Source organism: Vipera berus (assembly GCF_964194415.1).
Source record: "Vipera berus genome assembly, chromosome: 4".
Classification (NCBI taxonomy): Eukaryota; Metazoa; Chordata; class Lepidosauria; order Squamata; family Viperidae; genus Vipera; species Vipera berus.
Window position 1 is genome coordinate 61,887,438 of NC_138206.1, and position 56,880 is coordinate 61,944,317.

Consider the following 56,880-nt stretch of genomic DNA (forward strand, 5'->3'; position numbering starts at 1 on the left):
CAACAAAACTCTGCTTTTTAACAGAATCAATCTATAAAACTATGACTATGCACAAATGGTAGGATTGTGTAGCAATCCAGATTTAAAGAAGAAAGTGTGATCTCGAATTCATGTTGGAATGCACATATCAATCAAATGAACTTTCTGCAGTGAAAATACATGTTTGGACTTTCCTAATTGTATGTCATGATCCTGACTATTTGGCTTCCTCCTCCTGTTCCCTTGACAATAGTATACTGACGTGTGTGTCAAGTTTTATTCTCACCATAAGATGGCAGCACAGCCATTGCCATATACAGTATGTTCTATAAAGCAGTGAAAGTAGTAAGAGATAAATTTATTATTAGTAACAGTGCTCAACATGTGATAGCCACATGTTTGTTACAATACCCAAAATACTTCCAATAATAAGGGTGCTGAGAATATTCCATGTAAATCAATGTTTCAGACAGATTTAGTAATTCTTGGTATCTATTAATTCTATTTTGTAAAATAAAAACCTTGCTCTTTCTCTAGGGATGCAGATAAGATAGACATCCTAAATCTTTCGTTGAAGACAATTTTTTTTTCTCCATGATTTCAACAACAGCAACAAGAAATGGTGGGATTGTCAGTGCTAAGCAATGCAGTGATGTGATGTGATCTCTCGCTTTATAATCACATTGTTGAGCAATGGAAATTCCAGTCCCAATTTTGGTCATACTACATTTTATTATTCATATCACAGTCACAATATTATGTGCAGATTTAGATACTTAAATATATTTTGTATGTCCCTAAAACATCAGGATGGCTATGTTGAATATACTGTAAATACTTTGTAGTCACTTTGGTATAATTCTGAATGGTTTGAAAGAATTATTTGGTAACAAATCATCTCTCTGAATAATTAATTGTGAGATAAATAATGACAATCCATGATTTTTAAACAATATTGGCCTTTCCTTACGACTCTCTATATATTGTAACTTCGGCAGTTAAATGTTATGCAGGCCACACAAAAAATACATGTATAGCCCTAATGTTTTAGTTTATATTTACCTGTCTCTGTAGATAATCTAGTTCTTGTGCTTCTTTTCTCAAAAATCATGGCTAAAGATTTTCCTTGTAATAAAGGTAAATACTGAAATACAAGAAAGAAAAGGGTGATATGTATATCACACAGTGAAATGCACAATAATTATTTTGAATAAAATTAGCTTATAGTGTTTTGCTTTTGAATCATTTTCAGATGAAGGATGGGACTCTTTCTTTCATAAATGTTACAAAATATTCCTTTTTAGCAAGTAAGGATTTTCGGGTCCTGGGTGAAGAAAGCTGGGAGTTGTAGTTCCAAACTAACTGGGGGACTAAGACTACCCTCTTTCATTTAAGGGCATAACATAATGCAAAGCAGAAACAAAATGGGGTTTTACTTCCAATTAAAATTTTAGTAAGTTCTTTAGCCTAAATATATTAGACATAACATACAAAATATAAATTACGATAAGCATGTCATTTTGACAGACAAGCTAAAATATTTTAAAACTAATTTCTGAAGTACCAGTGAATATCTATAGTTACAGAATCACATAAGAATCCATATGGGAAGAAAAAACATAAAGAAATGAGAGCAAAAGTATTCACATTACCTCTTTTTTGTGTTTGATTCTGTTTTTCAAATCTGATGCTACCCAAAGCAAATATTTGATTTCTTCAGGTGTATAGTTTTGTAGGGTTAAGAGGTCCTGGCCATTTAACTTAATGGAAGTTTCAATAGTTTGTCCATGTTTAGAACTATTGGAGGGGAGGGGGGGGGGAAGAAAACAGTATTTATAGTTAAAAACTTGCTTTTCAAAAATAATCAATATTATGGGATCATTTATGTTCCCTTTGGGGTGAGCTTAAATGGACTCCAGAAGATGGTAGAGCAGGGCTTTTCAACCAGTGGTACGGGTACCACCTGTGGTACATTGGCACCCGGCAGGTGGTACGCGACCATCCTAGAAAAGTGATAGTGAGAGAGGAGAATGAGCTGAACTGGTAGCAGAACCGCACAAGCCTGAGCAAGAGATGGCTGGAGCTGCAGGGCTGTCAGGGCTCAGCGGAACCGCCAGGATCAACACCAGGTTCCAGCTGGAGCTCAGCGCTGATCCTGGCGCTTTTGCTGAGCCCAGAAGAAGTGCCGATCAGCTGGAATGTTGCAGCATCTCCAGGGTCTTGTGATTTACATTCAGATGCTTGGCAACTGATTCATATTTATGATAGTCACAGTGTCCCAGGGTCATGTGAAGTGTCCAAAACCTGCTGCAACCACCCAGCAGATGGGGGGGGGATAAAAACCAAACTCTCCACCCCACCCCCACTGCCAATCCTCAACAGAAATGCTTCCAACAATGAAAACCTCAGACAGGTGTCCTGCTCGGCTGTGGCTTGGGGGGCACTTTTTTCAGTGCCATTGTAACTTCAAACAGTCACTAAGTGAACTGTTGTAAGTCGAGGACTACCTGTACTTCATCACTTTTTTCCTTTTTTTTTGGTCATCAAGTTTTTGACACCTTGCTAGGTGACTGGTGGTACTCGGATGTTGCCATATCCTAAAAGTGGTACAATGGGTGAAAAGGTTGAAAAGCCCTGGAATAAAGTTCTTTTGCCTGGACATGTCACTGTAGTTTTCATGGCAAGGTTTTTTTCAAAAGTTATTTGCCATTGCCTCCTTCCTAGGGTTGAAAGAAAGTAACTGGCCCAAGATCATCCAGCTGGTTTTGTGCTCCAAGCAGGACTGTAACTAACAATCAGTACCGCAGACAAGTGTTTAGCAATAAAATACTTACTAGGTGAGCTCTCTTTTAAAGCAGATGGCCTCAGAGAAGTCCATAGCCCCTTTTTATTTTTACTTTTACCATGTAGGTAAATAAGTTGCTAAGATTTACATGGGGCAATGCAAATTGACCAACTGGAAAAATTGTTAATGAAGACAAAACAATATTGCAGCCTTTATCAATATGGGCACTTCATCTCTCAGAATCTTATGCATTGATCTTCTTGGTCAAAGAAATATGGGATATGAAGTCCATATATCTAGTGAGCACTCAAACTGGTGCTATAGTATCTCTTTATTTTTTTCTCTCATATTCATAAGAGATCAAGAGAGATTGAAAACTAATGAATAACTGTAATACAATTTTTGACAATATAATTCAATTCTGTTTGGCCATATAAGCATCATTCCAAGACTTAATTAACATTACATTTACTGCCACCATGTTTTTCACATTATATTGAGACAATAAAAAATAATCCATGACAAATAAATAAATTAGTTGCTCTTATCAATTTTCTAAGATTTGCCCCCCTTCCCCACACTTATAAAAGAACTTTATATAATTTCTCAGTTATATCAGAGGAAAAGTGTAAAAAAAACACATTTGTAAATAATAGAATATGTCACCGATTTGAAGAACATATGCAAATAATTTCCAGTACAATTATCAGATACTCTAGAAATAGAGGACAAAGATCGTAATATCATCAACATACCTATTTTTTAATAAAATTGATTTGTTTTAGTTTTATTGTTTGGTATAACACTACTAAAAATGAAGATATAGATTATCAATCTCATAAATTTTACAGCAGATATTAAAAAAAAAGCCTGTAAGATTCAGGACTCATCTGTGAGATATTTAAACACTTACCGAATATATTGTACCGAATGCTTGATTTTATGTATATTTGATGCATTGAATAGGAATCTGAAATTAAACATATTAAATGATAATTTTTAGTTGTAGAAGAAAATGTTCTAACCAGAGCCAGATGAAATAGTGAACACTCCAGTTTTTAGTGAAGCAGCAAAGATAAACAGTCATGAGGCTATATTATCTCTAGTATTTGTTAGGTATGTAATTTGACACAAATACTATAGATAAAGCGTTAATAGTTAACTGAGTTGCAAAATTCATAGTTTCATCATTAGAAGACAAGATCAGCATGTGATTGCAGTATATATGGCCTATTCCAGACATTTTCCATATTGCTAAAGGTCAGTTCATGTTCCTGGAAAAAAGGTGCCCCTTTGTAGGGGGTTTCCTGCCTGAGTAAAGAGTTGGACTAGACTAGAAGACCTCCAAGGTCCCTTTCAACTCTGCTATTTTGTTATTCTGTTATGATAGTCTTGTGTCCATGATATGTTACATAGATATAGCTAGAGAATTATCTCATTCATTAGCTTTTCTTCTTTTTCCACACTAATATGTGTGTGAGAACATGGGTGTGAGAGAGAGGGAGAGTATATAATCAAATACAGTATCCAATTTACTGGATGTCCACATATTAAATCTATAGCATCCACTTTTCCACTATATTAAAAGTTTTTTCCTGGCCTGCAGATGGTTGAAGAAAGCATACACATCATCATTTCTTAAAGAACAGGAGGATGCAATTTAGTTCAGGAAAGTGGCGGGGGCGGGGGGGAGAGAGAAAAAGCCTTCCCTGTTACCTAAGACAATTCCTTTATTAAATAATTAGCTATTTCCTTTTTCCACAACCTTAAATTCCAACTGCATTTGTACAAAAATGGGCACCTTATAGCGATAGTGGTTATAGATCACTGTATTCTTTGTATTTAGAAGCTGAATAGAAACAAAGTAGTGAGTGATGTGGTAGAAGAAAGAAGAGACTAAAGTGTAGTCTTTCTAATCTTTCTAATCACAAGTATTTCTGGCTGTAAAGCTACCTGTAAATTTATAAAGATTTTATGTTTTAAATAATTTCTAATCCCAAATTTTATAGAACCCTTCATTGTATGTGGAAAGTAGGACAGAAGCACAGCATTGTATAAAAACTCCAAATAAAATGGGCTCCCCAAACCTGTTGGGTCCTTCGGATACTCTGAGCTTGGTTGCGTTTCCTGCAGATGTTTCATTATTGTTTGGAATGTGGCTCAAGATCCAAAACAAAACAAACTCACTTGGAATTCCAGCAACAAAGTTTTATTTCAAAAGAAGCGTTTGCAAAGGCTTGGTGGACTGAAACACACACAGGAGTTCAGCCACACCTTACAGAGCTGTTTGACACATTTTTATATCCTATCCCCCACGCAGATTCCATCTCCCCTATCGTACTCAACACCACTTCCCTAATCATCCGATAAACTTTCCAGACCGCCTAAAACCACTGTCCCTCCCATGTTCCAGAAAGCCCCTTTGTCCATAGCCTATCTTTCACCATCTAATTTTCTGTTACCACAGGCTGTCTCCTATGTTTCAAGAAGCCTCTTACAATTTGTAACTTCTGCTTTTCGTATTTGTACTTGTCAATACTTAGATAAAATATTATTTCTGATCTTCAGTTGGCTTCTGCTTCAACCTTTAGACTCATTAGAAATTTCTGAATAATACTTTTATTCCTTTATCAAGCAAGGTAAATATCATCAGTGCAAGGCAGAGTGGTTTTGAGGCTTATTTATATACTTCCTTGCCCTGCCAGTCTTGGTTGAAGTGTAACTTCTTCCTTGATAGTTTTATTGAAGTGTTGTTTCTTCCCTGACAAGGATGAAATTACTGGATGGATTTTGGAAATGGGAACGGATTTAGGATGGAGAAGGCAATGGCATCTGCTTGGCCAAAGCAGGATTTTACAGAAAACATTACAAACGGAAGAAGGAGGTGCAATTATACAGAGGGAGGAGATAATTTTACAGTAGTCTCATACCAGCCTGAAGTAAGTCTGCGTAACTCGATCTAACACGCTCACTTCTGCTTGTTCAGAATCAAGGCTTACCGAACTGCACGACTAGCCATAATTATTTACAGGCATGTATTTGCACGTGCACAACGGCGGCTTCCTCTCTCGAGACACGTTTATGGAATTTATTATTTTAGGAATCCCGGCTCCCGATACATTTAAACTGCAGCTCGACCCTTAGCTATTCCTCCTGGGGGGGAGGAGGGGGGGGGACAAGGAGGCCAAGGAGAGGATGGTGCTCTATGATGCCCCACCACTTACGCTCTATTCAGCCTTCCAAGTACTCTATGGTAAAGCCAGGCTTCGTTGCTAATGGCAGGAGATTTGTTTACTTCCGGGCTCGGGGCGGCTTCTGGGCCCATCTACCAGGCCGGCGCCTCCCCCTCCCCCCTCCTGCCCGTCATGGGGGAGGCCGAGGAGCAAGTGCCCGGTGAGTCCCGTCCTCACCTCGGGAGGTTAGCTGGTTGGTGCCGGCAGCTCCTGTCGCTTCTGGCGCCTTCTGCGGGATTTGCCGAGGGAGCCGGCGCGGCTGCCTCGTCCCTGCTCCGCTCGCCTTGTTCCTCTGATTTTGCTGCTTGAGGCTCAGCCCTTCGGCGGGACCCCTTGGAGGTTGTCGTCGGTGAGCCCGCCGCTGCAAAGGGCGGAGGCGGGCTGCATTTCAGCCACGGCTTTTGCCTTCTTCCAATGTGGGGGGCCGTTCTCGGTCTTCTGAGTTGCCTCCTTTTTTTCAGCTTGCGGAGTAAAACGTACAGGGTTAAACCTGCACTCTGCCTCAAATATCCTTAATTTTCCCAGGCTACTGACTTTGCGGGCAGATACAACTGAACTGATGAAGGAGGCTGGCGGCTTCAAGGTTTCCAATTTAACGATGGTGATAAGGCAGTTTGATTTGCTTCTGACTAAAAACCTGGAGAGAGAGCTAAAGTTCTAGCATAAAGGCCTTTCGCGACGGTTGAAATCTTTTTAACTCTCTGCTCTCGTTGAACTACTACAGGATGCACGCTGTATGTGCTTTGTAATATATGGGTTGAAAATAACGTAGAAAAAGGTGGTGGATACAGTAGAAGGCTCTACTGCATTGTTCTTCTTTGTTGAAGAATTATCTTGGGTGTGCTCTGGAAATTTTCGGGAATTGCTGTACATCGTAGTGTGAGCACAGCATCCTCTGGTTATATTTCCTATTGTACCCTTATGAGTTAATGTACTAGTAGATTTTTGTGCCACTAACAAAAGAGGTGTAAGATTATTGGTAGGAAGAATGCACCTCCTTAAAAGAGTAAGGAAAAACAGCCCACTCGATTTAGTGCCATTTGGTGTATGGCAAACCAGCCAGTATTTCATGTGAAGCCATTTGATAGTTATTTGGGTGTAATTAATAGTTAATTTGGACGTGGTCAAACAAGAGATGACAAGACTAAACATCAACATCTTAGGTATCAGCGAACTAAAATGGACAGGAATGGGTGAATTTAATTCAGATGACCATCAGGTATACTACTGCGGGCAAGAATCCCTCAGAAGAAATGGAGTAGCCTTCATAGTCAATAAAAGAGTAGGAAAAGCAATACTGGGATACAATCCTCAAAATGACAGAATGATCTCCGTTTGAATCCAAGGCAAACCATTCAATATCACAGTGGTCCAAGTCTATGCCCCAACCACCAGTGCTGAAGAGGATGAAATTGACCGGTTCTATGAAGCCGTACAGCACCTTATAGAACTAACACCCAAAAATGATGTCCTTATCATCATGGGGGATTGGAATGCTAAAGTAGGAAGCCAAAAGATAACCGGAATAACAGGCAAGTTTGGCCTTGGAGTACAAAATGAAGCAGGGCACAGGCTGATAGAATTTTGTCAAGAGAATACGATGGTCATAGCAAACACTCTTTTCCAACAACCCAAGAGACGGCTCTACACATGGACATCACCAGACGGTCAACACAGAAATCAGATTGACTATATGCTCTTCAGCCAAAGATGGAGAAGCTCTATACAGTCAGTAAAAACAAGACCAGGAGCTGACTGTGGCTCAGGCCATGAGCTTCTTGTTGCAAAGTTTAGGCTTAAATTAAAGAAAGTAGGGAAAAGCACTAGGCCAGTCAGGTATGAATTAAATCATATCCCTGTTCAATATACAGTAGAGGTGACAAATAAATTTAAGGAATTAGATCTGATAGACAGAGTGCCTGAAGAACTATGGACAGAGGTTTGCAACATTGTACAACAGGTAGCAACCAAAATCATCCCAAAGAAAAAGAAATGCAAGAAAGCAAAATGGCTGTCTGAGGAAGCTTTGCAAATAGCTGAGGAAAGGAGGGAAGCGAAAGGCAAGGGAGAAAAAGAAAGATATGCCCTAAGAGCCTTGGTGGAGCAGTGGGCTAATGCCTCCTTAAGTAACACCAGCTGCCTGCAATTAGTGCAGGTTCGCATCCCACCAGGCTCAAGGTTGACTCAGCCTTCCATCCTTCCGAAGTAGGTAAAATGAGGACCCAGATTGTTGGGGGCAATTAAGCTGACTTTGTAATAATGCCGCTTGGGGGGTGTATGAAAGCCCTAATAAGCAGGCATATACATAGAATGAAGGCTACTGCTAAGCTTGTAAGCCGCCCTGAGTCTTCGGAGAAGGGCGGGATATAAATGTAAATTAAAAAAAAATTAAATGCACAATTCCAAAGAATAGCTAGAAGAGATAAGAATGCCTTCTTAAATGAACAATGCAAAGAAATAGAAGAAAACAATAGAATAGGGAGGACCAGAGATCTTTTCAAGAAAATTGGAGAGATGAAAGGAACGTTTCATGCAAAAATGGGCATGATAAAGGACCAAAATGGCAGGGACCTAACAGAGGCAGAAGAGATTAAGAAGAGGTGGCAAAATTACACAGAAGAACTATACAAGAACGAGCTTAACGTCCCTGATAATCACAATGAAGTGGTCACTGACCTCAAGCCAGACATCCTAGAATGTGAAGTGAAGTGGGCCTTAGAAAAGCTGAGCAACAATGCTAGTGGAGGTGACAGTATTCCAGCTGAGCTATTCAAAATCTTAAAAGACAATGCAGTAAAAGTGCTACACTCAATTTGCCAGTAAATTTGGAAACTCAACAGCAGCCACAGGATTGGAAAAGATCAGTTTACATTCCAATTCCAAAGAAAGGCAGTGCCAAAGAATGTTCAAACTATCGCATCATTGCATTCATTTCACATGCTAGTAAAGTTATGCTTAAAATCCTACAAGCTAGACTCCAGCAGTAAGTGGATTGAGAACTACCAGAAGTACAGGCAGGATTTCGAAGAGGCAGAGGAACTAGAGATCAAATTGCTAACATACGCTGGATCATGGAGAAAGCTAGAGAGTTCCAGAAAAACATCTACTTCTGCTTCATTGACTATGCTAAAGCCTTTGATTGTGTGGATCATAACAAACTGTGGCAAGTCCTTAAAGAGATGGGCGTACCAGACCATCTTATTTGTCTCTTGAGAAACCTATATGCGGACCAAGAAGCAACAGTGAGAACTGGACACAGAACCACTGATTAGTTCAAAATTGGGAAAGGAGTCCGGCAAGGCTGTATACTGTCGCCTTGCCTATTTAACTTATATGCAGAGCACATCATGAGAAAGGCAGGGCTAGATGAATCAAAAGTTGGAATTAAGATTGCCGGAAGAAACATCAACAACCTAAGATATGCAATGATACCACTCTAATGGCAGAAAGTGAAGAGGAACTAAAGAGCCTCTTGTTGCGAGTGAAGAAGGAGAGTGCAAAACGGGTTGAAACTAAACATTAAGAAAACCAAGATCATGGCATCTGGCCCTCTCAATTCCTGGCAAATAGATGGGGAGGAAATGGAGGTAGTGACAGATTTTATTTTCCTGGGCTCCAAGATCACTGCAGATGGGGACTGTAGCCAAGAAATTAAAAGACGCTTGCTCCTCGGGAGGAAAGCAATGGCAAATCTAGACAGCACACTAAAAAGCAGAGACATCACCCTGTCAACAAAAGTGTGTATAGTCAAGGCTATGGTCTTCCCAGTTGCAATGTATGGCAGTGAAAGCTGGACCATAAGAAAGGCTGAGCGCCAAATAATTGAAGCCTTTGAACTATGGTGCTGGAGAAGACTCCTGTGAGTCCCTTGGACTGCAAGGCGATCAAACCGGTCAGTCCTAGAGGAGATCAACCCTGACTGCTCTTTAGAAGGCCAGATCCTGAAGCTAAAACTCAAATACTTTGGCCACCTAATGAGAAGGAAGGACTCACTGGAGAAGAGCCTAATGCTGGGAAAGATTGAGGGCAATAGAAGAAGGGGACGACAGAGAATGAGGTGGCTGGATGGAGTCACTGAAGCAGTAGGTGTGAGGTTAAATGGACTCCAGAAGATGGTAGAGGACAGGAAGGCCTGGAGGAACGTTGTCCATAGGGTCGCGATGGGTCGGACACGACTTCGCAACTAACAACAACAACAAATAGGGACGTGGTGGCTCAGTGGGTTAGGACGCTGAGCTTGTCGATCAGAAGGTCAGCAGTTTGGCGGGTCAAATCCCAAGTGCCGCGTAACAGAGTGAGCGCCTGTTACTCGTCCCAGCTTCTGCCAACCTAGCAGTTCGAAAGCACGTAAAAAAAATGCAAGTAGAAAAATAGGGACCACTACGGTGGGAAGGTAACTGCGTTCCGTGCGCCTTTGGCGTCTTGTCATGCCGGCCACATGACCACAGAGACGTCCTCGGACAAGCGCTGGCTCTTTGGCTTTGAAACAGAGATGAGCACCGGCCCCTAAAGTCAGAAACGACTAGCACGCATGTGCAGGGGAACCTTTACCTTTAATAGTTAATTATGGAATAAATGTTTCTGTATGGGCAAAATCAAGGCTGTGGAAAAAAGAAAGGTATACAGTGCCATTATTTTGACATTAAGTGGCAAAATTAGTTGTTAGTAGAATTATATAAAATTAACTTCAGACTAATATTTAAGCTTGTTCTTTTTAGAATCAGGTGCTATATTCACATTTGGAAAAAGCAAATTTGCAGAAAATGTGCCTAGCAAGTTTTGGTTTAAAAATGACAAGCCTGTACACATGTCATGCGGAGATGAACATACATCTGTTGTTACAGGTTAGTATAACAAGATTTTAGAATCATGTGTTTCAATATTCTGATTTTTTAAGTGAAAGCTATATTGTACTGATAGCAATATTATATGAAGGCATTGACTAATATTTTTGGAAATTCAAACTTTTATTGTAAAATGAACTGGATAAAATTGGCTTTCCAATTTTAATCACCAAGCCCAGTTCTAAAGTTAACCTTGACTATTATATAACAACAGTGTCAAATTGAGTAGAATTTTAGACGCGCCCCTCTCTTGACGTGCGTAAATATAGTCAAAATACAGATTAGATATGTTTTAAAAAATGTTTTAATCCAAGAGTAGTTCAAACGTAATAGACTTAAAAAGTCTTAAAAGTTTACTGAACAAATATAGGAAATCCTCAACTTACAATTGGTTGTTTAACAACTGTTCAAAATTATGACAGCCCTGAAAGGCTGCTTTACAAGTTGTAAAGCCCTTCTGGCCATCATAAGGTGTTGCCCCCCCTCCTCCCCAATATCACGTGGTTGTGATCTGGGAATTTAGTATCCTATTCACACTTAGAATTGGTTGCCAAATGCCCTGTGATCATATGATCAGTATTTGGAATTTTCTCTGATAGCTTCCCCAGAAAGTCAGTGTGAAGCTGGCAGGGAAAGTTGAATGCTGTGGATATCTGCTCACAGGTTCTCAGGTTCGCATGACCAAAACCTGCTCAGTACTAAAATTCTGCCCTAAATTCCCTGAAATAAAAACGAAACTTAGAAGTCAAGAAATAGTAATGTTTACCAGTAAGTTCAAAAATGACTAGAAACTCGCTAATGCAAACTACTTATTAATAGAAACAAAAATCAGGAAAAAGGTAAACTGCACTAAAGTTATGGAGAAATAAAATAAAACAAAAACATAAGGGGCATGTATTCTCAGATACAAATACATGTTTAAATTATATAATTCAATAACACTAGCCCTATTTCACTGTAATCATCCACACCTAATCTGTCTAATTAGTATTCATTTCTAAGTTCAAATATATAAAGTCTGCAGACTGTTGAATTCTTGGGGCTATTTTATTGCCCTTTCAATGTTGAAGAATAAGTATTTTACCTGTCAATAGGATCCAGAAAATATTCTTGTCTCTATATATCAGTTTATATGTCATAGGAATATAATTTAAAAGAATAACAAAAATTTTGTATTTACAAAAAAAACAAGGTCCCTTCTTATTTTTATTAAACATTTTATTTAAAATGTTACTGTAAAATTATTAATTTTAAACTTACTATTAGCAATCACTCCTATCAACTATTTTAATGTAATTTAAGCTAACTCAGTATATCATTGCTTTTTCCATTTTTCAGAGCTTCTCCCAACTTCATAAAGTTTGTATACAGGTCCTTGACTTACAGCCATTCGTTTAGTGACTATTGAAAGTTACAACAGCGCTAAAAAAGTGACTTGTGACCACATGTGATCAGAATTCGAATGCTTGCCAACTTGCTCATATTTATGACAGTTGCAATATCCCTGGATCACATGATCACCTTTTGTGACCTTATGAGAAGCAAAATCAATGTGGAAGCCAGATTCACTTAACAACCTTGTTACTAACTTAACAACTGCAGTGATTCACTTAACAATTGTGGCTAGAAAGATCATAAAATGGGGCAAAACTCACTTAACAATTGTCTTTCTTAGCACAATTGGGGCTCAGTTGTGATTGTTAAGTCAAGGACTATCTGTAAAATCATATGCTACCAGATAAACCTATATATAAATAGGTTTATAAAACAAACAATTGTAAAATGTTAATAATGCAAAGTAAAGAATCCAGTAAGATTCTTTAAAGAATATAAGAATATTTTCCACTAAAGCCCAAAGGAGATCTAAAAGCATTTTTTTTCCTACAATGGATTTAAACATAATTCCCAGGAGTGATATTTAGAAATCATATCATCTGCATTTCATTTTTAATATAGTTTTATTAAGAATTTTAATTATAATTATAATCTAGTACAATTAAACAGAAAAAAGGGAAAAAAGTGCAAGGAAAAAGAGAAAAAAGACAGAAGTAAGAAGAAACAGAATATAATACTGTAAAGAGAAAAGGCATATATAAAGAAGAGCCTTCTTTATCCAATCTTCAACAAAACAAGCATAAACAGTGTTTATGACATTAGTCATAGGATTTGATTTCTCTTCTTTTCTTGGTTGTCCAATTCCATAGTGTTCCTCAAGGCTTTAAGAAGCCTCTTTTGTAAATCTAATAGGAAAAAATTCTCCAGGTCACTCTTTTGGTTTATCATTTGTATTTCTCTTTTAGATTTTAAAACATCAATCAATTTCAAATTCAGTGAAACATCCTTTTCCAAATCATTCCCTTGACCTATCAGTTATAAATCTACAGGATTTTGAATATCATCTCTATTTTGTCAGTATTTTTTTTTCTATAGTCATTTCTTAAATAACATGTCCTTTTGAACACGGCCTATCCATGGAAGCAGGTATTTATTGACATTGTTGATATTGTGGCCACTACTTTTTGACTCTTCAAAAGTCTCCTTTGGTATTTTCATTATTACAACATTTTGCATTTTATAGGCTTGCATTTTTTCCTCGGCCTAAAATCTTTAGTCCCCACTGTTAGGTTTTCCAAAAACCAAAACAGATCTATTTCCCACTAGAAGCAATCTATAATTATCTAGCTAAACCAGACCTATTGGATCATTGTTTCCAAAATATTCCATTACTTAAACAAAGAAACAGAATGATTGTGGGCAGGCAAAAAAGCCATTGACTTTCCTTATGGGAAGCTGGCAGGGAGCACTGGAAATGACAGTCATATAACCACAGCACTGCAGCAGTGCTGAAGCAGCCACAACTTTTCCAAATGTCAATTGCATAGGAGTAAGGGGTCCTGGTAGCCTATTGCAGTTTCAAAAATTGTTGCCCTATAGTGCACAATTAAAAGTTACAAACAGACAGACAGGAAAGTTTTTGTAGTAACCTATGGCCGCGGCCTGGGACTGAGCTGTGGGCTCTTGGCCAGCAGGCTCTGGAAATGTCTGGCCAGTGCGCACATGTGTGGGCACACATTCCCCTCCACTCATGCTAGTGCCTGCGGCCCCGTTCACACATGTGTGAATGTGTCCACTAGCCACTGTGGGAGGCACAGCCATTCGCGCATACGCATGGCACCAGCGCATGCTGCATGCTGCTGCTCTCCTTTGGGCCATGAGCCCAGAAAGGTTGGAGACCTCTGGTATATACAGTAGGTTCCAAAGTCTTATTGTAAAAGTTTCTATATTCCAAATTTATCTGAATTCCTAGTCTGTTTATAAAGTTCTAAAATCAATATCTTTCTGCTGTTTGTTTATTTATATCCCTCCTCTATTGCCTGAAAACAATAAATTCTTAAGCTTATAATTAATTTCTATTTTGTTCAGCTTTGAAGATAATCCAATGAAGACTTTTCAAACTTGTCATTCTAAAGGTCTCCAATAGCTTTAAAATGGTTAATAGGCAATTTCCTAAAGTGATTAGAAAGTAAGATTTGCAAATTTGGTATCCTTTAAAAAGTTCAGCTTTGGTTGTAAGCTAGTTGGGTAACCCAGTTTTCTCCTGGTCTTCAAACTTGGAAAACTCTTATCCTGTGATCTCCTGTGAGCACATATAGTAAGTCTCTCCTTCTCCGGAGAGGTTTCTTAATCACTAGTTCCTTGGTCTTTTGCATGATCACCAGCTCTGCTTTTACAGAGACATCTTAGTAGTTCTCCACACCTCCCCTGTAAGTCCAAATCAGCAGCATTTCACATCATGCTAAACTACTTTAATTTTTTTTATGTGTGCATCTAATCATTATCTTAAAGCTTATTCATCATCAGCTTGAAGTCAGGGTCTTTCCAAGTGGAGATTAAAAAGCACAGAGAAACAGGATTGGTAACTAAATGATTTAACAGGAAGAAAACAATCCGTAATGTGTGTGAAATGTTTAAAGTAACTTACAGTTTTGCAGGAGATTGAAGAAACAAGTAGGCTGAGGAACATTATCTTATAAATATTATTTCATGCATAAGTTACCTGTCTATGTCTTTAAAATGACATTTTTGAGAAAATATCAAACTATTGACTTCTTTGCCTTCTTTCATTTTAAAGTCTTTGTTCTTTGCATGGAAAAGATTAGCATGTACCATTTTATATGAAGTACAAAAAAGAAAATTGATATGTTTCATTTTAAGTATGTCTATCTTGCACAGTATTTCATTGTAATATGATCTGAATTTATTTTGAAATAAGCTATGTCAGGTAATAGAATAAATTAATATGTGATGCATAGTGCAATTACAGAGAAAATTATATAGCGAGTTTGGATACTATTGCTAGATTTTGCTTAGAAAAAGAAAAAATACTGAAGTATTAAAATATGTTCATGTTCAGAATTCCCTCAATATTACTCTATACATTTTTTTAAAATGTGAATTGATTACATATGTTCAGAATGATTTGCTCATCACTTATTCTTTGAACATTTATTTTTCTATGATTGTATATTTGCTAATTAATATTTGTATTCTAAGACCAAAATAATTAAATGTATACAGTGCGTAGAAATAGAAAAAGATGTTTATTTAAAGGTACATCCTTCATAGTGATATATATAACATTTTGCAGACTTGGTCTTTATTACATGGTTATTATGTCTCTATAGTTGTGTCTAACTAAATTGAAAATATTGGATATATTTTAACACAAATGCATTGGCAATCACTTATTTTCTTTAATGTCTGTATTCTGCAGAAAATGGTAAACTATACATGTTTGGAAGCAACAACTGGGGACAACTAGGACTTGGAACAAAGAATACTGTCAGCAAGCCAACTTGTGTGAAAGGTTTGTCTTTAATTTATGTGTCAGGTTTTAAAACAGATCTGATCTTTCTAGTTTCCAACATGACAAATATTTTTAAATATCATATTACATTAAGATTTGACGTCTCCCTATTCAGTATTGTTTTTAGGAATTCTTCTGTGTATTTATGCAGAAATAGGTTGTGCTGTATTCAGTAATTTTCAGGTAAATTAAGGATTGTAGTTTTAGTAAATTATTTTTTTGACCTAACCTCAATAGAAAATCCAGCTTACTCATGATGTGCTATGAAATGCTGGGATAGATAATGATTGGAAAATTAATCTCCTATAAATTTGAACACTTAGCAGATTTGACAACAATTGATTTTATAATTATTAAAACAACAATAATAATAACAACCTTTTGTGTCAATCCGTAGTTCTAAAACCTGAAAAAGTGAAACTAGCTGCATGTGGGAGAAACCACACTTTGATCTATACAGGTGTGTAATTTATTTGTTTATATGCCAAAGAAGACGTTTTCTTGTTGTAGCTTTCTGCTTGGGTAGACAGTAACATAGAATATAATGTAATTTCAAAATACATTGTCATGAGATGATAAAGCTGTTTTATACTGAATCTAATGGTCCATCTATCTGGCAGCAACATCTTGATACAGTATATATTGGACTTAGGCAGAGGCATTCTTTGGTAACAGCATCAAAAAGCTGGAATTTCCATCCGAGAGAAGTTTGTCTTGCCTTTCTTCTAATGTCCTTGTTAAGATGATAAAAGCCTTCATGTTAAGAGAGTTTTCTGAACTGGATATGAATTTAGCCACTTTTTTCTTATAATTACCGTATATACTTGAGTATAAGCCGAATTTTTCAGCCCACTTTTTGGGCTGAAAAATTCCACTTCGGCTTATACTCCAGTCAACAAAAAAACTTACCGAGGACTTGTGCGCGGCCGAGGCTTTGGTGCTTCCGGGATCGCGCGCACCTCTCCCAAGCCACCGCCGTCCGGAGACCTCCCCAAACGTCGGCAGGTCTCCGGACCTCTGCGCCCTGCCTGCCTGCCTCTTTCCGCAGTGGAAAGAAGCAGGCAGGCAGGGCGCGGAGGAACGGAGACCTGCCGACGTTTGGGGAGGTTTGGGCGCCTCCCCAAACCTCCCCAAACGTCGCCGGGTCTCCGTTCCTCCACGCCCTGCCTGCCTGCTTCTTTCCGCTGCGGAAAGAAGCAGGCAGGCAGGGCGCAGAGGAACGGAGACCTGCGGACGTTTGGGGAGGTTTGGGCGCCTCCCCAAACCTCCCCAAACGTCGCCGGGTCTCCGTTCCTCCGCGCCCTGCCTGCCTGCTTCTTTCCGCAGCGGAAAGAAGCAGGCAGGCAGGGCGCGGAGGAACGGAGACCCGGCGACGTTTGGGGAGGCGCCCAAACCTCCCCAAACGTCGGCAGGTCTCCGTTCCTCCGCGCCCTGCCTGCCTGCTTCTTTCCGCTGTGGAAAGAAGCAGGCAGGCAGGGCGCGGAGGAACGGAGACCCGGCGACGTTTGGGGAGGCGCCCAAACCTCCCCAAACGTCGGCAGGTCTCCGTTCCTCCGCGCCCTGCCTGCCTGCTTCTTTCCGCTGTGGAAAGAAGCAGGCAGGCAGGGCGCGGAGGAACGGAGACCTGCCGACGTTTGGGGAGGTTTGGGGAGGTGCGCGCGCACCTCCCCAAACCTCCCCAAACTTCGACAGGTCTCCGGACGGCGGCGGCTTGAGAGAGGTGCGCGCGATCCTGGAAGCACCGAAGCAAGTCCTCGGTAAGCTCCGGGCGGTCACTTGCTTCGCGTCTCCTGAGGGAAGGGGGGGCGACTGGAGCGGGCGTGTTTCCTCGCCTGCTGGGCGCCGCGATTTGCCCGGGGAACGCGCGGGCCCCGAATGGCAGCGTGGAGCGAGGAAGCGGACAGCCAGGGCTTCCCCGAGAGCCGCAGCCACACAGGGTATTCCTGTGTATTCAGGCTTGCAAAATGGCAGATCGAGCCTCTGCTGGCGGCAGAGGCTTGCAGAACGGCGGATCGGCTTATACTCGAGTCAACAACTTTTTCCAGTTTTTGGGGGTGAAATTGGGGGTCTCGGCTTATACTCGAGTCGGCTTATACTCAAGTATATACGGTATATTGTAAGACTATAAAGTTTGTTCTAAAAAAATACAGTTTGTCAGAATGTCAGTTACCCAAAGAAATAACAGACCATTGACCTTAATTAGATAAGCTAAGACCTTTCTCATCCTTACGTCACTGAGAAACTGGGACCAAATGCGGGCTTTACAAAAGCAATAGCTTCTTTAGCTGTGCAGTGAGCTATATTTGGAAGAGAAAAGGTGATTTGGACTGTGTGAGGACATAAAGTGGCTTCTTGAAGGAATTGCCAACAAATGAATATTCCAAATCACCTTTTCTCCCAGTAATCCAATTTATTGCACATCCCTAAATTCTATGATTAAATAATGGGCCATAAAGGTCACTGAATCATTTTCCAAGTACATTTTGCCCAGAAATGTTTTTTAGGATTTGATAATGAATGAATTTTTAATAGGATTTTGCTTCCAGTAATCAACATGTGAATCCAAATATAAATAATTTGCTGGAGATTTAGGAATTCAGCTATTCTTTTTTTTTAAAAAGTTGTATGTCCAAATTACAGGTTTTCCTCTTTCTGAAAAAATGGAAGTCATTTTTGACAGATGCATTCCTATCAATGCTTTAATAAAGACAGGTTACAGAAATCAGAAAGTTTTAAGCAATTAGTAAAATCAATAATTCTGAATACTAAAGAATTATTCTGTGTATCATGCTCATTTGCCATTTGGCATTTGATATAAATTTATGAGATTGAGAGAATCTAGTTGCACATGAGAAAGGTATTTTGTGGTCAATTAATTTCATGACTATCATTAACATTTGTACTTGAGTATTTGAACACATTTATGGATAATTAAGTTTAGCTCTAATTGCTAATTCAGCTGTTAATTCTATAACATTTGCATATATTGTAGTAACTTGAAGTAGTTTTACCTTCAGTTTATACTATGAGTGCTGATACAAAGGTGGCAACAAAAATAAACATGCCATTTTATAGAGTTGCAACTTGTACTTATGATGCAAAAATATGAATAAAATGTCCACAAGGATAGGAAATGCTTGTTTTAAAATAGTCATCTTCAATTGGAAGGGAAAAGAGTGAAGAAGGGTATATAGTTCTTAAAAACATCTCTTGCAAACTACATTGTGTAAGATATATTGATACTGTATCAGCACTGACCTTAGTTAAGAGGGCAAGAGATACTTGAACTAAAGCCAAATTTGCCAGTTAACTGATGCTCATTATGTAAGAATATTTTTTAAAATTCTTTTCAGACATAGTAAACAAGACAGTTTATATTTGAGACAGTTTTATTTTTTATAGTAAAAACCTTCCTTATTGGTGAGATAAAATTATATCCATTCAGTGAAGATGGTGTATAAAATGATTGGTATAATCTTTATAAGCAAAGTATCCTATAATGAGCGAGTATGTAATGGAACATATTATGAATGTAGGATATAGAATTGCAAAGGAATGAAATTGAAATGAAATTGAAATTTTAAACATTATTTTACTATTCATGAGTTATGTAAATAAACAAAAATAAGCATGCCATTTTATAGAGTTGCAACTTTTTTAAAAAAAACACCTTTCATTGTCAGGCAAAGAAATTAGAGTGTCTTTCAGGGTATAGACTTTTTATGACCTTTAAAATGAAATAAGCCAATAAGTGAAACCTAAGCCATGCTTCACTACATCCGACAGGAAGAAAAAGGTGAAAAGCAGAATCTGATATGAATAATAGATAAGGACAGGAAAGGAATTTTTCCATTTCCCCAGATTTCCTTTTATTAGTTGTTGGTAGTATAGTGAACTAAACCAGAGCAAGGGCTAAATCACCTTTAAAAATCTTAGTCCTGAATTTTCCGACTAGTCATAGCTAATCCTATTTCCTACATGTCTCATTTCTGATTTTAGATAACATATATATTCATTCCCATATCCTAATTTCAAGTTCATTATCTTCAACTGAATTTTTAAAGCACAGCCCATAAGCTTTTCTACCAGAGATACTCCTACTCTGTAAAATCCACTTTCTCCCCAAATCAAATCTAGAGTCTTGAACATTTGCCCACTTCATCAGAACATGCTATCTTTCACCTTGTTAAAGTATGGTCAGTTTTAAAGAAAAGAAGGATAAATTCCATATAACTAGATTAATAGCAGCAGTTAGTGTGAATATTAAGCTGTCTCCTTTCACTGTTCCCTCCTTAAGCAAATTTTGGTTTGCCATAGTATAAGAAGCATGGAAAATATATTGCTATGTCTCTATTCTTTTTTCAAATTCTAAAAGCTGGGATCCATAAATTCAGATTTTAATATTCTGGTTTTGGTTGCATTTATAAGTGGAATTATACACATGGGACAATTATTGATTGAATCCTCATGTTTTAAACTTTTTAAAATTCCAAACATATTCCCTTCCCCCACCTCCCAACCGGGATGAAGGAAATGCAATGTTTTAATGAAATGTTTTTAAAAAAACTAGGTTCCAGATATGAGGAAAGTCTTGTAATTGACGCATGACCCAGAGGAATAATAGGCTCCCCTTTTTTGAATGGGTTCAAGTGGTTAGACAACCACTTTATAGTTCTTAGCCTTTAACAAGGAGTCCCCAACCCCCAGTCTGTGGGCCAGAACTGGTCCGCACAAACAAGCAAAGCCCCATCAGAGGGATGCAGGTAGCACACAAAACCACACACTTTCACCACAGAACTGGTCCCTGGGGCCCAAAAGGTTGGGGACCTCTGCTTTAGACACCCTTTCTCTGGAGCATTTTAATTTGGGTTTCTGCACTGAGTTGAAGGCTGGGCCTGTGGTTTAAGTAGTCCCTTCCAATTCTGTGATTCTAGTTTGCATAGTCAAATTCTACTATGTAGTCAGTAATTCTTTAAAAAGAGTTAAACTGTAGACAGTGACTTCTGCAGGTAACCATTAAACAGCTGTGATTAGTCTTAAAGACAACATGAGACTGTGTAATATGTTCTTTATTTGAATTGTTTTTTTCCTGGTGCTTCAAGTAAAGTGTCCTTATTTTGCTTGTGTGTTTTTTTTCTACACAGAAAAAGGGAACCTGTATGCCACTGGGGGTAACAGTGAAGGACAACTGGGATTAGGAGACACAGAAGAAAGAAGTGCATTTCATCTAGTTAGTTATTTTACCAGTCAGCACAAGATCAAACAGTTGGCAGCTGGATCCTACACATCAGCAGCATTAACTGGTGAACCCAATAGTGACTTATATGAAAGTTATGCTGAAGAGGAAGTTAGTTGAAGGTTTAAGTATTTTTCCATTAGGTCTTTATGGAAACCAAAAATCAAAAATATTTAGTCTAATGGAGGGCAAATATTTTTTCACAACATAGGGTGTGAAATGCAGAAAGTAAGTGCAGAAGGTAGCATTTTTATAACCTTCCTTAAGCTTAAAGGTAAAGGTAAAGGTTTCCCCGCACATGTGTGCTAGTCGTTTCCAACTCTAGGGGCCGGTGCTCATCTCCGTTTCAAAGCCGAAGAGCCAGCGCTTGTCTGAGGATGTCTCGTGGCCATGTGGCCGGCATGACTAGACGCCAGAGGCGCACAGAATGCTGTTACCTTCCCACCGTAGTGGTCCCTATTTTTCTACTTGCATTTTTATGTGCTTTCGAACTGCTAAGTTGGCAGAAGCTGGGACGAGTAACAGGCGCTCACTCTGTTACGCGGCACTCGGGATTCGACCCGCCAAACTGCCAAATTTCTGATCGACAAGCTCAGCGTCCTAACCCACTGAGCCACCGCGTCCCTTTCCTTAAGCTTATAAAGTCCTTAAAAGGGCTATTATTAGATGATAGTTATGTACCCATAACTTGAATTTGATCACTAAAACTTAAACAATGGCCAGATAAACAAATTCTAAAGACCATGAAATGGCTTAAAATGGTAATTTGGATATAAGCAAACAATTCATTTTCCTCCCAGCTGGAACAAAAGTGAGACCATTGCAGGTTAACGGACATTTTGTAGTGTAGTCTAAAGCATCCTTACAGTTTTCTAAGTAATGTCCATAAATACATAGAAACAGAAAACTTGACAGCAGAAAAAGACCTAATGGTCCATTGTGTCTGTCCTTTGGGGGTTTTTTTCCTTGTTTTTGTTTTGCTTTTATTTTATTTTTTGTTGGATGATGGATGTGTGCTTATCCCAAGCATGTTTAAACTCAGTTACAGATGACTGACCCACTACCTCTGCTGGAAATTGGTTCCAAACTTCCACTATTTCTATGAAGTAATACTTTCTAATATTACTTTTGAACTTCCTGTCATTTTGACATTATGTCCCTATGTTCTTGATTTTTGCTTAATATTGAAAATACTGCCCTCTGGAACTTATTCAAACCTTTAATATATTTAAAGGTTTCAATCATGTCCCCCCCCCCACACACACACACTCTCCCTTCGGTCTTCCAGGCCAGCGGTCCCCAACCTTTCCGGCTTTGCAGACTGGCAACAGTAGAGGGAGAGAGAAAATGGTTCTGTGTGAGCAGCGGGTGAGTGCACTCACACATGCAGCTCCATTTGCAGCTCATGCAACTGGAGCTACGCACATGCACTTGCCCGCTGCTTGCACAGTCTGGTTCCAAACAGGCCTCAGCCTGGTACTGGGCTGCAGCCCAGGGATTGGGGATCCCTACTCTTAAGCTGTACATATTCGGTTCCTCCAGTCTCTCCTGATACGTTTTGTCCCTCAAACCTTGCACCATTTTTGTTGCCTGTCTCTGGACTCACTCAGTCTTATTAAAATCTTTTTTTAATATGGACAAATTATTCTAAACAGGGTTTGACTAAAGTCCTATTTAGCAGGATTCACACTTCCTTTTTCCTGCTGGTGAATCCCTCTAGTGATACATCCCAGAATTTTGTTTGCCTTCACAGCTGTCTGGACACACTGTTTACTTACTTTGCAGTTATCTGCAATGAGCAAACCTAAATCCTTTTCTTCTGTTGTTCTGTGTAACACTATATCCCTAATATATCTCCCCTTCCATAATACAGAAGATGTCACTGAATTATGCACGTGAAACAATAAGGTTAGCACAATTCATGTATGCTAACAAATTTACATCTGCTTTAAGTGTTGACCTGGCTTTTAAAATGCAAAAAAAAATATCTCAAATCCATTTAATGTTTTCTCCAACCTGAATGAACTCTTTTTCAAATAAAGCAGTTTGAGTATACCCTGTAGTAGGATCTTCACAAGATTTTGAATAACTTAATGTAGTCACCACCCCAGTGTCTTAGTTATAAGAGAAATGCTTCTAAATATTGTATCCTTTTTTGTAAAATTCATTTAAATTTTATCTGATGTAAGAGAGAAATAATTTCAGAGAGGGAAAACTCATAATTTGCAGTTATCCTTCAAATGTAACTCACTGACTGAGATAATACACAAAATGGGAACTTTTATTGTTGTTTCTGAATCTTCTCTCTCCTTCTATACTGTAAGTTTCTTCTCTAGTTTCCATAGCTTTAAACCTTAATAATAATCTTTCTTATTTTTAAGAGGATGGACAACTTTTTATGTGGGGAGATAATTCTGAAGGCCAAATAGGCTTGGGTAATGAAGCTAATGTATGTGTTCCTCATCAAGTGGATGTTGGGAAACCTGTTTTCTGGATCTCTTGTGGATATTACCATTCTGCCTTAATAACATGTAAGTGTAAAATTACTTACGTATGTTCAAAGTCCAATAATGTTGCTTGAAATTCTGTATTTGCCATGAAATATGGTGCTGATCAAGTGGTACATCAATCACTTTTACAGCAATCTTAAATGGGCTAAGAGGGTGGAGTAAAGGTAATATTTTTCTACCATTTGCAATGTCCTAATAGTTTGTGTCAATCAAGACCATAAAGCAGCCATCTTTTTGCATCTCTGCTACCTTGATTTTTTTCCAACGTCCTCTAGTTTCACAGATAGTGTATTATTAATGCAAGCTCTAAAGCAGGCATGTCAAACTGCCAGCCCGCGGGCCAGATGCATCATACTGAAACCGCACCCACCCCAGTTTGACATGCCTGCACCAGAGGATAATAGACTGGAAATCTGATTTAGAGGTTTCCCAAGAAATAAAATAAAAAATCCTTTGATCTAAAAGACCCAAAACTATTATTTTACATTCCCCCCCCCCCACTCCTTGATATTCTGCTTCAGAATTTGGCAATACCTATTGGAAGAATCACATTCACAGAGTTTCCAGGTACTTCCATAGTGTCAATGGTTCTTGCTGTTTGTAAATTTCTATCTGTTGATCTCCCTGATGAAGGAATTCCTCTTTGCCAATTGATCTCTCCAGAAAAGCATTTGTGATTCTGAGCATTGCATGGTTTATTTTTCAAAAAGTTGAAGTTAGCTGTAGTTCAGAAGATGCAAGTATAACAAAGAAAGTTTGCACAAAATATTCCACAAATGAATGCCTTTTCTCCTTGTGTCATGAATCTTAATGTTCCTACCTTGTTTTTTATAGGTGATGGAGAACTTTATACTTTTGGGGAGTCTGACAATGGGAAACTAGGTTTGACACTTGAACAACTGAAAGACAATAGAGTCCCACAGCTTGTTTCTGGAATTCCAAGTAAAGTTAATAAGGTTGCCTGTGGAGGAGGACATACAGTAGCGCTGGCTGGTATATATGCTTCAATATTTTTTCTGTTGCTTTCTAGTATATAATTGGTGTTCATACTTGCCACTCTGAACAAATTACGATAAGTAGTCTTCATCTTATAACCACATTTGGGACTCGAATTTCCGTTGCTAAGCAAGATGGTTGCTAAGTGAGTTGTGCCCAATTTTATTTGACTGTTAAGTGAATCATTGCAGTTGTTGAGTGAAACATGTGGTTGTTAAGTGACTCAACTTCCCCTTTGCATGTCAGCTGGGAAGGTTGCAACGTTATTTATTTTTCCACATTTTGAACCGTCCATCTCCCTCACAGAGGGACTTTGACTGAGTATAATAAAAGGTGATCACGTGACCCCAGGACTGCAACTGTCATAAATATATGCTGGTTGAAGAGTGGCCAACTTTTGATCAGGTGACCATGGGGTTGCTGTGATGGTTGTGGGTGCAAGGACAGGTTGTAAGTCACTTTTTCAGTGCCATTATAACTTTGAACAGTCACTAAACAAAGATTGTAAGTGGGGGGCTACCTGTACTCACATATCTCTTAACACATTGTAAGCTGAACATCAAAGAGAGGTAGTTGCTGCCATTTTATTCGGACAAAGTTCTCTCCTGTGCCTGACTCATTTCCCCCCCCCCTTTTGTACTGCCTCATAGGGTGTAAACTCATAGCGAGTTTTAAAGGTGCTGTGTAAAAAGAAAAGCTGGCAACAAATTGGTGCCCGTGAAATAGGCCTTCTCCGTAGGAACAGACTGGTGAGAGACGACGAGCCACCTCTGCGCATGCGCTCATCCATTCTCGTGTCTGCGTCATTTTTCCCTTAAGGAAAAAGAGGAAGGGGCTTTTGTGCGCATGCGCACTATTATTTCCACTCTCTGTTTTGCAGTCAAGGTCTCTGAGCAGTACCCTCCTCCTCCTAGCTCTGATTGGTTTGCTCTATCCGGTTTACAGCACTCTGATTGGCAGCCCGTCCTGTCCAGCAAAGGAATGGGGATCCACCTATCAACATTTCCATGATTAGCCCATTGCTCCTCACTCCCCTACGTCAACAAACTATCTCTTCCTGAGTTGCTTTTCTCCACAGCTCAGTGTTTCCCTAAAAAGTGCTAACTCTAAGTTACAATGTTGAGTTTTCTGACCTTAATTATTAGTAGTAGCACCCTCTGACCAGCTCTGCTGATGCCTTAAACTGACCAGACTTTAATCAGTTTCAGCCTGAAGACTTTTGCTGGTGTAGTACAGGTAGTCCTCGACTTACAACATTTAGTGACCGTTCAAAGTTACAAAGGCACTGAAAAAAGTGACTTATGACTGTTTTTCACACTTATGACTGTTGCAGCATCTCCATGGTCACATGATCAAAATTCAGATGCTTACGACAGTTGCAATGTCCTGGGGTCATGTGATCAGCTTTTGAGACCTTCTGACAAGCAAAGTCAATGGGGAAGCCAGATTCACTTAGCAACTGTGTCATTAACATAACAACTGCAATGATTCACTTAACAACTGTGGCAAGAAAGGTTGTAAAAGGGGGCAAAACTCACTTAACAAATGTTTCACTTAGCAACATAAATGTTGGGCTAAATTGCCATAACTCATGATGTTAACCTGTAGTTAAAATGTTGATCTAGAAACCAGGAGACTGTGATTTCTAGTCCTTCCTTTGGCATGAAAGCCAGCTGGGTGACCTTAGCCAGTCATTCTCTATCAGCCCGACCTACCATACAAGGTTGCTGTTGTGGAGAAAATGGAGGAGGAAGATCATTTATTTAGCTATTAATCAAATTCCTATGGCTACCCATTTCATGAATGGTGATTCTGGGCAGCACATACAATCCCATAAACAGTGTGCATATAAAACAATTATAATCTAAATTAAAACCATTATATAATAATTGTTTTTAAAAGCATAGAAAAAGAAAATAATAGATGGAGAAGTGTTAAAAATAACGTATTCCAGAATTCTACAGAATTCTACAATGCAGGTGCCACATCAGAAAAGGCCCACTGCCTAGGATTAACCAAATACAGCATTATCTTTGCTTTCCTCCTTGAGTTATTTTTTTAAAAAAAAATAAGAGGCAGAAAAAAAAGTAATCTGGAAAATAAATTGGTTGTAAATGTATGCTTCGGTCAGAATTTTTTTTTTTTAATACTTGCCTTTATATTTGAAAATATTCGCAAAACAATAGCTGCTAAACAAGGAGTTGATGTACAAGTTATGATAATTGAGAACAGGATTGCTGTTGCTAGGTGATGCAGTCATAAAGCACAACTTCACATTACCAAATCACTTAGTATCCCAGGCCCAGGTGTAGTTGTAATCTGAGACACTCAGGTCATTAAGTGGGAAGCAGACATCCCAGGTAAGGAATTTTATTTCTGCAGCATCAATGAGGCCGATTTTAAATGCTGTTGCTGTTATATTCTGCTTACGTGCTTTTCCTAGAATCTTATTGGGTACTATGGGAAACAAGTTTATGTGTCTTATAATATCTGTCCACTTGCAGTAGAGAAGAAAGCTGGAGTAACATGGCAATCTAGATCAGACATGTCAAACTCGCAACGTCATGTAACATCGCACAACATATTGGGACGGTTTTGCCATTGCTGGCAATAGGGTGGGCGCGGCTTCCACATGACGCATCCGGCAGTTTGACACTTCTGATCTAGATCCACTGTAGCTTTTTTTCTTCTTGCACAAGACATATCTTGTCATGTTGATAATCCTGATACATTTTGCAATGGAAGTGGGATGGGCTAACTACATTTCTTTTTATACAATAATCAGTATAGATACTAATCTGAATTTGCTTTTATTTGCTAACGAGCTTATGTTAACAAGCTCTGCTATAACACCCTGATTGTTTGAAAATGACATTTGTGACTAGAATAATAATTTCATGTGCAATTTTCAGGGGGAGAGATTTATACCTTTGGCCTAGGTCAATATGGGCAACTTGGACTTGGTACATTTATCTTTGAAACTGCTGAACCAAAGATGGTAAATCATCTGGGAAAGGATAAAATCTGTAACATTGCAAGTGGAGAAAACCACACAGCTTTAATAACAGGTATGCATGATGTTAACTCTGGTGCTTCATTTGCAGTGTACGTAAGTGTTTTATGATATTAAAGGTCAATATATCTTCATAGTCCTAAATAGATTTCAAAGCAATAGTTTTATTGTTAATTTAAGCATTTTTTAAAAAGAAATGGTGACTAAGTTCACATGTAATTGTTAACCAATGGGTTTGCATTGGGATAGTGGCCTGGGTTAATCACTCAGTGTTACAGCTGCTTTCTCATAGGTTCAGATTTTCCCATATGTTTCGTTAGTCTGAAAACAACAAATTGGCTTTAAATGTGAATATGGCAAATTGTGATTTCTCTCCAAATCAGAAACGGAGGCAGTACAAATGATAATCATATTATTGCTAAGATGTATAAACTTTTATTGAAAATGAAAACATAGTCCCAGCATTTGAGATGTATTTTGGGTGTAGATCCAAGAACATCTGCTGCAGCAGTTAGAGCTGAATTGGGAATTCATACAATTTAGTCATTATCTAAAATTAGAGCTTATAACTACTGGTGCAAAGTTAATGAAATGGAGACTGATAGACTCCCCAGATTATGCCTTCTAGAGCAAATAAAACTACAATCACAAATCTCCTGGATCACCAAACTAACAATTTTTGTAAGACGCTGTGGTCTTCCTGTCTCTTGTGTAACAGGAGAACAATCTAAAAAAAGAGTTGCCCAAAGAATTAAGGCTATAGAAGCACAAACTGATATAGCTATCCTTAGTAAGGTGGGTAACTTGAAATGGCTGAGTAAATACAAACATACTTTTCAAGTAGACAGTTATTTGAAGTTGCAACTCCCAAAACATCTTAGGGAGATATTTACGAGAGCAAGATTCGAACAGCTTGACACAATGGTCAGATATGGGAGATTTCATGCTATACCGTACAATGAGCGTCTCTGCATTTGCGGAGCGGCAGAGGTAGAAGACCTGGCTCACATCCTATTTGACTGTTGCCTGTATAAGAGGGTGAGAGACAAGTATCTTGGTCTATATACCAAATGAATGACCCATTGGGATCCCCATATCAAAATAACTTACCTTATGTCCGGCCAGAACTTGAAAATAACATTTAACGTAGCACAGTACTTAAACAAAATGATCCAGTTGAGATCTGCATATGTGGGACTGATTGGGGTAGATTGCAAGGGCGACTCCGAAATATAATGTTATATTTTATCTATACCTTAAATTATTGTACATTATTACAATTTTATTTTAGATTGTATTTAATTACTATTTCATCTTAAATTGTATTTTATTTTAATTCCATTTTAAATTGTATTTTATCAAATTCCATCAAATTTTAGTAACAATTTGTTGCTGGAACTTTGCACTTTGATATGGCCCAAGGGCTAATCAATAAAGATTTGAAAATGAAAACAGAAGATGAACTTCTAATGAAAAGCCTATTTTACATGTTGAAATTCTGAAGTATAGAATTGCTGCTAGAATAACAGTTTTGTCTGCAGGCTGAGGTATTAACATGTTTCTTTGTACTTAGAGAATGGTCTTATGTATACTTTTGGCGATGGACGGCATGGCAAATTAGGACTTGGGAAAGAAAATTACACAAATCAGTTTGTACCTACATTATGTTCCAATTTTTTGAGTTTTACTGTACATTTGGTAAGTTCAGTTTCCTATTTTATGCTTTGAAATAAGTATCATGTGACATTTAAAATATCTGATTATTTAAAAATAGTATTATGCTTCATTTATTTTTTATTATGGATGAGCTCTGAAGTCATTAAGTATAATTTTATTCATCATTCCATCTTTACATTTTAGTCTACATTTTATTTACATTAACAAAATTGATTTAATGTTATCCAAATAAAAACATTATAGCATGCAATGATAAGAAAAAGAAGAAAAAGTGGCATAATAAATATTTCATTTCCATACAATCTTTTCATTCACTTATATTATTTGAAAGATATTTTCAAAGTATTGTGAAACAATGATATATTTCCAATATTTTCTTATAACTTTGGATGATGTGGATTGATACTTCTTTTGTTAATTACTTCAATAAACATGGACTAGTCCATAATTGTTCATTTTAGCTTGTTTTTTTAACTCACTATATTGTCTGAAAAAAATTTATGTAACAAAATATCCCATACCCGTAAATTTTAGTCATCTGCACCAGCTCCAATCAGATCTTGCAAAAATATAGCAACCCAATTTTATGAATTGCAGCCATTAAATATTCCACTAAGGCTGCATGTTACATTTTTATTTAATGATTACACTGGTCTACAAGGAGAAAGCCTTGGAAATGAAAGTAGCTAAATTTTACCAGAATTGGGTCACTAATAAAGGAAAATTAAGTCCTGAGTATTAATTGGCTCCTGTTTCCAAGATACAGCTTCAGGTCAAAATTGCATCAAAATAATTCAAAATTACAAGGGGGATGTGCAATTATAACTTTTCTGCAAAATGTGATATAGCAATGTTAATGGTGCCACACCAATCATTATAAATTTATCTTTTTATTGATACTAATAACATAACTTTCCATTCATTCATTGGTTTTCCATGTAACATTTTCATGCTTTTTCACTCTGCAAGAGGTTCCACTATTGTAATCTGGAGCCCAGTAGCTCTGCCTTACTCTTAGGCAATTCCAAATCCCAGACCCGGTCATTTAATTCACTCTGTGAAATTAGATGTGGTTCAGGAGGAGCATACAGTGGGCTAAGGTTTGGGTCTAGTAACACTCCCGGATCAGTTGCATCCTGCTCATCATCTTTATCATCATCAGAGTAGGATTCTGGTGAATCTGGAATTGGCAAGTCCTCACCATGGGGTACAGGACACATTGCGGATGGAATGTTTGGATATTCCATGATCCACTTCTTCTTTCTAGAGATCCCTTTTGCAATTGGAGGAACCATGCAAAAATAGCAGTTGCTACTATGATTGGTGGGTTCCCTCCACACCATTGGGACCGTGAAAGGCATGGACTTTTTCTTCTTCTTTAGCCAATAATGCAGATAACTTTCACATGTAATGCAACAATAATGAGGGGCCCAACTCTTGTCCTGATCCCGTATTTTGCATCCAAAACATAGGTGGTATGCTTTTTTTTACCACTGCTGTCATATTACACTTTTGAGGTGCAAATGTAACCTCACCACAAATGTAGCAGAAGTTATCTGCATAATTTACACAGTTTTGAGGCATCTTGGCTTTTGAGGGAAAATATCACGCAACTGTTCCTTGGAAATGTTAGACAATGACGCTTTCACAAGACACCGGATGTAACTGTATGATGCATAGATTTGATCAAGACAAATGTGCCTTGCAATAAAAAAACAATAAATTACAGTTGAGTAATAATCGTAAGTCTCAAAGTGGAAATAAATTTATACACTTCCATGTGGTACCATTTTCATTGTTCTACCATACTTTGTTGTGAAGTTATGAGGCATCATGATCATTAGACACCACCCTCCCTTGTAGGCAAACATACTCGCCTGTGTAAATCTTTATTGTGAAATATCTTGAAAACTTTATCCAACCAGCATCTTTACCACCTAATTCATCTAATTCATCTAATCAAAATATGTAAGAATTAATACATTTTATCTCAGAGGTCAATTATTTCCCAAAATTTGTAGACTAGTGTTACAACAAATTCAATAATGCCAGCTAAGGAGTACTATTTATTTGTTGTGCAATTTGTTCTATTTCCTTACAACTTGTTCCCAAAGAAATGTAAACCTATCACAAAGTTACTATATATGGTAAGATGTTCCCCTAATTCTATACTCTACAATTGGGAGGTGTTTTTTTTAAATGTATGAAGCCCATTTTAGGAAATGTTTGTTCTGTGAATCATCTTTAAGGAAAACTATTTTTTTATAAAAAAAGTTTTATTAATTTTTAAGAATTACAGTCTTTAGTGCTTATTAAACAATATGTTGTCTGGGTTCAAATATTTAACATTGACTTTTTCAATATAAATCTGTTCAATGCTACACAATCCAGTATTTTTTCCTTGATCCTCCTTCATATTTTTTTCCATTTTTTCCCCATTACACAGTTACAATTTTTGGTACTATTAATGTATATAGAGTTAAATATAAGCATCTTCATCATATTTTACTAATATACAAATATTTATTTATTTATTTATTTATTTAATAATATTTCTATACCGCCCTTCTCCCGAAGGACTCAGGGCGGTGAACAGGGCAAGAATAAAAATACAAACTACAAAAGTTAAAAATAGATTAAATAAATGCCCTCATACTAAAATACATCCATAAAACCTAGTAAAATAAAAATAGCAGACCCCCCCCAATCCCCTCATCAGGCCAGGCCAGCTTGTTCAAAAAAGTATGTTTTTAGCTCGCGGCGAAAGGAGCGAAGGTCGGGCGCCGTCCGGAGCTCAACCGGTAGCTGGTTCCATAGCTCCGGAGCGCCCACAGAGAAGGATCTCCCCCTGGGGGCCACCAGTCGACATTCTCTGACCGGTGGCACCCTGAGGAGGCCCTCTCTGTGGGAACGCACAGGGCGGAGGGAAGTCGATGCCGGCAGCAGGTGTTCCCTCAGTTATATCAGTCAATAATATCAGTTCATAAATCAATAATGTCAATTCATTAATATCCTGTTTTTTGTGCTCTTGTTAAGGTTTGATTTCCCATCAGTATTTGAAATCTATCAATTATGACTTTCTCAATATTAATTACATTTATGTAGCTAAAAGCTTTATTCATATCAATCCTCATATCTTCATATTACCCATATCAAAAGAAAAAGAAAAAAATGTTATCTTAGTTCTAAATCATATCTTTCGTTATAAAAGTCTAATTATATATAAGGGTCAGCCGTTCTTTTAATCTTATTCAAACAAGTATGTAAATATATAATGTCCCCTCTAAAAGGTCAAATCTTCTGTTTTTTAAATCTGACTCTCACTTTCTTTCTTTGCCAAGTAGCTTTCCAAGCCAGGGCAATTGGATCGCCAGGAATTTTCTTGCTATTCTTGTAAAAATTGCTTGGCATGAAGAAGACAGTTTAAGTAGGGTATTTTGGGGGAAGAATTCCACCCATTTATATTCCTTAAACAACTCCCAGTTCCTTTCTCCCTCCATTTCTGTTTTCATTCCCTGTCTCCCAAGTTGTGACATTTCCCCTAACAGCTCTGTATTCCATTTTTTAAAATCTTCCTTGCCATCAGATATATTTTGCAAACCTAAGGGGTAAAAGGTCTTTTGCATTTTCATTGTTATAGCTAAGTCTTGCAGTATTTTGTTTGTATATAGTCATTCATATTTCCCTTCTTTTATCTCTTCCATTTCTAAATCTGTTTCCTCTGTTTCGTCTTCTGATTTCTGGTTTATTTGTTCATACTTTGTAGTTGTTATCTAGGAACTCTCTAGTTGTAGATTTAATTTGGAGATTTGCTTGTTTATGTTGTCTAAATTGTTTTTAGTCTTGTTATGATTTCTTTTTATGTCCTCTTTGCATTCAACAATTGTTTGGTGAATTAGTTGTAGCATAGAATACATTTCTTTCTGAAAGGTGTTTTGTTTTTTCTTGAGGCATCATTCCTGGAGATCCTCTAGTACAAGGTTGTCAAACTGCCAGCCCGCGGACCGGATGCGTCACCAGGAAACCATGCCCACCCCATTGCCAGCAATGGGGAAAAAGCTCTGATATGTCGCGCAACGTCACATGTTTGATATGTCTTCTCTAATATCACCAGTCTCAGTAAGAGTAGATCAAAATTTCCTCTAGTTTTCTGGTCTTTATCCTTTATAATCCAATGGATTCCAAAGTATAGGTTCACTCCTGAAAGCAATATTTTATAGTGATCCTTTGTCTCAAGTATCCAAAAATTGTCAGTCAGGCAAGGTTGTAATCCACAATGTTTGAAGTGTTCAAAATGTTCAACCTCTCTGAAAACAGCTCAAAAGTCTCTCCCAGCCAGGCGTAGTCCAAGGTCAAATTTTTCTTTCACTCCCTCTGCCTCTTGAAGTTAAAAGTCCAAGCTCAGTAGATATTTATAATCCAAGAAGGTCAGGATGATAAGTATGCTAAAATATTTTCCTTTATTGCCAGCTGTTCTCCCGAGCTAGGAATCACCAAGCAGCCAGGAAGCAAATTATAATGCTATGCATAAATCCACCACTAAATGTCATTCCAAGTCCATTTTCTTCTCTTAAAACAAAGGATTGATTTCTTATATTTAGCCTCATTTTTTTTCAATGAGAAGATCGTAACAGTTATCTCAGTTCTCAAATTCATCCAAATTGTAGCTTATGTTACTTCCACTTCAGTATTGTATGTTTCTGTCCCCCATAAAATTAAAACGCCGCTTCCATTTACATTCGGAGATTTTTAGCTTCTTGGGAGCCTTTCCCAGGAAAATCAGTTGTAAAATAGTAAAGAAAGGATCAATATTCTCACCCAGTTCCAAACATGCTGTTTACTATGTATTAATTGGTGATTTTTCTTCTTCGGTTGTCAGCAGCTAATGGCCAGCTACAGGTATGTAGCCGGTCTTTCCCCTGCCAGTTTGGAGGTCTTTCCTTGGATTGAGTGGAAAGATCACTGTCTCTCCGCGATCAACAAGGCATACCTCTTCTTCATTGCCTCTTTGGGACAATTTTAGGCCCTTTTTAGGGCCCCAATCAGGGTGAAATCGGGCACAGAAGGCAGAGCCTTGCCTCCCTGTGTCCCTTCCCACCACAACGCAAACCGGAAGTCCCATCTTTAAGGAAAACTCTTACATTAAAGAGATGTATATGTTGATACAGATTCATAAGATAACATGCTATATTTTATTCCAATTCCCTATATTTCTTTTCTTTCCCCCAAATCACATTTACATGTTAATCTTTTCAGTTGGAATATATAAATTTGGAAGACATGGAAATCATTTGAATGAGGTATACTTTTATTGTGAACAAAGACAGTATGAAGTGAAAAATAGTTCAACGGAATATGCATCTTGAAGGAAGCTTCTAAGATATGGTTTTCTACTGCGTGCATAAATATGTCCTTTTGTCTTCTGAAATGTATATGCTTTGGTTATATTTAAAATCAAAATTGAAATCTGTACTTCTTTTCTCAAGACTCTTGAGATTCAATTGCATGAGATTTATGTCTAAGTACATATGCATACAATTACATTGTATTTTAACAGATGTACAGATATACTAACTTACAGTTTTTAAGCAATTTTTTTTCTCCTCTGCTGAACACTATCCTTTTGTATAAAATTATCTGTTTTTTGGGAACATTTGAGGTTAGAAAGATGTCTCTAACTATCTAACCACCTGCCTCTTGTAACCTCAACAAGCTCATCCTCTTTTCATCTTCCGACACTAAGAAGAAAAATGAGATTCTACTCCTGAAGCTATTTGGCAGCATGCGATCAATGAAAGTACTAATCCCCCTCATTGCATTATGCAGTTCATCTCTTCTTAACTATTAAACAATATTTTTATTAAACATTTTCCCATATATATTGCATTGTCAAGTGTGCGTAGATACAATGACAATTATTTCAATTTTCTCTTATAGTCACTGTTTCTTAAAAAATTGGCAGTAGTTAGAGGAGACAGTTAGGAAGTAGGAACACTTTAGGCCAGACATGTCAAACACAAGGCCCGGGGGCCAGATCCGGCCCGCAAAGTGGTTTCATGTGGCCCGTGAAGCCATCCTGGAAACAGTGAGGGAACGTCCCCCACTGCCTTGGCCCTGGCCCAGAGACCCTCCTTCGGCCAGAGACCCTCAGATGTGTCCCACTCCTGCCCAGGCCCCCATAGGCACCCTTGATGCCAACGATGTAGAGCTGGCCACGCCCATCCAGTAGGCCATATGCACTCTAGCCACGCCCATCCAGTAGGCCACGCCCACCCTGGCCACGCCCATCCGGCCCCCTGAGGGCAACCGCAATGCTGATGCGGCCCTCAATGAAATTGAGTTTGACACCCCTGCTTTAGGCAAAGGTGAGTATATTAACAAGCTTAGGATTCAAGTTTGTAGTTTTGTCTATTTTTCTCAGTGGTTCTTTGGCTAAAGATTTGCAGGAAACGATCCTGGTGAAAATGAACATGAAACAAAATAATGTCTTTCAAAAAAAATCAGGCTTGATTTAAAAATCAATAAATCTAATCTTGCATGCTAATGTAGTTTTTCCCATTTAGTTTTGGATGTTTGGTAGATCATCTTGGTTCAAATTTCTGTGCAAAAAATTATTTTTGTTAATTTTGTATTACGTGTTTTGAGATATTATTAAAAAGTCTAACTCAGGGAAATATTTTTCTGTTCGGGGTTATCCACCTGCATGCAGCACTTCTAATTATGCAATCTACTATGTTTATGTTATAGGCTGCCTGTGGTGGTTGTCATATGCTGGTTTTTGCCACCCCAAGGCCTACAAAATCTGATAATATTCATGAACTAGAAGAAAATGAGCACAATTTATCGGTTAAAGTATCCGAAATGGGTGGAGATGCAGACACCTTTCAGCAAACGTTTTCAGCACGTGTGCGACGGAGAGAGAAGGTACACAATAACTGTTCCAAGCAGGCTATTAAAAATTGTGCGTGAAAAAGATTTAAAAATTTAAAAGAATTATTTAAAAGTCTTTTAAGTTTTGGAACTTTTATTGAAATGTTTTATCTTCATGGTGAATTTGTATTGTAATTCTTGAAATCAGAGGGAAGAATAGGTCTGTTACTTTCAAGGAATGAATACAAAATGAGATTGGAAACCCTAATTGAAATTAATGGAAGGAAGGGAGATATTTATTTGTTTATTAAATTTATATGCCACCCATCTCCCTGATAGGGCAATCCTGGGCAGTATAAAAGTAAAACAATGACAGCACATAAAAAAATAAATTATTTTCTTTTTTGTCTTTCTTTAAATAAATAAAAGGTTACATTATTTCTAATTTATAAGTTTGAATTTGTACTCCAGGGTGCTGTGAACTTGTTAAATCTTGAAATTAAGGTTTTAATTATATTAAATCTTAAATACGTAAATTAACTCTGGCTCAGATAATTTAAACATTTCAACCAAAGTTCTAAGGGAATTAAACAGTTTTGATTCACAGAGCCTGTTCCAAAATCTGAAATGTGGCTAGTATCATTAATATATTCTGTATATTATTCTTTAAGAATTTAATACAAATGCTGTTTTGCTTTCTTTTAACTCTTTTAGAAGGAAAAATCACCAGAACAATGTGGTCGATTGGTGCGAACACTTCCTCCATTGGGGAAAACTTCCCTAAAACCTGCATCAGGTGTCATTAGCAGTACTCTTCCACTTGGCAGAAGTGATAGAAATAAAGAATCTGAATCCATTATGGATCATGAAACAGGTAAGCTATGTTTTGTTTACATGTAGTCCTTGACTTACAACCATTCGTTCAAAATTACAATGGCCCTGAAAAAAGTGACCTATGAATGTTTTTCACACTTATGACCATTGCAGCATCTCCATGGTCACATGATTAAACTTAGGACACTTGGCAACTGGCATGTACTTATGACAGTTGCAGTGTCCCATGATCATGTGATCACCTTTTATGACCCTCTGAGAAGCAAGCACAATGAAGAAGCCAGATTCACTTAACAACCCTATTACTAATTTAACTACTGCAGTGATTTATTTAACAACTGTGGCAAGAAAAGTTGTAAAATGAGGCAAAACTCACTTAACAACTGTTTTGCTCAGCAATGGAAATTTGGGGCTCAAGTGTGGTTGTAAATTGAGGACTACCTATACTTACAGGGATTATTTGTAAGCCGCCCTGAGTCTTCGGAGAAGGGCGGGATATAAATGGAATTAAAATAAAAAATAAATAAAAAATATTTTGTAAGGAGTTTTACTATAATACAAAATTCTGGACAGGACAAAATCTTGAAGTGAGATATTGGTGGGGCTATCTCTACCAAAGCATCACTAGGTTAGAAAGAATGAGCGCTTCCAGTCCCTTTTCTTAAATATTGACATCTGGTGTGACCTTAGAGGCATTCCTTCTCCACAGCTTACCCTGGCTCTTTGATCTGGAGGGCCCCTATTCTTATAGCCTTCTGGAAGAACCAGGGGACATGATTTTTTCTCCATGTGTTGGGTTAAGATGGGAGTGAGTCTAGCAAATGTGGCTATCGGGAGAATATTGCATCTCGGGTTTATGTTGTTTGCGGGATGGTAGTAATTTGAACTACCACGTCAAGTTCTATGAAAGAAAGTTTCACTGTATTTTATTGTCTCTCTTCATTTGCATATTGAGACAAAACCATTTCTTCCGTTGTACTAACAGGACAAACTCTTTTTCCTCCCTAAAGAGTCAAAGTGTATTATATATTTTGTTTTAAAGGAGATAAGAAAGAGGAGAATAGTGATACAGAGGACAGCTCAACAGATAATGATTCAGATGATAATGAAGAAAGAACCCTTGGTGATACTACAGATGTCCTAAATATGGTAATGTATTTACTAATGGTTGAAGAGGTCTGTGGGAGAACCTGGAGAGACACAAAATAGGAAAATGTGTTTGATTTGTAACAGAACCATTGTGTGGCAGATTTCTGTCTAACTGTACTGAGTCAACTACTGTTCAACAGGAAAAAAAATGAATCCTTTGACTGTTCCTAATATTAAATAACACAAAACATATCCAAGGTAATTTAAAATTAATTAAATTTTAATTTAAATAAATAAAAAATAAGGATCTGGCACATATGACACTGATAGGCATTCTTACAGACTGTAAATACAAGGCATTGTAATGTTTTGTTTAGTTGTGCCAACTTTTCCAGGAAAAAAGTATTAAGCTGGAATGGAAAAATAATCAGTAATGGGGTTTCTGTAGGGAATCAGTCAAGGAATAGTTTTTCCTCTTGATTTAAGGGATTTTGTGACTGATTGTGTCTGATAATTATAATTAATTATAATTCTAGGTCTCTGACCTAAATTGAAAGTAATGTTTATTTTATACTAGGGAAAATATTTTTAAAAAGAGATGTGAAAAGTTGCTGTTTAAAATTCAGAATTTTCTTAGATAACATTTTATTACAAAATGTATTTTAGGAACTGAGTAAATTTAATATTTAGAATTAGGAAAGCAATGGGTGATACCTTTCAAAGTTACAGAAAAAATAGGCCTTGTTTAGAGGCACAGACTATTCATATTCTCTAGTTTTAATAATAATAATTTATTAAATTTATATGCTGATCTACTCTACAGACTTGGGGTGGGGGTTAGGGGAATTGTAGATATGTGAGTTTGCATAATCAATAAAAAAATATCTTGGTTTCCTATCATTCTTTAAAAAGTTATATTTTGTGGATGTAATATTCAGTCAAAATATCTATGATGACTGAGCTAAAACAAAAATAGCCTGGCATTTAATAGAACTTTATACTGCATTTCTCTAATTCTGTTTATTTTCTGGTTGTTCAGAAACTGATCTGAGATTTTCCAGTAAAAAAGCATTTTTCATGTATGTAAACCTTAATTGCTTGCTTTTATTACTACTCAGATAAAAATGTTTTTCAGACCCATGTGATGAGACTAAATCCCAATGACCAACTGGTAGAATTAGCACCAGTTCAAAAACAAAAGGTATAGTTGGATTGTATATATATTTCATGTTGTTTACTTTTCATGCTTTTGTTCCAGTAGATGAAACCCAGGGAACCACTAGCCTGCAGGTTGAATGCATTCTCAAAGGTTTTAACAACTTACCCGTGGCATTTCAGGTGCAATCCATCTTTCTCATAATCCCTCTTTTCATCTTGCCTTATATCAGGGGTCTTCAAACTTGGCCCTTTTATAATTTGTGGGCCAACTCCCAGAATTCCTCAGCCAGCGTGTCTGGCTGAGGAATTCTGGGAGTTGAAGTCCACAAGTCACAAAAGGGCCAGGTTTGAAGACCCCTGCCTTATATCATCTTTGCCATCTTTGATCAAGCGTTCAAGAGAAAGTTGGAGAGTAATGGTTTCCTCATCTTTGACAAACAAGGGAACCAATCCATTCTTCCCTGTGTGCAAAAAAGGCTATAAGCGACCATCTTTTTGTCAATCTGATGCATTTACAGGAGATAGGATTTCAGCAGAGAGATCCTACCAACCCCAAAGTTCTGTACCTTGATTCTACATGTTTGAAATGAATAATTGTTGTACAAAACAAATGATGAGCAATTTTGAGTGGCCTCAGGATACTTTTTCTGCATTAAAACCTTCAGATTATGTAGACCTTTATTTTCAGAAAGCAGTTTGAACCATGCACCTTAATCAATTCAAATGATAAAAACAATTTTGTTTTTGAAAATATATATTGTAGGATATGATAGTATATTTTTTAATTTTTTTCTGCTTACCGGATATTACAATAACAATTTAAGATTGTATTAATGCTTTACCTTGGCAATAATGTGAGAAAACAAATATTACAGTATTTCTTTGTATTATTTTATATGCTGAAAATTACTTTCTTGTTTACCTCAGCCAAGAGATTAAAACAAGTCAGTTGCTAGAAGAAGTGGAATGCAATTTGCATAATTTACAGAGGAAAAAAAATCTTAAGTCAGAGAACCCTGATATGTCACTGAAAGGATTAAGAACATGCTGTGTCTTCAGTTAATACTGATAAAATTTTAAACTGCCCAGGGCTCAAAGTATTGTTTTACTTAGTTTCATAATGGAAAATACCTTTTTACAGGGGCAGAGGATGGGGAGGAGAGTAGGTACACAGTAATAACTTTTTTATGAATCCTAAATCCCAGATCAGTGTCCATAATCTAATTATCTTGCAAACATGGAATTCTTCCACTATTAGAAGCCACCTGTATTATATTAAAAGAAATATTGCCGAATAGTAATATTTGCATGCCAACTTCTCTATGTGCAATAAAAGTAAGTTCTTTTGTGCAGAAACTGTATATATATGCATGCTAGAACAATATAACTGACAAATGAGACAGGTATATTTTAAAAATGAAAATCTGAGAATTGGCAATTGTATCATGTTAATGTAAATGTAATCTGAAGAATAAGCAAGCAGATTGGAATGTCATATAATCCTGAATTTTACAACTATTGTAGATTAACAAATTTAAAGAAGTCTGGAATGTACTTACAAGTAGTTCTCCACTTATGACTGTTTAACAGCTGTTCCGTATTATGATTAAAAGGTGCTTTACAGCCTGTAAGGTACTTCCGACTGTCATAAAATATCATGTATATGCACACACACACACACACACACACACACACACACACACACACACACAAATGCACTTCCTAGAGGCAGAAAAGGTTGCAAGCTGCTGCTACCTGCTATGGAGCTGAGATTCCCTCCTGGCAGGCAGCTCTGAAAGCAAAAGGGCTACTACCAAGGGGAGAAGAATTCTACTGCCATGCTGCAAAACCAGAAGTCAAATCCTAAAGATCTGAGCTCCATTTCGACAGCCCTTCAAAGGAGTTCTCCATGCCCAGAAGGGAGACTACTGAATAGAGTAGAGCTGGAAGGGACCTTGGAGGCCTTCTAGTCCAGCCCCCTGCTCAAGCAGGAAAACCTACACCATCTGAGACAAGTGACTGTCTAGCCACAGGTCTGCAACCCGCGGCTCCGGAGCCACATGCGGCTCTTTCAGCCATCTCCTGCGGCTCCCAGTCCTCTGCCATGTGCAGTCCAAAAAAAAAAAAGTGGGACTAAAAAAGTTCAACCAATCAATTCAAATATGCAGGGTAGGTGCATATCTCACCTTGCCTCCACTCTTCAGTCAAACCCTGTTCTGCGCATGCACGCATGTATGCACATGCGCACACATTTTTTGTGGCTCCCAGTTTTTCCTTTTGTGAGGGAACCGGTTCCGAGTGGCTCTTTCACTGTTTCAGGTTGCTGACCCCTGGTCTAGCCTCTTTTTAAAAATCTCCAGTGACGGAACACCCACAATTTCCTCCAGTGGGCTGTAGGGACAGAGCTAGGATCTTCATGATTTGAACTGTTTCTCCACCCCACAAGAGTTTTTTTCCCCTCTGTGGATGGAAGAAAACAGATCTGGTGGAGTGTCTACCAGAACAATTCTCTTCCATCTGTGGAGGGGAGACGAACTGTAGCAGGGGTGAAGAAATGGAGCTCAGATCCCATATACCCTAGTTGGCAGCCCACCAGAGCAATTCCTTTCTATGCTTGGATGGAAGCTGAGCGTGGCAAGTAACTCTTTTACTCCACTTAATGACCCAGGAGATCATTTAACAACTGCAATCAAGTGTGCCAGGTTTGCAATCATTCATGAAATGGTCAGATGGGTGACTTGCTTAACAACCATTTTGCTCAACTGCGGTTCCAATCCCAATTCTGGTTATTAGTTGAGGACCATCTGTAATATGACATGAGGATTATAACGATAAAACGTAAGGTGTTTGGTGAAAAAATACTTCTGTTTGCACAAAAACACTTATCTTGCCTCCAGGATAGGTCAAATTCTTCATTCCATTATAGTTTCTGCAACCTGATTTACCCTGTTATGTTGACTCTGTTAACCCGCAAAAAGCCTATTATTATAAAGCATAGGAACCTGAAGCAGAGAAAAGAGTGTAAGGGTGTCTAAAGTGGTTTGTGCTTTTTTAGATGTTTGTGTTATTGTTTTAATTTTTTGCTTTTGCTATATTTAAGCCTCTTCTCCATTCTTTTATTGTCTGCCATTTTCATCTTCTGATGCCTTTTTATTTGCCCTTACTTTGTTCTTAATTCTCTCCTTCTTTTTCTTTTTTCCTTGCTTCTCACATGGATTAGAAGAAAAATAAGAATATGAAACTGAAAATTGATGGTAAGGGTGGGTTGAAAGAATCTGATCGTATCCATTTTCAAGAGAGCTTAGAATCTGGCAGATCATCTTCTCTTTTAGAGTATTTGGCTTCAAAAAGTTTTGAAAAAGATTCTTGTACCAAAAAAAGTAGCTATGATGCTTTTGTGCAGAAAATTAAGCCTCGTAAAAAGTATTCAGGGAATAAATCCGAACAGATTTCTATTATTGCATTGAATTATGATACCCAACAAACTGTAAAAGAAGAATTTAAAGTGACAAAAAAGAAAAATATTGACAAACTAAATTCTGGGCCAACTCAGCAAGAAGTGCTATGCAGCCATTCTAGTAATGATCAGCTGGAAAAACGACACAAAGATTATCAGAAAAATAAAGTAGAAGCTAAACCTGATCGATATATGCAAGGTAACAACAGTAGTGAAAAACAAAAAGAATATAACCACAAAGAAAGAATTACAGAAAAAATAGTAAGAATGCCATCTTCCTTAAGTCAAGAAGCGATGAATAAGTCATCAACATATGTTTTTCAGATAAACCAATTTAATTTTGAAAATGTGACTACTGAAACAAGTATAGAAGACAGAAATAATAAATGGGAAAGCAATCAACTTGATTATAAAAAAAAGAGAAATTTAAATGTTAACAAAATGCAAAATGAAAAGAAAAATATGGATGATACCTTGGAGAAGGATACCCAGGAACACGAAGAAAACCCAAAAAAGGAGCAATGCAATGAAGAAGATGAAGTAAATGTGGAAGAGGCCGAAAGGGCATATGGAGCACAAGACGAAGAAAGTGACTGTGAAGAAAAATCTGAAGAACGGGAAGTTGAAAATGAAGCAGGTGAAGAAGGCATGGTGGATTCTATGATAGACGCCAAGAGTGATGAAGGAGAAAGTGAAAATGATGAATTACAACCTGAAACAGAAAGTGAGCAGAATCTGGAGGAAGAGAACTTTCAGAAAAGACAAAAGAAAGATGACACAGATAATAAAGTGCAAGAGATAGAGGGAAGGGACCTATATGAGCAAGAAAAGGGGGGGAAAACTAACATCAGGAATGCCCAAATTAAGGGCAAAACGAAAAAAATGGAGAAGGAAAAAGATAATGAAGAAATGGGAGGTGAGAAAGAAAACAGAAAAGAGGGAGAAGTAGAAAAGGACGAGGAAAATTATGAGGAATGTGAAGATGGAGAGGAAAGTGATGATGCTATGTTGATTAAGGAGGAGAACAGCACAAAGGAAGAGGAACCTGAAGAACAGGATCAGGAAGAAACTGAAAGAGAGGAAGAAGGAAAAGAAAAGCAAGAGGGAGAAATTGAAAGAGAAGTGGATGAAGAAAGTGTGGGGTGTGAAGAAGAGGAAGAAGATGAAGAGGGAGATCATGAAGAGGTAGAAAATGACCCAGAGATTTCTGAAGGGGAAGAACAAAGTGAGGAGGAGGAGGAGGAGGAGGAGGAAGAAGAAGAGGAAGAGATAGCAGAGGAGGAGAAAGAAGGCGAAGAGGAGGAAGAAGAGGAAAAAGAGTTGGACAATGAAGAGGAGGAGGAGACAGAAGAGGGGGAGGAGGAGAAAGAAGAGGAACTGGAGGAGGAGGAGGAGGAGGAGGAGGAGAAGGAACTGGAGGAGGAAGAGGAGGAGGAGACAGAAGAGGGGGAGGAGGAGAAAGAAGAGGAACTGGAGGAGGAGGAGAAGGAACTGGAGGAGGAAGAGGAGGAGGAGACAGACGAGGGGGAGGAGGAGAAAGAAGATGAAGAGGAAGAACTGGAGGAGACGGAAAAAGAACTGGAGGAGGAGGAGGAACTGGAGGAGGAGGAGGAGGAAGAAGAGGAGGAGGAGGAGAAAGAAATTATTAAGCGTAAAAATGAAGAAAAAGTAGCCAAAAGCTCCAAAGGTCAAAAACATAAAGAAAATAATGAAAGGAGAAAGCAAAATACAAACATCAAAATAAAAAACATTAAAGAAAAAAGAACACCGAAACAAGCAGCGAATGGATTTCAGCATACATACGAGTTTTGGAACAATGTTTTACCACATTACTTGACGCTAAAGTAATCCTGGAGACTAGAAATAATTTCTACACGAAGATCGTTTTCAGAAAGCTATAGTATAATGTCTATATACAATGCATTAATGTGTCTGCATGCATGTGTATTTACATACATACACATACAGTATATACATATATATATATACATATGTATACAAACATATATATATGTTAAATGCTTGTTAACTATTTAGATTACCTTGCTAGGCCGCAAACATGGGACAAATCTTTATTTCCTGTTTCGGCCTAACCGAAGGCCATCCACAGGCAGTAGTCACAACAGTGACAAACATCTAGAATGTGAATTTCTTTCCATCTATATAGGATAAATCTCACCAAATCTCCTTGGTCATTAGAGCCAGAATGCTTTATAAAATATCAAATTCCCTATTTTGGACTATAATTCCATATCATATTTACAGTTTTAATTCTTATGTTTTCTCTTAATGTATGTAATGACTTTAAATAAAAAAGAGCTACGTCTACACACACAGACCCAAAAATATCCTTTTTGAAAATATTTTTGAAGAGGCCAATAAATATAGAACAAGATTTTTGGATGAATTAACTTTATCTCTAGGTCATAAAAAGAATATTTAACATTTTCCAATTTTCCAAAATTGGATATTCCCGTTAAATCATTAAACCTGGAAATTTTATAACTACCTGTCATATAAATTAACATGTCTAGAATAAACATGTAAATTATGGCCGCCTACCTCCATTTCATCATGAAATAGGAAGATGATATAGTGCAGTAGTGACAGGTGTATATAGAACCAGATCCCTTGGTGCTCTTTCTAATGTGTCCTTGCTGTATAATTCCCTCAAACATTTAACCAACTGCATTCACTGCCACTATGCTCTAATGCAGCCTTCCCAAGTTGGTGCCTCCAAATGTTTTATATTCAGCAGTGTGAGGGACAAGATGTGCAAAGTGACAGGAGTAGCATAAATATTGCCAGTTAACCTACATAGTTCACATCCAATACTAATCCAATATACTGTTGGTTGGTGTGAGTTGTTTTAGTAACCTAATATATTGGAGAGCACCAAGTTGGGGAGGGTATCCTTCAGATATGGGTTACCATTTAATATTATTTAGACACACCTCGGTATGTTTGCATTCAGTAAACATAAGGGTTTAGTGTTAACAATCCTTGTAAAATAATACTATTAAAAACAGTATAGTCAACGTACTTGATGTGCCTTATGACAATTATGACATACTTTAACAATTGTTATTCTATGCATACATGGCTATAATGAATTTCATTTTGGTTTTACTTGAGAATTTATAAAAAATGCGAAGGATTTGACATTTGTAATGTGGAATTTAAATGTGAGTACAGGAGAAAAATAGAGTGTATCTGAAAATTTCTGTTCTCAATTTCCTCCTCCACATTCAATCCCTAATTATTTCTCAGCTGCACAATTTCAGTTCATTTTAGTTTTGTCAAATAGCAAAACAGTTAAATTGGGGGGAATACTGAATATACAGATTTTAACATTGCTTTCACATTTTCAAACTGATTCATACAATAAAAATGATAAGATTAAATATAAAATTATAAAATACTTAAAACATATCTCATCAAAGCTTGCATTAGTACCTTAAGACTGTGGCCAAAATATCTGTGAAAGAAAACAAGTAATGATGCAATCAAGAAACGCCATCATTCCTCCTTATTCTGTATTTGTCAGAGTGCAAAGAGAATAGGTAGAATATTTTAGGAACAACATTGATAAATTGGATACATTATAAACAAGGTTAACCAGGATGACAAGGCTGGAAAGAAACATTTAGGAAGAATGGTTGGAGATGTTAGATAATGTTTACCAGGGAGAAGGTTGCAGGGAGATGTGACAGCTGATTTCATGTATCTGAATGGGGGTCATCTAGAAAACGTGTCACATAATGTAGGAATAAACAATAGATTTAAATTACAAGAAAGTAAATTCTGGTTAAACATCAAGAAAAAAATTAATGGCAAACTCTGTTTGGCAAAGGAATGGGGGGTGGGGGGTGGACCTTCTCTTTCAATGAAGGTATATAAATAGAGGCTGGAGAGTTATGATGTAGTAATGGAATCTTGTTCTGGGCAGTGGTTGGATGAGTTAATTTCCATAGTTCTTCCAAACGTTACGTTCTGTGATTCTAAACAACAAAACTATACTACAGGTAGCCCTCAAGTTACAACTGTTCATTTTCAATGGGTTTGAATTAACAACAGCCTATGAAAAAGTCTGTTATGGCATGAATTCAGACTTATGACTGCCACCCTCTTCCTGTGGTCACCTGATCACAATTTGGATACTTGGCAGCCAGCTCCCATTTACAACCATTTGCAGCACCCTCGGTCATGTGATCATGACTTGCCATTGGTTAAGCTGGATTCGCACTTATGACCATGTGATTTGATTATGACCATGGTGACTTATGACTGGTAAAAATGATTGTAAAATTGGGTTGAGTCACATAATAACTACTTACAACTGAATGACTTAATGATAGAAATTCTGGCCCCTGTTGTGATGTAAGTTGAGGACTACCTGTAGAAAAATTAACGTTCTGAATTTCTTTATATATATATATATATGTGTGTGTGTGTTGGATAATCACATGCAAATTGTTCTGAAAAAATTCTAAGCAACAGGATATAATTTGTTAGCCTATTGGGCTTTTCATTGTTCAGCAAAAGCACATGGGAATAACATTAAAAATGATATAGTGGGTCTGCAAACTCTTTATCCTAGTCTTGTGGAAAGAGATTGAGACCCTACTTTTCACAGATATCTTCCACTGGATAATCTGTTACTACACAGGTGTCAAACTTGCTGCGTCAAGTGAGGTGTTGAGACATATCATGCGTTTTTTTGCATTGCTGGAGCTGGGGTGGGCACGGCCTCCATATGGTGTAACTGGCCCGCAGGCCGGCAGTTTGACACCCCTGTGATACTCGAAAGAAAATGATCAGATGTAACAAAATACAGTAGGTAGGAGGCTGGATTGTTTTCATTCCCTTGCATTGTACCTGCTATGAAATGAGAAAATACATCAAATGCACAGGCAGATTGCACAAGTATATTTTGGGCCACTATTAAAATTGGCACCTTCATTTTGCCTATAGTCAATGTCAAATTGAGGCTATGTTCTAAGACATAAATGTGTCAGTTTACCAATACAAATGTTATTTTACAAAATACAGCTTTGCAATTGCTATGAGTTTTGTGGTCAAATTGCTGAGTATTTTTAAGTGATTGGAAGAGGTCCAAACAAAGTAATATATTTGTATGTCAGGAATATTTGATTATAAACTGAAGTTATTGTAAACAAAAGAAGTTGTATCTCTCATTTGTTTTTATCGGTACTCTAAGAAAATGTTCAGTTTACCATGTCTTAATGTAATAATTGGAAGTTTTTCCCAAATGTATGCCATTTTATGTTTATAGTTTTTCTACCTTTGTGATATAGTGCTTTTGCATAGATTGAGCACTGATGCTTTTTGCATTATAGTAGATGGTGATGATGTTATCTATTCAGTCGAGTCTGACTCTTGGCAATTCTGTGCACCAGGTCTCTCCACATCTTCCAATCTTGCACCCTTTCTTTGAACTTTTGCTATGCTCTGGCTGTTGTCAGCTTTGGTGGCATTATAGTTAAATAATTGTTTATATTAGGACACAGCCTTATTTGCTCTATGAATTGAGGAACATTGGCCACAATGATTTATTCCTCCCATTTTCTCAATATTTTGTAAGAATTGCTAATAATAAAATAGCAAAGAAAGCTCTGCTCTGCATTCAAACCAGTCTCTTCTGCATCAAAGAAGTAATTACATCTTTAAATAATTTTTGAATTTCAGCTGATGCATAAGGCATAGTATGAGCAAATAGCAGGCTCCAAGTTTTGTTTGTTAGTATAGTAAAGGTGAAACTTCTTTAAATTTAACATACCATATTAGCATTCATGTCTATCCATAAAATAGATCATGGTATTTAAATTACCCTTCTGTTTGTTATAATCAATATATTACCTTGACTTTTATCATCTGGCAAAATGGAAATCTAATCAAGTAAATTGAGTAAGATTTCATACAAGCCAGGAACGGTGCGAGGAACAGACAACTATGCTGAGATGTTGAAAGTGTTTGAGTGAGCAGGAGAGATTTGAGTTTATGCTTAAATTAAAGAAATGTTCTAGGGAAGATCATTACCTGCATCATTAATGGATCAACTTGAGATGTTTGCTGTGGGCAAAAATTGAGACTTCTCTCCAGTTGCTGGCATGTTGGAAGGTAACTAAGTTCCTCTAATCTAACAGTGTGAAGTTGTGTATATTTTCCCACATCCTTCCCTTACTTTTTATCAAATAGTCTATCCTCTCCTTTTTGAAAAAGAATCTGATTCAGTATAATTGGATTTAAAGTGTTCAATAGCAAAAAAGGGGGGGAAGTTGAAATATTTTATGAGTTTAGATACTCATCCTTATGTAGATAATGAACATTTTTCTAATTTTCCAGGACTGTGGAATTTGGAATTGTAATTAAAATTTGAGAAGATGATAAAAAAACTAAAAAGAGGCCTTTTTACAATTAATTGAGGAGAAAAATTTGATGCTCACTGGGAGTGGGGTGTGTATGTGAAGATACAATGTACATTGACTTAGAACTTTTGGTTGATAATTGTTATTTTATCATTCTCTAGAAGATAAACAGCTGGGATAGTTTTTCTTTATATACTAGACATTCCAACTAAGCTGCATCTGTTTTGCAAATGTTAATTATCAGTTAAAACATTTCTTCATCTTAATTAATGCCATTGTCTTTAGTAAAATACTGGGTAAAATGATAGAATACAGTTATAACTGATTTGGGAAAACAGGTGTATTCAGAAGTAGAATCACTTTTATTGGCAAGCTTGTAAAAGATTGGGAAAATGCCATGTAATAATTGCATATATCAAATACAGTACCTATGTTTTAGTCTACTCAGTGTAAAATAAGCTGTTTAAATAATTAATATAAGGGACGCGATGGCTCAGTGGGTTAGGATGCTGAGCTTGTTGATCAGAAGTTCGGCAGTTTGGCGGGTCGAATCCCGAGTGCCACGTAGCAGAGTGAGTGCCTGTGTCCCAGCTTCTGCCAACCTAGCAGTTCGAAAGCACGTAAAAATGCAAGTAGAAAAATAGGGACCACTACGGTGGGAAGGTAACAGCTTTCCATGCGCCTTTGGCATCTAGTCATGCCGGCCACATGACCACGGAGACGTCCTCGGACAAACGCTGGCTCTTCGGCTTTGAAACGGAGATGAGCACCAAGCCCCTAGAGTTGGAAACAACTAGCACACATGTGCGGGGGAAGCTTTACCTTTACCTAAATAATTAATACAGCATTTAATCTCAGTGAAACACTAGTTTTAACATAATGTCATCAATAAGTCAACATAATTCAAATTTTGTTTTTGAACCTTTTCAAAATATTTTATGCAATATGAAGAAAATACTTATGAAAATATGCCAATCTGGATTTCCTGTATATATGAAATTATATCTAAAATTAAATCCATGGTATTTTTTGCTGCTCCTGCTTTGGACTTAACTTCCAGAGAACTATTATAAATACAAGACAATTTTATTAATGCAAAGTTTGTTGGATTTTTTATAATTTAAGATTTCTCTTCCTAGAGATCTTTAAAACTATTTCTATAGGTTATTTGTTCAGACTGGTCATATTTCATACAGTATTGATAATTAAAAGTATTTATTATATTATAGTTCCACTAAGTTTTTTGAGAAATTAGCGTAATTGAATTCTTCTTCTTCTTCTTCTTCTTCTTCTTCTTCTTCTTCTTCTTCTTCTTCTTCTTCTTCTTCTTCTTCTTCTTCTTCTTCTTCTTCTTCTTCTTCTTCTTCTTCTTCTTCTTCTTCTTCTCCTCCTCCTCCTCCTCCTCCTCCTCCTCCTCCTCCTCCTCCTCCTCCTCCTCTTCCCTTCCCCCTCCCTCTTGACCTCTTCCTTCCTCTCTCCCTCTTCCCCCTCCCTTTGCAGGCCTTGCTTATTTTTCCACCATTAGTCACCTAGCTCTCATGGTGAAACTTCAGTGTATGAGAAGAGTGTTTTTGTTTATCAGCTGATTTATTGCAGGGCCTGAAGCTGATTAACACTGAGAAATGTTGAGCCCCAGATCACGCAGATGGCTTCCATGCCTAAAAGAGGATTAGGACCCGTGTCTCCTCATTCCCAGTCCAGCATCTTAACCACTATATCATGCTGGCTGCCAAATGAGTTTAATTTATGATTTGCTTAATTTAAAAATATGTATTTTTTATATTTACTACATTTTCAACATTTAAATGAAGTTGCAAAATGAGATACTTAGAAGTAATTTGCATTCTGGGCTAGAATTAATTTAGTTTCTTTTGAGGTCATTGGCTTCACCAGCTTTCAGTTCAGTTGTTCAGAAGTTCACAGAATTTCTTTATAAACAAAGCTGTTCTGGTCTTTAAATATCTTTAAATCACAAAGCGTAAACTATATTATTTGATCTGCATTAAATACTGCAATGCAACTATATTAATAGAAAGTTTTGTTCATTCTGATGTATACCTAATATCTGTCTTAAAAAAATTACAGTTTCAAGAGTCATCTGATGAAGAAGATAGAAGTGATAGTCATAATACCACAGAAGAACAAGAACAAAAAGAGGAACATCAGCAAAAACAATTTAATACTGCTGAGAATCCTAAAGAGGGAAAGAGCAGTAAATATTTTGAGAATGAAGAAAATAATCATATGGCTGTAGAAACCATAGAGGTAAATGCTGTGTTCATTTTTAGGAGTAAGTTTTTAGAAAATGAGATGTTACCTAACTCATTATCCGCCATAGTGTTAGTTATACTGTAGAATTGCCAATTTTCCCCACCATTTTTGGGGTGGGGAGAGAAAAATGAAGCTCTTATTATATCTTTCTAAAAAAAATTAAATGATGAAATTCTATTTTGCAGTGTCTGAACCAATGTGAAAATTTGATGTGGAGATAAAAAGCTTTGATTCATAAACTTATCAATAAAATGTCTGTCTTCATATCAAAGGACCAAAAAACGTCTGATGAGGAAGCGACTTGTACTAGCAATGATGATGAAAGTGAAAAAGACCATAATGAAAATAAAGATTGTGAAAAAGAAGAGAAAGAACCAGATGCAACAGAATATTATGAAGATCAATCACTTGATGAGGAGGAACAAAGCAGTCTGTTATGTGAAAATGAAGAAAAGAATCTTACAAATTCGGAAACAACAGAGGTAAATATTTTGTTCATTTTCATTACGGAATTTCTTTGAAATTATAACAGCTTCTTTTTGGAGGAATAATATAGACCATAATATAGAGAATGAGGTGGCTGGATGGAGTCACTGAAGCAGTAGGCGTGAGCCTAAATGGACTCCAGAAGATGGTAGAGGACAGGAAGGCCTGGAGGAACGTTGTCCATGGGGTCGCGATGGGTCGGACACAACTTCACAACTAACAACAATATAGACCACAGTGTAGTGCACGGGTCAGCAACCTGCGGCTCCGGAGCCGCATGTGGCTCTTTACGCCATCTCCTGTGGCTCCCAGTCCTCTGCCATGTGCAGTTCTGAAAAAAAGTGGGAGTAAAAAAGTCCCATTGAGAGAATGGGGTGGCGGAGGTTTGGAGAGCTGCGGCAGAGGTTTGGAGAGCTGCGGCAGAGGTTTGGAGAGCTGAGGTTTGGAGAGCTGCGGAGGAGGTTTGGAGAGCTGAGGTTTGGAGAGCTGCTGCCTTCGTCTGCATTTGAAAGAAACATGGACGAAGGCAGCAGCTCTCCAAACTGGGCGGCGGAGGTTTGGAGAGCTGCGCAGCTCTCCAAACCTCCACCGCCCGGTTGGAGAGCTGCTGCCTTTGTCAAACGCGGAGGTTTGGAGGCCTCCAGGGGGAGGGGGAGGGCACTCGGGTGATTCTGGCAGCGCCCGGGCTGAAGGCGCCACAACCCAGCGCCTGTCGCCAGGGAGACCCACTGCCGCAAAGGTGCCTTCCGGCTCGTAGCTGCACTGCAGGAGACACTCGCGAGGCTTCCTTCAGCCGGGGAAGGGCCCGTTGCCTTTGAGGGGGGCCCGGGCGGGATCCTCTGAAAGGCTGTTTCCTTCCTTGTCTTCGTGCGGCCCTCCGTGGTTGTCTCGGCCTGTGAGTCCCCACCCGGTAAGCTGGCGGCACCGGGTGGCAACAGGTGCGTGCGGTTCAGTATGCGGCACGGGCGTCAGGGTGGTGCACGTTTTGCCTTGTTTGCATGCGCGTGTATGCATGCGCGTGCACATTTTGCGGCTCCCACTTTTTTGTGTGTGTGACGGAACCGGTTCCGAGTGGCTCTTTTGCTGTTTCAGGTTGCTGACCCCTGGTGTAGGGTATTTTTATCCTTTTACTGCCTGAGAAGATTCATTATACAAAAGTTGCAATTTGTTTTTAAACAAAATTGCTAGTACTTATTTCTAAATTTTCTCACTGTAATCATTTACTTATTTACAGACCTGACTTCTATATGAAGTACTGTTCAGCTTGCTTAATGTGTGAAAATTGTATCTTTGTCTGAAGGGTGAAAGAATGCTGTTATTGTTTCTATTTACAAAGGGATAAGTAGCTACAGTGAATGCAAAGACTAACCAAGAAGTAGTTTTTAATTATGCCTGGACCTCAACAGATTTCTGAGTGAAAGATACAAAGATGATAATTGGCAAAATTAGCAAGTGCAATACAGCTTTAAGCCAAGCAGGGGATAGTGTGATGGATTTGTTTATGAACTTATGTATAATAAAAAATAATTTTTCCAATTCTTGGAGATGTTTTGCTTGTTTTTTTTCTTTTAGAAAGATAAACCTATTCCAGATAATAGCTCAGTTAAACAAGGTGAGAGACAATTCATTTTTCTCTTTTTAATTTTCATTCTTTCCTTTCTAGAAATATTTATTAGTTCTGCCCAAAGGAGATTATTTCTAGAAGTATTCATAGCTCTTTCCAGATTGATAATGGTTGTATCAGCCGCCTCTTGAAGGCTTCTGCTACTCCAGTTTAATAGCACAGCTTTCACATTTTTCTGATACAGTCACAGCAATTGTATTCAGTAGTGTGACATCTACTGTCAAATGATAGTTCAGGACCTTACTGGAAAGGCTATTTGTGATATTCTTCCTTTTGTTATATGTTGCTTCTAAGCTTTTAAGCAAATATTTGATATGCCCACTCAATATAAAACCCTTATAAAACCCCTTGGTCATAGGTATCTGATGCCCAAGTGAAAAGCAAATCAAAACTAGTAGACTAAAAATCCATATATTAAAAAATGGTTCTTGAGATTTGGATGTACAATTTGTACTTTAATAAATACCTAATTAGCTAAATAATTCACCACTTGAAAATTGTGACTGAAGCAACTTGAACATTTTAAAATGGTGACTGATCTATTGTATTATTTTTAGCATGTGAGAATGCTGAGATTTATACAGAGAAAAATTCTTCACAAGCAACTACAGACAATCAAGATAAAACATCTGGAAGACTACTAGATAAGGCAAAAAGGGTAAAACTAAGATATGTTCATTTGCAACAATATTAAACAAGAAAAATTATTCCATATTTGACATGCACATCTGGAGCTGCATAATGATCTATGTACCCAATATTTCATATACAAATGAAATATATTTCATATTTTGGGTTATGTTCTACTAGATTTATATTAATTTCAGTAGAGGAGTATGGTGATGGCCTTGAAGAAAATAACTCGCAACGATTAATAAAACATGATTTTATCCTGAGAATACATGAAAGCATAAGAAGGAAATTCAAGATTACCCCATCTAGACCCTCTTTAGTATAATGAGACAAAGGAGAATACTCTGCTACTTTTGCAATACTATTTATGTCAGACTGCAGGGGTGGGAGAGCTATACATTTGAGTGGTCTCTGATTTTTGCTTCCATTATCAGAACCATGAAGGTTAAGTTTTTTTCAATAGTATTCTGATTTTCCAATAAAAACATTGAAATTGAAACATGCAGTTTCCATAATACAGTATGAAAAATGTATGCTCTGTTGGTGCATGTTTGAATAAAACTGAACAATGTGACCTGGTTATATCACATATGAATTTCCAAGATACTTGGGCCTTTCACAAAGTGTTCAAGATTTCCATAGCCAAGTTATTTCCTAACTTGGGCATTTTGAATGGAAGGAAATTAAAGAAATTAACCAAATTGGAAAACAATAGGATAGGATAGTTGTAACAATCAAGAGCTACAAAAGCTAGTTTGAAAGCAAAGTAATTCTGTTTATGTTAGCAAAATACTTTGCAGTCTATTTGAACGTTGTAAACAAAACATCTGTTACCAATTATAATGTGGTTGCATAACAGTTTGTTACAATAATTCATTGGAACTTTAGTCCTTTATCCTACTTCTTTTGGCTTCAGTACTTAAATGGCTAAAATCTGAAATATAGTGCAAGTTTATTTGGAACTAAGTCCTTGGAATTAAATGGAATGTTCTTTAGAACACATGATCCAGATTGTGTGTGTGTGTGTGTGTGTGTGTGTGTGTGTGTGTATATATATATATATATATATATATATATATATATATATATATATATATATATATATTCTTAATTTATACTATTTCACAAATAGTATGGATAACATCTTCAGGCTGCCTTATTTTTAACTACTTTATATAGTGTTTTTATGTTGTTCGTTTGTTTCAGGGTTGTTTATTATTATATGGTTTGTTTTCTTTTTGTGTTTTAGTTTTCTTTTTTTAAAAGAAGGTCTATGAAGCAGAAAAATGCACATAGCTGTGATGAAAGTAAACTGGAAAACCTACCTCAAAGTGAACAGGATACAGGAAATCAATCCAATGTATCTCCTGAAACAAGTAAAGATGAAAACCAGAACCATACTGGGAAAAATCAAAGGGGATCACCATCAATATATCAGAACCGAAAGTCCTCCTCTACATGTATAATTCTTTAGTAATGAAAGTATAAGGCTTGTATATATGTGAGGTCTTACAAGCAGATATTGCAGTTTATACATGGAAACAATAATGGCATCTATGTAATGATTACAATATTTTTTTGTAAAATTTAGCATTTGGGGATTGATCTATATTAACTTGACCAACCTTCCAATATTTATTTGTATTCATAATTTTACTATTGCAGCAATGGGAAATAAAATCTTATTGATTTGTTGTGGCCTTAACTTTCAGTGATTTTAATAAAATATATTTTTGTACATCAGAAGTTGGAATAAAGACTATGGCTTTTTTTCTTAAAAAGGTACAACTGTATGTGCATATTGTAATTACTCTTGGTTAGAAATAAGCAGAGGAATAACTAATGAAATGCTTATTCTTTGTAGTCTTACTTTCAGAAGGAAATGTTTGCAAACAATAAAACCTTAAGATAATTTAGCATATTCTTACTAAAATACTGGATATTAAAGTAACCTGTAAGTAATGGTTTTTATGATCCAATGAAAGTATTTTAACTCTTGCTATCCCATTAACGTGAGCTTGGACTCAATTTTGAGCTCTGTTCCATCATAAATTGCTGTACAATAACACTGGCTTGGTTTTCTCTGTAATTTTGAAATTTAAAACAGATTACTGGTACTTGCTTTGAAGCCAATGGTCAAAAGCTCAGGATTCCATTAGTTAGATACAATCTGTTTGGGAACTTTTTCTATTTAGAGTTTTTTCACATATGGGAGTAACTTCTCAAGATATGATTCATTTTCTGCCTGATGGCTTCATCTATTCAAGGCATAGAGAAATTGTCGAACAAGGATTTTGTGCAAGATGAAACCAGAAATGCTGGTTTCTTCCTGTGCAGGTGTGTGTGTGTGTGTGTATGTTATGTATATGTGTATATATGTATGTGAGATTCTCAGTCATCCAGGTTATAATTTTCTCAAAGGTGCTTTTTCAAGTGCAACTGGACTTTTTTTCCTTGAGGAGGAAGAAAACGTTTTGCTTCTCATTCCAACCTTCATCCCTTCTGGCAGGTCAGGCAGGAGATTGGGAGCGATTGAAGTAAAATATGACCCTTTCAGCCCTGCCCCTTCATCCTGCCAGAACTAATCCTTCCATCCTGGCAAACCTGATGAAACCTCTTGGCTGAGAAGTGAAATGTCTTTTTCTTCAAGAAAAGGAACAGTCCAGTTGCCTTTTGAAAAAAGCACCTTTGAGAGAACTGGATCTGGTTTTTCTCCCCTGCCTTATCTAATTGGTATCCTTTTCCCCCCCACAATGGCCACTTAGATACTCTGGAGGTTAAAAGTATGCTTCCAGTGTTGTTCCCCAGTAAAGGTGCCAGAGAGAAGCACACTGTCACATTCTTCTTGTGAACATTCTAGAACAGGGGTCTTCAAACTTGGCCCTTTTATGACTTGTGGACTTCAACTCCCAGAATTCCTCAGCCAGCC

The 56,880-nt window shown here is 37.4% G+C and overlaps 2 protein-coding genes across 2 annotated transcripts; both read left to right on the top strand.

Annotated features, from left to right (window-relative positions):
- Window positions 1–6,046: 6,046 nt before the first annotated feature.
- On the top strand, window positions 6,047–47,074 carry RPGR (retinitis pigmentosa GTPase regulator). Its single transcript, XM_081327942.1, has 14 exons — window positions 6,047–6,157; window positions 10,716–10,841; window positions 15,616–15,708; window positions 16,106–16,168; window positions 20,853–21,011; window positions 23,326–23,475; window positions 24,289–24,447; window positions 27,363–27,518; window positions 29,037–29,161; window positions 35,888–36,064; window positions 36,725–36,884; window positions 37,887–37,993; window positions 39,069–39,134; window positions 42,312–47,074. The coding sequence occupies exons 1-14, from the start codon at window positions 6,130–6,132 to the stop codon at window positions 44,394–44,396; spliced, it is 3,654 nt and encodes a 1,217-aa protein (XP_081184068.1). The 5' UTR covers window positions 6,047–6,129; the 3' UTR covers window positions 44,397–47,074.
- An 873-nt stretch (window positions 47,075–47,947) lies between these two features.
- Window positions 47,948–55,697, top strand: LOC308668215 (uncharacterized protein). Its single transcript, XM_081327950.1, has 6 exons — window positions 47,948–48,689; window positions 51,023–51,202; window positions 51,481–51,690; window positions 53,267–53,306; window positions 53,876–53,976; window positions 55,201–55,697. The coding sequence occupies exons 2-6, from the start codon at window positions 51,182–51,184 to the stop codon at window positions 55,423–55,425; spliced, it is 597 nt and encodes a 198-aa protein (XP_081184076.1). The 5' UTR covers window positions 47,948–48,689; window positions 51,023–51,181; the 3' UTR covers window positions 55,426–55,697.
- The last annotated feature ends 1,183 nt before the right edge of the window (window positions 55,698–56,880 follow it).

Coding starts and splice junctions, on each gene's coding strand:
- RPGR (XM_081327942.1), top strand. CDS start 6,130: ATGGGGGAGGCCGAGGAGCAAGTGCCCG. Junction 36,885..37,886: donor CATTATGGATCATGAAACAG/GTAAGCTATGTT, acceptor TTTGTTTTAAAG/GAGATAAGAAAGAGGAGAAT. Junction 39,135..42,311: donor CACCAGTTCAAAAACAAAAG/GTATAGTTGGAT, acceptor CACATGGATTAG/AAGAAAAATAAGAATATGAA.
- LOC308668215 (XM_081327950.1), top strand. CDS start 51,182: ATGGCTGTAGAAACCATAGAG. Junction 51,203..51,480: donor TGGCTGTAGAAACCATAGAG/GTAAATGCTGTG, acceptor TTCATATCAAAG/GACCAAAAAACGTCTGATGA. Junction 51,691..53,266: donor CAAATTCGGAAACAACAGAG/GTAAATATTTTG, acceptor TTTTTCTTTTAG/AAAGATAAACCTATTCCAGA.